The 72089-nt window shown below is 44.7% G+C and overlaps 2 protein-coding genes across 3 annotated transcripts; both read right to left on the bottom strand.

Moving 5' to 3' along the window:
* Positions 1 to 11824: 11824 nt before the first annotated feature.
* On the bottom strand, positions 11825 to 34911 carry efnb2a (ephrin-B2a). The gene is made up of 5 exons (XM_010884360.4): positions 34049 to 34911; positions 24888 to 25171; positions 17858 to 17950; positions 17296 to 17406; positions 11825 to 15848 (listed from the first exon to the last, which is right to left on the bottom strand). The coding sequence occupies exons 1-5, from the start codon at positions 34159 to 34161 to the stop codon at positions 15433 to 15435; spliced, it is 1017 nt and encodes a 338-aa protein (XP_010882662.1). The 5' UTR covers positions 34162 to 34911; the 3' UTR covers positions 11825 to 15432.
* A 3611-nt stretch (positions 34912 to 38522) lies between these two features.
* On the bottom strand, positions 38523 to 49061 carry arglu1a (arginine and glutamate rich 1a). 2 transcript variants are annotated; one of them, XM_010884358.5, is made up of 4 exons: positions 48456 to 49061; positions 43003 to 43270; positions 40491 to 40574; positions 38523 to 40080 (listed from the first exon to the last, which is right to left on the bottom strand). In XM_010884358.5, exons 1-4 carry the CDS (start codon positions 48785 to 48787, stop codon positions 39916 to 39918), a joined length of 849 nt encoding a protein of 282 aa, XP_010882660.1. In that variant the 5' UTR covers positions 48788 to 49061; the 3' UTR covers positions 38523 to 39915. The 2 variants fall into 2 exon arrangements, with proteins under 2 accessions (XP_010882660.1, XP_010882661.1); XM_010884359.5 differs by having other exon boundaries at positions 39505 to 40080; positions 43003 to 43228; positions 48456 to 49052.
* Positions 49062 to 72089: the final 23028 nt, after the last annotated feature.

Consider the following 72089-nt stretch of genomic DNA (forward strand, 5'->3'; position numbering starts at 1 on the left):
CTGTGTTGGTATATAACGTGGTTTACTATTCTGTACATGGCTCTCTACTGTGTGTCGGGTGGGATTTAACCTGCGGTCTTGGAGGATAAATGTTATGTTCTTCATGCATTATGAATGCACATGAGATCTTCCATACAGCCCACTCCTTCAGCCTGGACCTGTCGCATCCTCTCTGTCGACTCCTCCATCTACATCCTACCTGCCTGCCCCCCACTCCTCCATCTACTTCCTACCTTCCCGCACCACTCCTCCATCTACTTCCTACCTTCCCGCTCCACTCCTCCATCTACTTCCTGCCTTCCCGCCCCACTCCTCCTTCTACTTCCTGCCTTCCCGCCCCACTCTTCCATCTACTTCCTGCCTTCCCGCCCCACTCCTCCATCTACATCCTACCTGCCTGCCCCCCACTCCTCCATCTACTTCCTACCTTCCCGCACCACTCCTCCATCTACTTCCTACCTTCCCGCTCCACTCCTCCATCTACTTCCTACCTTCCCGCTCCACTCCTCCATCTACTTCCTGCCTTCCCGCCCCACTCCTCCTTCTACTTCCTGCCTTCCCGCCCCACTCTTCCATCTACTTCCTGCCTTCCCGCCCCACTCCTCCATCTAGTTCCTACCTTCCCGCTCCACACCTCCATCTACTTCCTGCCTTCCCGCCCCACTCCTCCATCTACTTCCTGCCTTCCCGCCCCACTCCTCCATCTACTTCCTGCCTTCCCGCCCCACTCCTCCATCAACTTCCTGCCTTCCCGCCCCACTCCTCCATCTACTTCCTACCTTCCCGCTCCACTCCTCCATCTACTTCCTGCCTTCCCGCCCCACTCCTCCATCTACTTCCTGCCTTCCCGCCCCACTCCTCCATCTACTTCCTGCCTTCCCACCCCACTCCTCCATCTACTTCCTGCCTTCCCGCCCCACTCCTCCATCTACTTCCTGCCTTCCCGCCCTACTCCTCCATCTACTTCCTGCCTTCCCGCCCTTCTTCTCCATCTCCATCCTACCTTCTTGCCCCACTCCTCCATCCACGTCATAACTGCCACAGACTTGCCTGGTTCATAAACACATGTTGTTTACCGTGAGCAGTATGTCAAATCCGAGAGCCTGCTGTCTAGACCACTTCCCTCCTCCTCCCGGCAAAAACAACCTCACCATTGATGGATCTAAGAGTCTGTCGGTGCTGACTAAGCTCTTGGTATCTGGTATGACAGCTCAGGCACATTCCAGACTCACATTTGCCACCTCCAGTCTGCTCATTAGAACGCTGTCCACTTTTGTCACCGGTGCCTCTTACAATTCTAATCACTGTGATCTTTACACTCAGGTAAACTGGCTCTCACTTTCCACACGATACTCACCCGGATTGGTAACAGCGTATTTACAAGTCCTTCCTATGCAAGTCCACACTTTACCTCAGCTCTCTCCTCAATGTCTGCCCGCCCAATAGAAATCTGCACTCTGGTCCCTTACAGTAAAGACTTCCTTTTGCCGTCATTCTTTTCAGATCTCTGCTGCCAAAGACTGGAACAAATTACTAAATACTCCCAAACTTAACACTTTAATCACTCCTTACTTCTTCAAAAACGAACTGTCGGAACTGCTACTGCGCCGTATTTATATCACACCATCTGTTGAAACACAATGCACTTTATCTATATTTTTGTATGACTTTAAATTGTGTTTCTTATTGCTATATTTTAATGATCCAATTCCAATACACATTGTGTTCTTGATTTTATTTACATTACCACTCAAAAGTTTTGGGTCACTTAAAAATGTCCTTGTGTTCAAAAGAAAAGCACATTTTCTGTCCATTAAAATAACATCAAATTGATCGGAAATACAGTGTAGGCATTGTTTATGTTGTTAATGACTATTGTAACTGGAATTAGCAGATTTTCAATGGAATATCTACATAGGTGTACAGATGCCCACTATCAGCAACCATCACTCCTGTGTTCAAAAGGCACCTTGGGTTTGCTAATCCGAGTTTATCATTTTAAAATGATAATTGATCACTAAATAAACCCTTTTGCGATTAAGTTAGCACCGCTGAAAACTGGTGTGCTGATTAAAGAAGCAATAAAACTGGCTGTCTATAGAGTTCAGTATCTTCAGCATCAGCATTAGTGGATTCAATTACAGGCTCAAAACGGCCAGAAACAATCAACATTCTTCTGAAACTCATCAGTCTATTCCTGTTCTGAAGGCTATTCCATGCAAGAAATTGTACAACGATGTGTAGTACTCCCTTGACAAAACAGCACAAACTGGCTATAATGATTACAGAAAGAGGAGTGGGTGGCCCTGGTGCACAACTGAGCAAGAGGACAAATACATTAGTGTCTAGTTTGAGAAACAGATGCCTCATGGGTCCTCAACAGGCAGCTTCATTAAATAGTACCCACAAAACATCTATCTCAACGTCAACAGTGAAGAGTCGACTCCGGGATGCTGGCCTTCAAGGCAGAGTTCTTCCTCAGTCCAGTGTCTGTGTTCTTTTGCCCATCTTAATATTTTCTTTTAATTGGCCAGTCTGAGATATGGCTTTTTCTTTGCAACAATGGGAAGAGCATCCAGGAGTCGCCTCTTCCCATTTCTGATCAAGTTGAAGTTATTTCAATGGACAAAAAAATTTCTTTTCTTTCCAAAAGAATGAATGTTTATGTATTCTCAGTTATAATGAACACTGAAGGTCCTGTGGTCAAACTTTTTTTTAAGCAGCATTGTATTCAGTTACCTTAGAATTCAACATATGTTGTATCTTCATCAATGTAGTGTAACAAGCCAGAAGTCCTTCTCAATGTGTTTGCTCCTGAATGTGAAGGAACGGAAGTCAATTTCTTCAATTGACCCCAAACTTTTGACTGGTGTATATGTAATTATGCGTTGTTTTGTGTTGAATTAAGTGTTGAATTGGTTTTCAGTTGGCTCACCTGGTTAATAAAGGTGAAATAAACCAATAAAAAAGAAAACACCATACCTTCCTGGTAAAAGGTTCTCCAACAGGAACAGCTAAAGATCTGCTCTCAGAAATAAGAATGGAATTCAATGTAAGGAACACATGAACAGGCTTGTTGATTTACAATCTGTCTGGAACTGCAAAATCTTTTATATTTTTTTTCCCCTCTGCTTACCCCCACCTGAGCTCATAACTCTTGAAGGAGCAAACATTTGTTTAACTCAAATGCCACAGGTTCTAGATGGCAGATGGATGTGATTTTTCTCCAAAACCTATTTTCCAAATCCATCTCTTTTAGTCTTTCTCTCACAAATACATAAACACACACAAACACAGTCACTCACATACAAAGCTCTCCCACAAGTGGTCACCTCCTCAATGACTTACATAACAGCTCCTCTCTGTTAGAGGAAGTGGTTACCTCCTCAATGACTCACATCACAGCTCATCTCTGTTAGAAGAAGTGGTCACCTCCTCAATGAATTACATCACAGCTCCTCTCTGTTAGAGGAAGTGGTCACCTCCTCCATGACTAACATTCATAGCTTCTCATGCATCTTCCCATCAGCCCCCTCTCCGTTTAGGGGGGTGGAGGGGAAGGCCCTTCACAATTAATTAAAAAAGACTACAGTCCTGGAGGATCTTGGGTAAAGGTGCCAAAGTGGGGTGTCCATTGTTTTGCCACCTGTTCACCCTTTCCATTGTCACAATACTCCAACCTGTCATTAAAGCTTACTCATCGCACCGGCAGAAGAGCTAATTCACCCATTTATATTTATATATGCAAAACCCCTTGCCTCCCATTAGAACAATGCAAATTAAATTGAATCACCTTGTTAATTTGTCGCTTTCTCCCAAACCCCCAAGACGGTTGTGGATTTCGAACTCGTCGATTTAGTCACGCACCACTGAGCGTTGGGAAATGACAGTAACACCTTGAGCTGATAACATTGATGAAAGAGGCCCTTGTCTTTACAGAGAGGAAGAGGCAAGAAATGTGATGGAGGATGTGTGTGTGTGTGTTTGTGTGTGTGTTCATGTATGTGTAAGCGTGTGCATAGGAATCTACTTGCCTGTCTATCCATTCCTTCCGGCCTACTGAAATTCCTTCTCCATGGTGACGCTGGATTTTCATTCCTCCAAGGTGATGCGCACAATGCAGACATGTTCTGATGGATTGGGCAAAGAGGTGGCCTACGTGACAATGTCATCGACTTCCATTAGACCTGTCAGGTCCGTTAGATATATCAGGTCCGTTAGATGTACCAGGTCCGTTAGATATGTCAGATCCGTTAGATATATCAGGTCCGTTAGATATATCAGGTCCGTTAGATATATCAGGTCCGTTAGATATGTCAGATCCGTTAGATAAATCAGGTCCGTTAGATATGACAGATCCGTTAGATATTTCAGGTCCGTTAGATATGACAGATCCATTAGATATATCAGGTCCGTTAGATATGTCAGATCCGTTCGATATGTCAGGTTGGTTAGATATGTCAGGTCCGTTAGATATGTCAGAGATATTCCACCCACCGATTCACTTGTTCTGCACAACACCCCTCATTTTCACACAAATGACTCCTAAAATGGTGGTTTCGGATTAAACGAATGTAGCAATTAATAGAGCCGGGGCTGGGGGGGCATCATTAAACGGGGGCGTGCTGGGCCCTAATGATGTCCAACTGACCTCAAAAGCAGACATGGGAAGTGTAATGATGAGATATCGCCATAGCAACGAGGTGAGTGACAGCCACACGCCCAGGTGCTGACAGCATGAGGTGACTGTGGGGCGGAGCCTGTGGATATCTGTTACAGGGTGGCAGACAGTTTGATTGATACCTGCCGTGCCCTATGAACTTTGTGGTCCGTTTGGGCCACCACAGATGGCGCTGACGGTGCTGACAGTCACCTAGAGCAGTGTTTCTCAAATGTCTCTCAGATGTCTCTCAAATGTTTCTCAAATGTCTCTCAAATGTCTCTCAAATGTCTCTCAAAAAGTGGGGTCTTCTTACGGTGGGGGTTGGGGGCGGGGAAAGATGTCTGACACTCATCAGTTCAAAACACAAGTTTTTTATATTATAAACTCTGATATTACCCTAAGACATTACATTGTTAAATAATGCAAAGAAAACAAATTCATATTCCTTTTTCAACAAAAAAATACTAATGTTTTAACTTAGGAAGAGTTCAGAAATCAATATTTGGTGGAATAACCCTGATTTGTTTATCACAGCTTCCATGTGTCTTGACATGCTCTCCACCAGTCTGTCACATTGCTGTTGGGTGATTTTATGCCACTCCTGGCACAAAAATGCAAGTAGTTCGGCTTTGTTTGATGGCTTGTGACCATCCATCTTCCTCTTGATCAAAGTCCAGAGGTTTTCTATGGGGTTCAGGTCTGGAGATTGGGCTGGCCATGACAGGGTCTTGATCTGGTCGTCCTCCATCCACACCTTAATTGACCTGGCTGTGTGGCAGGAGCATTGTCCTGCTGGAAAAAAATATTCTCAGAGGTTGGGAACAGTGTCAGAGCAGAAGGAAGCAGATGTTCTTCCAGGATAACCTTGTACTTGGCTTGATTCATGCGTCCTCCACAAAGACAAATCTGCCCGATTCTATCAGGGGTCATCGCCGATCATCACCAAATTTCAAAGTGGGTGCGAGACACTGTGGCTTGTAGGCCTCTCCAGGTCTCCTTCTAACCATTAGACGGCAGGTGTTGGGGCAGAGCTGAAAATGTGACTTGTCAGAGAAGATGACCTTACTCCATTCCTTTATGGTCCAATCTTTATAGTCTTTTGCAAACTTCAGCCTGGTTCTTCTTTGCTTCTCACTGATGGAGGGCTTTTTTCTAGCTTTGCTTCAGCCCTGCCCCTCTGCCAGTCTGAAGCTTTGTTGTCCCCAATGTCTGTTGCTTGACATTGACATTTTCAGGATGGAAAACTAACCTCACGAAAAGCTTTTCTTTTCAGCTCTTTTGTCAGCTCTTTTATTTTTTTAATTTTTTTTAAATTACATTTGAGGTACTACTTGAACAGTTTTTGCCAGCCAGCTGGTCCTATTGCAAGAGGATAGTGATGACCACAGCAGTGGTTTTTATACTTCTCCTCGTTAAATTAGATTTTGTTCAGGTAATCACCTAATCAGTACCTCAATAAGTAAAATGAGGTGTGCCTGTGTTGGAATTTAACAGACACTGGAATGGAATGGCTGCCATACATGTAGAGATGCTGATTTAAGAACAATTAGGAGTGGTCTAATACTTTTTTCCAGAGCTGTGTGTACATATACACATACACACATATATATATATGCAGTATGAAGCTAAAAAGGAATTTATTGGAGTATTACTTTTAACATGTAGCCTCGCTGGGGGAAAAAAATTATGAAATAAAAACCTGGTCACAAAAACAAATATTGTGGGTATCAGAATGAATTATTTGATTAAATATTTTAATTTTGTCTAATCTCAGTGGGCACACCTACATTACACAAAAACATCAAATCCTGGTCCAACTAATTTACAGATGTTCTCAAAAGTATTCACACTCCTAAGACGTTTCCACCTTGTATTAGGTCACAACATATATTGTAATATTAAATAATTTTATCATTCGCCACTGTTAAACATGATGTCAATGTGAAAAATAATTGCACGTGATTCAGGTCAGTTCAAGCACAAGTCCTGTGAATTTCCAATGAACTGTTCTGCACCGTAACGTTGTCCTCGCTCAGAGAAGTTGAGTGCTCAGTTTGCGGTTATCATAACAGCTAGATTTATCGACACAGGGAGACTTACAATGATTAAAGCCAACTTGTCACTAGGAGAAGGCTGAGGCGCTCGCTAATGGAAGCTACAGAGCTGACCGTACAATAGTTTATCATTAAGAAAGAGATTCAGACAATTACTGAGGTCTCTGGGCGATCCACGACATCTAAAGCTGCAAGACTAAAGACATACCAGCTGAGAGAGAGAAGTGCGACCAACCAAATGCAGTGATTCCAAATTACAGAAAAATCGAAATGCCATCGTTATAATTAATAATAATAATAATAAATTAATTATTGGGAAATCGGTCTGTGACCAGTTCCCAAGTAAATACATTGGTGCAATTCGGCGCTGTGCAGTCAATGACAGTGCTGCAATTGGCCTGGTCAACATAATGGAACAGCTACACGATCTCACACTCGATTCACACAAAACATACAGTACCAGTCATACGTTTGGAAACACTCAAACATTCACGTGAAATACTAAGTTTGGCCCTGATGTTGAACGATGAAAGGATAACGAAACGAGCAGGGGAGTGGGAAGGAGGATAGCGAGACATGGGAAAATTGCGAAAAATATTAATTTTGACCGTTCAGAAGTAAAAGCACCTCGCTCCAATTAGCACGCCATGAACACAACGAAGGATGGGACAGTTCTGCCCCACCACCAGGCCAACAGGTTGAGGGACAACTGCAACCATGCTCTGCTTGGAAGTGACGACGCAGGGTTGGTTTCTGGGCGAAGGTATCGGCTGCCGGGGAAAATCCTCAGCCTCACGACAAGGCAACAGGTCTCCACCACACAGGGCGTAGCGGAGATGTCCCTACCGTGAAAGGTGTGGGGCTGGAACACTGTTGGTGCAGTCTGCAGCTGACTTCGCCCCGGGGCTCACGCTAAACAAACTAGTTCTTCATAGTTGGATGACATGGGTACATTTCTTACAGATGAATCATTTTTTTTCACGACAAACACAACGTGTGTGTACAGGCAGGAGTATTGATAGAACAATTAGCCTAGTAGTTAAACCAAGTAGTAGTTTGATTAATGTACACACATTTGTATGTATTATGTATTTTATTTCATACCTGGAGGGGTCCTAATACTCTGAATCACTTTACTAAATGATCCATACTACGATAATTCTAAAACAATTACATTTGTTAGTTTAAAACCAATTGAATTCTAAGGATTAAAGGTTTACCGCAGAGCTTCTGTCTTACTCCATCCAATAGTTTTAACAGAAGAGCCAAAATGTTTCCCTGCTCTTTTGTTCATTCACTTCGTATGAATAATTAATTTGCTGTTAGTCACACTGGATAAGGTCTGCTAAATGACTAAGAAGTAAATTAAAAATTAGACGTTACCTGCAATTATTTTTTCGTTTTTTTTTTTTTTTACCAGTCCAACTTACTGTAGGTGTTACAAATTATCATACAAATTATTGATACTTCCAACATATGTCAGGTTTATTATCTGATACAGACCTAACCCGACAAGTACATTAACAAATTACAAAACAGCAACTCAGGGTCCTCATAAGAATCTACATAAGAATGTACATAATAATCCATATTAGAATCCTCTTAAGAATGTACATAAGAATCCTCATAAGAATCTACATAAGAATCTTCATAATAATCCTCATAAGAATGTACATAAGAATCCTCATAAGAATCTACATAAGAATCTTCATAATAATCCTCATAAGAATGTACATAAGAATCCTCATAAGAATCATCATAAGAATCCTAATTAGAATCCTCTTAAGAATCTACATAAGAATCCACATAAGAATCATAGAACAACTCGATAATTACTTTTAGCTTCATAAAGAATGTGGACGAAACAAATTTGACACTGTGCATATTTGATCTGGCTTCTAATATACAGTAGGCCTTCACTACTACAGTGCTAAAAAAAAACGCTGTTGAAGTAAAGTTTGGTTTATTCCAAATCTTCCATTTTGAAAATCGATTGCAGAATGCATCTGAAAGCTGGCTGGCCCTCTTTTGAAATCTCATAGATCATCTGTAAAAGAGGTTTCCTGTCTCCGTGTGACTTAAGTGCTAAAAAAAAAGATGAAATTAATGAAATAAATTGGATTATTTGATGCCACATGTGAGAAGCAGTGTGTTTGTGTTCAGGTTTCAAATAATTCACGTGTGAACTCCTTATCAGTCATTGTTCTTGCAACCCATAGAACGTCTGTGGAAAACTCACAATTGCAGCCGCGTCGTTTGGATCCCAGCCCATGTGGAATATGCAAGCAGCCTGCCATCTCAACTCCTCTGTCAAAAATGTGCCTAATTTCAGGAAACCCTAAGTGAGGGTGAGGCTTATTACTGATCAATTTCATTTGTGCTGATTCAATACTTTCCTCCATCGCCCTAACATACACATGATGATTAAACGTGTGCACTTTAAACAGACATCGACAGACGAAATGATTGTGTCACACACAAAGAAAATTGAACTAATAGGCCAACAGAAAATGCATCATCTGCCAAGCAAAGTATTACCATTGCAGTGAGGAGCGCTTCAATTTCAACTGGGTTTTGAAACAATGGGCCCAATCAGTCTGCCGTGAAAAGAAAAACATAGTCAATAGAGCAGGCTAGTAAATCATTCGTTTTGGAGTTATGTTGAGGCCAAAAAATAACCAATAAAGCATTTACTGATCCTGCAATACATTCTGTTCCATTAGTAATATTCCTTGTGGTCTTCTTCATGAGTCTCTTAATAGGAAAGTCATTGAGATTATGTACTCAGTTTGAGTAATGCAAAAATGACATTACTGAAATGACAATACTGAAATGACACCAAACCTCAGTGACCTAACATTTATGCTTTGACTTGACCTATCCCTAAGTCCAAGTTTCTAAACCTAAGAGTAATCCAATTCCAACACTATGTCCCATTGGTAAGTTTTACCATAAACCTAACCTCTGAGCTGGAAATCTACATTTCCCCTAGTGGGCACCTGACAAGAAAACGTGAGGATATTTTTTTTCTGGCTTTACTATCTTTATGGGGACTTAGCCTACAGATGACACAGACCGAGACCCAGATTCAATGTATTTCCTGGGACGTACGGATTCCTTCCTCTGGTTAAAAATGTTAGCGCATTCTCTATGTCTCGTTGTCCCTTGACAACCCACTGTGGTCCCAGCTTAAAAACAAACTAGAAACTGTGAAATCAAAAACATAAGAAAAATCTAAGATCACACAGTGCCGAGATGATGATGACAAAAGACCACCATTGTGAGGGGGGGGCGATTTGGCATAGAAATTATATTTTTATTTTATTGTTACATTTAGTGTGGTTTTGTAGGAGGCTTGTTGAAATGAAGTGATTTTTAATTTCTATCTTTGACCCAATAAACATTCATATTCACACAAACTGAAGCCCAAGGATATTTGAATTATATAATTCCAGGCTGGGAGCAAAAACAGGAGGGAAACTATAACTTTAGTGTGACATATTGCACAACATATACCAGTAACCCTGACCTTGAATGACCTTGAATGGTGGCTGATTCGTTGTTGTTTTGACCCGGACACAGGAATTTATTTGCTGTAGCCATGATGATAGAATATTTAGCTGTATGTCACTACTGCATTTAGCACAAAGCACAGTAATTTATAAACCATCTGATGTACCAGCTATCTGATGTACCAGTCCTCTGATGTACCAGTCCTCTGATGAACCAGTCCTCTGATGTACCAGCTTTCTGCAGTGCAAGAGACGATAGATAGGTAGACAGACACAAACCTGTTTAGCAGGTCTGATTTTCTGTAATTTGCATGACAGGTGATATTTATCTGGAAAAAATTAAGAGACCACTGCACCTTTTTCTTTCCAAAAAAGTTGAAAAGGAAACTTTTGAGCGAGGAACAGAAACATTCAATTTGCTGTGGTCTCTGTTCCTCACTCAAAAAAAAGGTGCTTAATTTTTTCCAGAGCTCTATATAAATTATTTTCAAAATGTATCAAGGGACCATATTAATAGTAAAAAGCTGGCGCTAAACCGATGGCCAATGGAATAGCCCCGTCCTACACTAGACCAATGGAATAGCCCCGTCCTACACTAGACCAATGGAATAGCCCCGTCCTACACTAGACCAATGGAATAGCCCTGTCCTACATTACATCAGTGTGATCTTCAGATCAGTGAGAACAGCAACAGGCCGAGTGTACGACAGAGTCAGAGCACTGTGCCTAGCCTGATGTAAAAGACTCCAGGCACTGCCGAGCCGGACAGATATTCTCTAGCGCCTGTGTTGCGACTTGGCCAAGGATGGACACCGGCCGCTTCGCTTCGGCTTGCCCTCATCTGTTAAGCCGCCAGGCTGGTTCCATGGAGCCACTTCCACCCCCAACCCCTCCCGCTAAGATCCAAGAGGCCCCCTCAATCACAGCCTTTCCATGACATCATCACTCCTGGCCAGGGCACAATAGACCACCCTGTACAAAGAGCTGAGCGGAGGACCGCACCTCTACAGCTGCATGGCTCCTGTACACAGGAAAACCACTGCTGCACTCTATATGCTAATACTGGAACTCTATACGCTGAAACATACTCAGGCCATGAAAATAAACGCACAGACGCACACATGCAATGAGGCAGTACAGACACACACACACAGACACACGTTTGTTTTTCTTTCCATGTGGTGACCTGAGACAGAGAAATGTGTTTTTGTTCCCTATCCCCCAGTCTTAAACCTAACACTCACCCTAAACTTAGCTTCAATAACCTAATCGTTATGCCGAAACCTAACTTAGCCGTAATGCTCAAACCTTACCCTAAACCGCCCCTGTGCCGGAAATCACATTTTTCCTAGTGGGGACCTTTCAAAAAAAGCTTGGGGGGACCGATTCATCTGCTTTTACTAGCTTTCTGGGGACTTTTGTACAAACAGACCTGGGTCAAACACACAACAGAGAAACCCATGGGCTTACACCATGTTTCTAGGATTTTAGACTAGACTGGACATCTTAAATTAGCACGAACAGAGTGTGAAGCCCAGTAGCAGAGACCTGCAGCTAATTCAAACAGGCTCAAAACAACACAGGCAGACCACATGTCCATAGGAAAAACATTTTATTGAAAAACATTTTCAGTTTGTAACAGACTGGTGGAATGTGTGTCATTTTTCCTCACTTTCATTTCTTTTGTTTTTGAATGTTTAACCATTTCAACGGCCTGGCCATCTCAAACTGCAAGGGGAGGGTCCACAGATACAGTCACCTGAAAACCAGACAGGACTAACGAAACCAGGGCAGGTAGACAAACGAACAACACAATCATAATACTGTGTTAATTACAAACTGGACAAATCAACAAAAAACAAAAAAAAAAAAAATGGAAGAAAAAAAACTAAATCAATAAATATTTATGGTACACACTTATGGCACAAATATGCAGCAGTTGGTTTGGCAACTTAATCTTTCAATTTTTTTAAACCAGATTTCCATGGAAACAGTGCAAAAGGGGGGGGAGTGGGAGGACACGGGCTTTCCAACGAGCGCTAGCTAAAATACATAGCAAAAAATTCAAATTTTTATACAAAACATCTTACTTTAAGAGTTTATAAAAAATGTTTTATTGGGATCTTGTCATTATTTACACAAGCTATTTACCAAAAAAAGTAGTATGCTCTGTTTTACTGACAGGTAATCCGCTTTTTATGTATTTTTTTTCCCATTTACTTTCCTAAAAAGGTGAATAAGGCTATCGTAACAACCCAGGATCCATAAACAATACAAACATTCATGTATTTACAGTTTCTTACCTACAGAACGGTGCAAAATTACTGAGTCAGGTGACCAAGGGCTGACCATTACGAGCAAGGCATTTTACAGTAGCCTGAAGTACTTGTCATAGCCAGATTTCCAACATTCTCTCAACATTGCTCCAACTTTTTATGCAAAAAACTAAGAGAATATCCAACCTAGCAATGTGAGGAGAGTGTCAGAAATGTTAGCTAGGAGAAGGACATCAGATTAAAAGAAACTAACAAGATTGTCATATTCTGCCGCAGTCAGACAGCAACTAAACAGCAATTTGTTTGTGATTCCTAGTGTGTGTTTTTTTAGCTTTTTCTTCAGAAACTGTCCAGGTTCATTTCATTTTGAAAATGTGTATTTTTTCACAGTTTACCTTGGAACTACAGCACACAGTCAACAAATCACTGGAAAAAAAATTATTTAAAACAATACTACAAATAAAATAAACTAAAAGCAGGCCCGCGTGACGCACTTTTGCTTGTTTTGTTTTTGTCTTATTTGTTGTTACATCTCTCAGTGGTTTAAGAACACTTTCCATAGGTGTAGATTTTTCTCAATTCTTAAAAAAATAAATAAAAATTGCATATTTGCAGATTTTGTAGCCTCTTAGAGGCACAAACCTCAGATCATAAAAGGCTTGGCTTTTAAGTGAAATTTGATGTTCTTAATGAACTGATGGGAGAATGTAGGTGATGAGCAGATACATGTCGTCTGGTCATGGTGTAATCTAGTACTGATTTTCTTTAGTCATTGTTTTTTTTAAATGTGTGTGAATAAACAGACAGATAAATGTCTCACTGGAGTTACTGAAGAGGAGGTACAAACAAACACACACACACACAGCACCACATGGTAGCAGGGAGGGAGGAAGAATGAACAGAATTATCGTGGGAAATTTCCCATGGTCCTTTGGGAGATGCTACAGTGAGGGAGTGTGGGATACACTGCTGGTCTGTCTCGTGCACCCGGTTAGGCTATTTTAGGTCCAACAAACATATCTGCCCTTCTGGCCTGCGCTGGGCTGCCATTCCCTCCCAAGGCCCTAGACCAGCTTCTCTGGACAAGGCAGCCGTTCGGATGGGTGGTCACTAAAAGGCGGGACATTATGGGTGAAGTAGTAATGAAGTAATCAAAACTCTACCTTGCATAATGTGCACTTCAATACCATCATATATTAATGTTAACCTCTAAATAGTGCCTTTCTGACAACGCGTGTGCTCTATGTGGCTATCATAAATAAATTCCGTTTTTTTTTGTCTTCCTTTATTGTGGTTTTGAAATGTCCTCCTTTAAATGTTCATCTATTTTGTTACACAACAAAAAAATAAGAGTAAAAATGAAGAAAATAATTATAATCACAATATGAAAATTATAAATTTAGAACCAGTGAAAATGCGCTTCGAGGTCCCTGTGCTTTTACATTTGAGCAGGAGAGCACTAGTCCACCTGGGGGAGAAGACAATACAGTACCGAGAGCTGTTTCAGCCTGGGCCAAAGTCAACCCGACCCGGTCCTTCGTATCTTTCGCCTGTCGCTGAAACTGCAGCAGTAAGGCTGGTTGGAACGTCTCACAGACAGTACTCAAGGCCCACTAACTCTCCCTCCACTAGCACCCTGTGTTCTGTTCTTATGGACTGCCCGGGTGGAGGAACCTGAGGGATACAAAGTGCTGCTTTCGGGTTGCTGTAGGTCCTCCACCCTCCCCAGAACCCGACTGGCTAGCCCAGACCCCGCGGAGGAGGTAGTAGAAGCACCCGATCCCCTGATGGGATGGAGCCCAAATAAAGAAAAAAAAAAAACTCAACTTCAGTCACATCACCTTCTCGTTCTTTCACGTCCAGCTCTTTGCTCTCGTAAATCTGGGCTGCAGTGTGTGTTTCTGCGTTAGTGTGTGTGTGCGCGTAAAAAAAATAAAAAAAAAATAAAATGAAAATGCTTAACAATACCAGGATTGGAAACCAGGAAACTAAATAAAACAACAACAATATGACACTACAAAAAGAATCATGTTTTTTTTGTTCCAAACAATTTTTTTCAAGTAACAACTCTAATGAATCACGATGCTAGAAAATAAAAAGTCGGACAATGGGGAAAAGGGTGTCTTGTAACTATTAAGAGGACCTGAACAGTTGACCAGGACTGAGTGGGTGTCTGGGTGGTTCGGTGATGGGGTGATGTCCGCGTGTCAGTCAGTGTAGTCCCAGAGTGGATGTTTCCAGATCCCTCATGTGTTTTCCGCTCCCATCATTTCAACCACGGAGTGTCTCTGGCTGGTAAGCCGAGGGACTGCCCGCCATCACTGACATGGGTTCATGGTCGGCCCCTTCCTTCCTTCCATTTCCTCTTCTCCTCTCTCGTTCTCCCTCCTGTCTTTTTTCCTCACTTTCCCAGCTTTAGTCTCTCTCTCCCTCTCAGGGACAAGTCCTTAGCCCACTCCTGTTACCTTTCCAACAATCCATCATATCCCAAAACTAAGGAGCGTCCATTCGTCTGTCTCTGTCACTCCATCCGTTGTCCATGTCTAAACGCAAAAAAAAAACGCCTACGCCAAAACGCGTACGCCCGTGGCCTCCAGAGGCAGTCGCAGTGAGAAACCAGGAGCTGGGGTGCAGGAGCTGGGGTGCAGGAGCAGACGTCTCCCGACGCTCCCCAGGGAGTGGCAGCAGCATCACTCTAAATCCTCCTGCGACGTACGACAATAACCACAACAGTGACGTGTCCGTGAGAGAAAACAAAAACAAATCTCAGACAACGGGAGGGCCAAGGGGAGGAGAGCCAGGGGAGGAGAGCCAGGGGAGGAGAGAGAGCGTTCTGGGGCAGGGTTGGGGGTGGGGGGGCGTTCACAGAGGAGCGGTGCCTGACCAATCCAAAGCTGCCCTGCCGGGCGGGGAGGCGGGACCGCGGCTCAGACCTTGTAGTAGATGTTGGCCGGACTCTGGGGGGGCATCTCCTGGACGATGTAGACCGGGTGGCCGTAGTCCCCGCTCACCTTCTCGTAGTGCGGGCAGAAGACGCTGTCCGCAGTCCTGAGCGGGATGATGATGTCACTGGGCTCCGAGCCGTTATTGTTGCCGCCGCCGCCGCCGCCGCCGCCTCGTTTGGGCGTGGCCAGCGTGCTGAGGGACAGCGCGGCGGCGTGCTGCGGGGAGTGCTTGCGGTGCCGCCGCCGGTACTTGAGCAGCAGGAGCACCAGCATGATGATGATGATGATGAAGATGACGCTGCCCGAGGCGATGCCGGCGAACAGGGCCACCTCGGTGCCGATCACGCTGGACGACTTCCCGCCTGTCCCCTGGTCGCTGCCATCGTTGAGCGACGTGCCTGGGGGGGGGGGGGGAGAAGGAGGAGGAGAGTGAGGTCAGAGGTAAAGGGCGCGGTCATACGGTGTCAGGGGACGGAGAGAAGACGGGGGGAGGTCAGAGGATTAGGGGTGTCCCATTCAGAAAAAAAATAAAAATCTCCCTCTCTCTCTCTCTCTCACTCCCTCTCTCTCTCTCTCACTCCCTCTCTCTCTCTCTCACTCCCTCTCTCTCACTCCCTCTCTCTCACTCCCTCTCTCTCACTCCCTCTCTCTCACTCCCTCTCTCTCACTCACTCGCACTGAAACGTCTTTTCATGGTGACAGAAGGTGGAAGGCAGAAGGGTACAATGCCCTGAGAGTGAGAGCTGCTTTCACACAGCTAATTCCTGAAGGTCAAATTCCATCTCTGCTCTATAGAAAGACTGCTATGGCCTTAGAGCCTAAGCTTGGTAATACAGCACAAAATGGCCGAAGTGAAACACAGTTGTCAGAAAAGCCCACTAGGAAAACTATAGTATAATCAGATGAGAACCCCGAGCTGAGTCATCTCTATTAATAACAGCAGCTCTGGTATGCATCCAGGACTCAAGGGCAGGTCTGTCCCTTTTCCCCCAGGATAGGGGCTTCCTCCCTGGTCTGCTGGATTACCGTGTCTCCCTGTCTGGCTCCCCTGAGGGCCTAGTTCTGGAGCTTGGTATGGGAACGGGGATGGCAGTGGGCCCAATCCAGGGACCCTTCCGTTGTTCAACAAAAGGATTACGCTGCCTCTGACACTCTGCTCACAGGGCTTTGACGCCCATATGCTTCTTCTCCGAGCTGGGGGGTGGGTTGAGGTGTGAAAGGAGGGGGGCGGCGAGGAGGCTGAGGTCTGCAGAGCAGGGTGCCAGGCCAGATTAAGTGGCGCGCTGGCAGATCCATGCGTCGTTGTCAGACGGATTTCGGTGTGAAAACAGAAATGTGAGGCAAGAGGAGTCTCGCCCCCTCGTTAATGGGCCAGGGAGGGACTCTCTGCTCCTTTTATATATCTCAGTCGGTTTTCACTACTCAACAGAATTTTTCAACCCTTCTAAACAGAGTGAATTTGCGGGAAATTGTGGGTCTGGTTTTAACTGCAAATGCATTGGAAAGATAAGAGTGGTTTGGCGTGCGTGTGTGTGTGTGTGTGTGTGAGGTGAACAAGTATATGTCTATGCTCCAGGAAGCTAGTGAAGATGTTGGATGGCGATTGGATCATTTTCCTGAAAATGTCACTTTGGCAGTCAGGGACGGGGGGGATGAGGTTGGGGCACAGGGTGCTTTGAGAGCCCAGCAGAGATGCCTATCAGCTTTATGGGCAACTTCCAACTACCCAGAGGAAGAATTGCTGACCTTTACTTGTTACGCTTAAGCCCTCACACACACACACACACACAGGTTTCACCAGACCATCTTAGAAAGGCGGACCTGGTGTTTTTCCTCTACACATACCTGGCGTCTTCAGCACCTCGTTTGGTTTGTGGGACTCCTTTCCTCCGACGTCGGGGTGTTTGGGTGGATATCTGGTGGGGTTGTCTTTGGGCGGGGCGGGGTCGGATGGACCTGGAACCCAGAGACACAATGTCACACTCTACTCATATGTGTTTGTGTGTACGCGCGCATGTGTGCGTGTGTGCGCGTCCCCCCCCCCGCGCCACTCCTTAATTAATTCTCTGACCTTCAGCGGTTCTTAGTGAGCTGCCGTGCCTGTTGTAGGGGGCGACCTCTGGAAATTACCCTGTTGGGTGGCGAAGCGGCTGATTTATGAATGATCACGGTCATTAATTACCGGCAGGGGCCAGGCAATGGGCAGCGCCACAGAGGACAGATGTGCTGTGTGTGTGTGTGTGTGTCTGTGTGAGCGTGGGTGGATTTGTCTCTTGATATGTCAGCTCTGTTACATCCCTCTCTCTCTCTCACTCTGCCCTGCACAGAGCAGGACCTCACGGTGCTTTGGGTAACATCTCAGTCTGTACACGCATAAGCGGGTTGTTTTGGTGGAGTCAATACTCACTTTGTCCCACTTTCATGATTATCTTCATGGACTTCATCTTGCACACACCTCCTTCTTGGTTCTCCAGGCCCTCCATGGTGCCATTAGACGTTGCTGAATAAGAGATTAAGAGAGACAGAGCGAGACACAAGGTTAGAATTAGCCGCTGTGCTAACACATTAACACAAACATCGAAATAACAGTTACTAGTGCCATATGTACATAAACCCTGCCTTGGGCTAGCCGGACACTTTTTAAAGACCTCAGGGAAATGCTGAAAGCCCCTAACAAGTAAGTGATTTCCTCTTAATAAAATGTCCCAATCCACCGCCATACCATCAGTGGTTTCGTTCCACACTGCTGCCAGAATGTTCCACGTAGCCTATGCCTCAAAGTCAATTAGCTTGAGTAACTGTGTCTGTAATATCTGTAACTCTGCTGACGGGCCCAGTGGAACCCGCAGTTACGGAGACAGAGAGATGGAGACAATGGACACGAAACAACAATAGGCAGCCATTTTGGAATTTTGGCTAAGCCACAGGAAAATCTGCGGTGGCTTATCGGACATTAGCACAGGACACTCCGGAGAGTGCTAGTGTAGTACTGAAACAACCGGCTACTGGACATAAAACTCTCAAACAATTCCCCCCGAACCCTAACCTGCTGCAGGGGAAAGAAACACAAAAAGGTACAGAGGAAATGAATGACGAATAAAACGAAAGAGGAGGGCAAATGAACAATCGCAGGAAAGCAAAATGGGCTTGAGTTTTTGTTTTCCATTGAGGGCATGATGTGAAAACAACGACGACAACTGAGGGACTGGCAGAATGGATGGAGGTGATAAATATTTCAATAACCCTTAAAAATAAAAGAGCTTATTAAATAAAAGAGAAACCGTTTAAACAGTGGCAAGATGCGAGAGCAGCAGTGGCGTTACAGCGGAGCTGCCGGGAGCAGATGTGGGACACGAGGTGGGGGGGGGGGGTTGGGGCAAAACGTCCCACATGTGATAGAAGAACAAAATGGGCTCCTAAACAGCTGCCGGGAGGCCTTTTATCAAAGAAGTTCAAGCAGATTAGAGAAAAACATTAAATGCTGTACACAGACGTGGCCCAGACGGCACGCTCAGGAAGAAGCGTGAGAATCGGGGGTTCAAGGGGACGCTCCGTGGACGGAGCCGCCACCGCGCGGACCTCCGTCCTCCACTGGATCTCCGTGACCAGGCCCATTCTCACTCCCAGGCTCTGCGTTGCCCCTAGAGGAGGCAGGCAGAACTGCGCGTGGCACTGGGGATTGGGGGAGAGGGGGCTTGTGGTCTATCAGGTCAGTAACATCGAGGCTAACGAGCTGCCAGGGCTTAGCGGGTTGGCCGGCCGCCAGTGTGCAGTGGCCCGCATTCACACCACCCCCCCCCAAACTCCCTTGCTCAGTCTAATACACACCCCCCCCCCCCCCCCCACCACCACCACCCCCCCCCTCCGCAACAAGACAGGCGCCTCACAGATTTTAGCTTCCCTCCTTCCCTGCCCCTCTACCTCACTGACTTCCCCATCTAGCCCCCTGCCCGGTACCCCACCTCCCTAAACCCCCCCCCCCACCTCAGGCCAAAGCCTTTTCATCAACCAGTGGGGAACTAAGAAGCAGGTGATTCTATGCGATTCCTGCAGTATCGGTTTGAAACAATGAACCTCTCGGCTGCCTGATTTGTCCCCTCGCTCTCTTCTACATTTTGCCCTCAACTGCGTTCACCTGTCACCTGAGCCTGTCCGCTAGGTAGGACTGGGAGGAACTGGGGGTGTCAACTAAACCCCGCCCACACTGTCCCTCACTCATTCTCTTGCTCCATTTCCACAGGGACAGTGTCACAGCGTTGTTAAATGCATTGCACAGCTCTACTTGTCACTGACTATGCATGTGTTTTTGTCTGTGTCAGTGCGTGTGCTTCACAAAGATCCGGTGCGTTCTGTCTCTCTCCTCTGGCCTTAGCCAGTCCTGGAAAGGCATTTAGCACTAGACCCCAAAACACACAACCAAACAAGCACAGGCGTAGCTGTGGAATCATATGATCCTTTCCAAAACCTAACTGACCAACTGCTAAAATGACCTAACCAGTCAACCTCTGACATTTCCCAACTCCTTATAGCTACAGGCACTTTGACTTTTTAACATGATTTTTTATTGTAATAAATTGAAATTATTATTATTAACCATAGCAGTAATCCTGGGTACAGGTTTGTACAGGGTTAAAACAGAAATGTTTCAGAGGGTGATGTCAGAGTTGCTTAAGCCTCTCAGAGGATCACAGGTTTCAGTACCAGTGCTAGGCAACCGGTATTATTTATTTTTATTCATGACACAAGTGGCTGTTTTTTAAAGGCGCATAACATAACGTGGCTGGGACCCGGACAAATGTTTCATTTGGAGGTCCATCTGCGGCATTGCCTCCGGGAGGCTGGCAGGCCCGGCCTGGTTAGGAAGCCTGCCTGTCAGTGCCGCACTGGGCTGTTTGGCAGAAGGAGCTAGCAGCTAGCTGTAATCCCTGTGTAAAAGGAACGTCAGGGAGGATAGACTTCACTCATACATGTCCCTCACAAATGGATTTACTTCCACCACCAGCGCCTTACAGAGCACAGATAAGACTTAGCAAGGCGGAGAGGAGAGAGAGGGAGGGAGAGAGGGAGGAGAGAGAGAGAGAGAGAGAGAGAGAGAGAGGGAGGATAAAAGAAAGAGATAGATTATTCCATCATGGCCAAAGATGAGATTGCTGCTCCACCTAGCCCAGAGTAATAAAAAAAAAGTATGAGACGGAGAGCGAAAGAGAGACAGAGAATATTCTGTGGAACTTGTCGCTTTTCGTTCAGGCCACATTCACTCAAATGTCCTTGCGGATTTAGGAGCCCATTTTGTCACGCTAACTCTTTTAACTGTCACTTAGGGTGTGCGATGGCTGTGGCTAGTTCCAATCACAGCATTCTGTGTTAAAGCATGAAGTCACCTCACACACGCACACCATAGAGGGGGACTAATCATTCAGAATCACACACTGAAAATTATACGTCTCCTCCATGGATAGTAATGACATCTCTCACACACCACTACCAAATAGAATTAAGCGTGGCCAAACATTTTCTGCTTTTTGAAAGCTTTTCTGATTTGGGACAGTAACCAACAGAAGTAGCACTACTATATACATCAAAAATGTATTTCGCGCTCACACGACAAACACTTCCTTTGTCTCAAAAGCACTGAGTCCAGAATACTTTAAATGGCATCGCTAATCATTCAGCCTCTTAACTCCATTTGCTTGTGATTATTGAATCAGGAGACTGAATGAAGAATCAGCCACTTTACTGAGCTCCATTCAATTGTGTGTTTCAATCAAGATGGAGGAATACAGACTTTCAGCACTTAACTCAATACCCCCCCCCCCCCCAGATAAAAAGGGCCCCTATTAACAAACAACCTTGTGTGTGTGTGTGTGTGTGTGTGTGTATGAGTTTGAGATGTGTGTCAGAGTAATTAACGCACCACTCTGAGCCAATCAGAATACAGAAACAGCGCAAGATAGTCATGAGCGAGGGACAGGGAGAGGCAGAGTGGCAAAGGGAGGAAGACTGAAAGAATGAACAATTGCAGGAGAGAGGCAGAGGACCGGTTGTTGAGGCAGAGGACCGGTTGTTGAGGCAGAGAACCGGTTGTTGAGGCAGAGGACCATGCAGCTATGATCTAAATGCCGTGGTAATTGCGCTCTCCAGTTGCGGTGAAGCGTGACGCCCTGACCGCGGTGCCGGGGTCGTGGGCTGGTTACAGCTTGTCGTCGTTGTGCACCATAATCTCCTGTGACAGAGGGGGCGCCCACTCATTCAGGCTCACCATGACCCCAGAAAAGACCAGAGCAACACGGGTTCACCCCAAATGCATACCCACCAGTCCCCCCCCCCCAGTGCCTGTGATTACTATCTCTGTTATGTTCCCATAACTCTACAGACACTGGTCAGACACTCGTCCAGGGAGACGTCAGTAATAATACATTGTGTTCAGTACGTGTGACGCGTACGGAAAACTCTCCGAGGTGTTCGCTCGTTCAGCTCTTGTCCAGATGAGACGTTGGTCTGCCCAACACACAGTCCTCTGCTTCTGAGGCCGAAGGCGCTGTGACAGCCGAGACTCTGAGAGATCGGTTTTGGGGTATTTCTCTCCCTCTCTCTTCTATTTTGAACGAAGAATAGGTGATTAAAATCTTAATGGAATTTCCCCATGCAGCCACAACGTCGTTCGCTCCATAAATTCACTCTAATTTTATGCCCCTATCTCTCTCCCTGTCTCTCTCTCTCTCTCTCTCCCTGTCTCTCTCTCTCTCCCTGTCTCTCTGTCTCTCTCTCTCTCCCTGTCTCTCTCTCTCTCTCTCTCTCTCTCTCCCCCCCTCTCCCCCGTCCTCTCCCCGCCCCTCCCCTCCCTCCCTCTTTAGCTCATGTAATCATCTCGCTCACTAAGTTCCCGGCTGCGGGCCATGCTGCCTACAACAATCACATCAAACTCATCGGCCTCCAACCGGAGCAACATTGTGGCCCGTCTCTTTGAAAGTCTGCTGCCCTAAAAGGCACTCACACACAACAGTACACACACACACACACACACACACACACAGACAACACACACACAACAGTACACACACACACACACACACAGAGACAACACACACACACACACACAACAGTACACACACACACACAACAGTACACACACACACACACACACACACACAGACAACACACACACAACAGTGCACACACACACACACAACAGTACACACACACACACACACATACATACAACAGTACACACACACACACAACAGTACACACACACACACACAACAGTACACACACACACACAGAGACAACATCCACACACAGAGACAACACACAATCACACACACACGCAGAGACAACACACACAGAGACAACACACAATCACACACACACAAACAGACAACACACACGCAGAGACAACATACACCCAGACAACACACAGAGACAACACACAGAGACAACACACAGAGACAACACACAGAGACAACACACAGAGCCGTTGCAAATAAATGAACACTACCCATCAGTGAGAGTTGATGCTGAAAGCAATATCCATCAGAGGGGCTGTGTAGCATGTAGTTCATAAGAGGTGGTTGACATGTGTTGAAATCCAACACATTGTTTGAGAGCGAAATCAATGAGCTAATGTCACAGTTGTTTGAACGGTGCCTCCGCGGCCGTGTGGCTATGGTCTATGGGCAGGCTAAACAGTTCTAGGCAGAGCTAATCCATTTGGTTGATTCGGAGATTCCATTGATGTGGGCCAGACTGATTAATTAAAAGAAGAATTCAGGATTAAACACTCTTTAATTAATTACTTATCGAATACCGCTCAGCTCAACAAAAAAAAACTGTGAAAATCCCCAATGAACTTTACCGAGGCAGAATCGGTCCGAGTTTCATGTTTTTACTGTGAACTTGTGACGCGCGCACACAAACTAACACGTCGTAATCATCCCCAAAAAAATCCCACACTCAGATTTCACAAAGCGCATACATTCACAGAAACCTACTCTCTTTCCTCCCACCTACAAACACCTTTCTGTCTCTGTTCTCCGAGTCGCGGTTATAGCCCATACGAAGCTGGGGGGGGTTGACTGGGGCTCTCCACCTATGTCCTCTGTGTGAAGCGAGGGGGGGGGGCTCTCTACCTATGTGCTCCGTGCTGCAGTGAATCTCTGCAGTGTCACAGCTGCAGCCTCCATCTAGCTGCCGCGCTACTGACAGCCAGGCAGTTACCGGGTGGGCGAACCACTTCCCTGGCGCACGACTAGGGACCCCTCCGTCTCTGCCTCTCGCGGCTACGTGTTAGCATTTGGGATCTGCAAGCTCTTAAAATCAAGTTGGAATGGAACTTTTGTCTCTCTTCCTCTCTGCCTTTCACCCAGACTCTGTCTCTCTCTTTCACACACACTCCCACACACACACATTCACACACACACACACACACACACACACACACTCACACACTCACACACTCACACACTCACACACTCACACACTCACACACTCACACACTCACACACACTCACACACTCACCCACACACACTCTACTTTCTGTGTCTGTCTTCTAATCAGCTTGCAGGCCTGATGGAGTGTGCCAGTAATTGAGGGGAGAAAGGATGTGTGTCAATTTGAACTGTGAATGGACAGAATGTGTGTGAGAGGTATAGACAGACAAATAAATAGAGAGAGAAAGAGGACTGTTGACTGATAGTGTGTGTGTGTGCGCGTGTGTTACACTGCCCAACATAACCTAACCTACATGACCCCCAAATGCCATATTGATCTCTCCGTCTGTCTAACACTCTTGCCTGTATTGGGTTAGGGTTAACTTTATGTGTCAGAATGGTAGTATTTATTTTCTAGCCTCCTGAAAGCTATGGGTATGGCTGGCTTGCATTAAAGCATATGTGGTTTGCAAAGTCAATGAGTTGAGCTCACAGCTTTAGTGATCTGACAGAGATAGAGATAACAACATAATAAGATAAATGAATAAATGCTAACTCTCCTTTCTTTTTATCATATCCTCCTCTCCTCCTCTTCTATCTTCTCCCCTCCTCTCCACTCAGTCAGAAACAAGGCCCTTCACTAGTTTGACAGATCCCAGATGGCAGTGGAAGTGCTTCCCAGATGGTGCTGTCCTCACCTCCCCCTGTCAGCACCCACAGATGGTTCAGTCCAAACCCCCCCCCCCTGAGCACCACGCAGATGGTTCAGTCCAACACCCTTATTTTAAAACAGGGAGTCTTCAAAGCATCTCATCAACTACTAGGAAAACCTAATAACAAAAAGCCCTAGAGTCGTGTTTACACAAACAAAAAATGTGTCATCTTTGCCTAATGGTGACAGCTATACCCCACTGATATTGGCTACCTGACAGCAGGAAGTGCGCCTGACTGGGCAACGCGATGAAGACAGAAAGGCAAACGTGCTCTCGTGGCAGCGAGGTACTCACAGATGATGTAGTAGTCCTTTCCCCTGAAAAACTCCAGGCCCCACAGGTTGGGGCTGAACTCCTGGAACTTGAGGGTGAACTTGACGTCCTGGTCCGGCTTGACGCAGTTGAGCAGCGGCGTGTCGGCCTTGGTGATGGTGCAACTCTCCAGCTGTTCCTTGGGGACCATGTGGATCTTGTAGTACTCCACGCCGTCCCCCACTCCTCCGTCCACACGCGGGCACACTATGTCCATCTTGTCCCCGATCTGGGGGTACAACACCAGGCCTTGCCCCGGTACGAATCTGCAGAGAAAGGACAGGGGGGGAGGACGGGTGAGAACGACAGCCTGTAAGACGTGGTCAACAGCTGACGTCTTGAATTCATTGGGTATTCACTATTCATCCACGTCAAAATGTACATTTCATTAGTGATGGCTTGTTGCAAATTATCTTCATCAATCCGGCCGATGGCGGAGGATAACGGCGACGTGCCGCGACGGTTGTTTCGGCATAAGTGACCCTGGTATTTCAGGACAAAGTCAAAAAACTGCTTAACGCCAATGTAATTGAGGGAATGAGGACCTAATTACACAGATCATGGAAGACAGGATAGCACAGATAAAGCGTATATGAACTGTCAGAAAGGGGAAAGAAAAGACAAAAAAAATATTTTTAAAAAAATTAATAAATGAAAAAGTCATATAGTAAGGAGAAAGAATACTGTTGAACGCAGTCGAAGTAAATAACATCCAGTTGAATGTGAATAAGGCTAAGGACTGGTCCACAACTGGTTTTAATGAAGAGGAAGGCCTGGTTTTGTTTTCGTATCAGAGTGATACTGTTGGTTACTGTTAGTGTAATCCCATCCCCTGGCAAAGGTAGGGGGAGTCATGACCCTTTGACCCCTTAGTTGGGTCTTTCACGTGGTCTGTATGGGCAGCTAGAGAGAAAAACACACATGCAAACACAAACACACACACCCACCCACCCACACACACACACACACACACACACACAAACAATGTGTCCTCGGGGGTCTCTCTTGCTTTCATCTTTATTCTTCCCTCCCCCACCTCTCCCTCCTCCGTCTCCCTCCCTTGTCCCTCCCTGCTCAGGTCTTTGGGTTGTGTGTTGGAGTGAGCTGGCTGAGGGCCCAGTCTCGTCAGTCACCTTTGACCCCTCAGAGTGGAGGAGCTGATTAGAAAACCAATGAGACACATACAGCCCTTTTATCCTCAGGGAGTGTAACAGACAAACACACACAGACACACACATTTTCCCCGACTACAAATTGTGAGTGAAATTGAGGAACTGGAGCATGCGGGTGGAAGCCATTACACTGGTACTGTTTAACACTGGTACTGTATTTCACTGGTACCGTATTGTATTATACTGGTACTGTAATTCACTGGTGCTGTATTTCTATACAACAGAGCACCAAGAGGGTGAAACACACACTTCCATCTCTGAAACATACCCACACTTGATATCTATCTTTCCTTATTTATGTCCCCAACACACACACACACACACACACACACACACGGCCAGTGTGTTGGTCTGGGGCATGTTGTGTGTCTACCCGAGGTGTCCTTCAGCAGGGCACCCTGGTGCGAGCAGACAGTGAGGTGAGTAGATGGAGAGACCTGGCGTGGATGGAGCTAGTCTACCATCTGTGGAGAGAGGCGAAGGCGGGCTTCAAAGCCGACCAATGGAAACTGGAGTACCAAGGAATCCAATCACACTGCGTTTGGCGTGGGGTTCATTAAGAGCTGTAGAATATCAGTGAATCGTTTACTGAGAACCTTTCACACACATGCAGAAATAAAATATGTGATGGGCAATGGTAACCATGTGTGTGTGTGTGTGTGTGTGAGTGATTACTTTTTGTTTGTCGCTTCCTAAAGGAGACGTGTGTGTTAGGGTCTTCATCTTCATAACTGGTCCTAGAGAAAACACTACTGAACAAACAGATGGACACCAGATCCTCAGCTCTCCTTGCCTCTCTTTCCCGTCCTCTCTCCTTGCCTCTCTCCTTGCCTCTCTCCTTGCCTCTCTCCTTGCCTCTCCGTCTCTCACTGTCCACCTCTCTTCTATCTCGTAGCTCAGTCCTTCCGCTCAGTGTTTGGATAGTCAGGATCTGGCAAACAGTCCCTGCTCACCGCCGCTTTGGAGTAGTGTGTGTGTGTGTGTGTGTGTGTGTGTGTGTGTGTGTGTGTGTGTGTGTGTGTGTGTGTGTGACTGTGGCTGTGTGGGTGTGTGGCTGTGTGTCTGTGTACAAGGCGCTCAAGAAAAGATTTCTCCTCCCAAGAAAACTTCTCCTCCCTCCTACTCTCTTTCCACTCCCTTCACAAACACCCCCACAACACACACACACACACACACACACACACAAGGAAATGTGCTGGCTTGAACACACAATCACACACAAAACACACACAAGGAAATATGCATGCCGACTGACAAACACACAGCCTCAGTCATTTTTTTTTTATAGATTATCAGTGGCCCTACCTGACAGAATTACTGAACTTGCCTTGATCACTACTGGTTTGACTGCATGAATGCTGTATGACCTTGTTGAACCTGACTTCTGTGAGTTGCTGTGGGTGATAGTCTATGTGTAACTAACACTCACACAAATGTCTTCTTTCAACCTGATCATGTAAGACTCAATGTAACACCCAACCTTAACATAAATAACTTTTACGCCTGAACATAACCAAACCCTAAGTCCTAAAACAAACCCCTATTAACAGCAAACAGTTTATTTAACCCTAATTCAAATTCTACGCCTAAACTTGTTATTAAACCTAACATTTGGTATCTAAGTGGGGACCATTTGGGTGGTCCCCACTTAGATATTTGATTAAACACACAGCAGGCTGAACGAGGGGGAGGGGTTAGTGTTTGTTTTATAACTGAATATGCAAAGATCAGGTGTCATAATGACATCTTCCTGTTCTTTCTGTGGCTATTGTTTCAAAATGGAGATCTGCCTTCGCCTGGGGCAGAAAGAAACATACACACTGAGAGAGAAAGAATGTAAAAGTGTAAAAGTACGCTACAAAACTCTGTCCCACAGTGCATAATGTTGTGTAACCAAAGCAGTGGTCAGCCATAGCAATGATGATAACAATAATAATAATAATAAAAACTGGTTACGCTTGCCTTTAAAAGTTGACAAAGCACAAGCTTGTGCTGTATCACTATGGATATAACAGAAAAGGGAGAGAGTTTGTTTGTATCCCCTCGCCTGCCCCCATTCGCTTCGGAGCCATTACGACACCAGAAAGACGAGGAACCCTGGACAGGTGATGAGACAGCAACAGACAATGCGGCTCGCCAACACACATGTACAACAACACGACTAGTCCACATCTATCAACGCCTGAATACAGACCAACGAGAGAGCGGGGGGCGGGGGTGGGGGGGAGACAGACCATGACGGAGGCCATAGGAAAAAGAGAAGAGGGAAGGAGCAAATAAAAAGCAGGCTCTATAGTGCCTCGTGTTTGGAAAGTGCTTTTTCTTTAAGGCCCACTTGCCCCCCCCCCCCTCATCCACCGCTCCCTCCCCAGTTTGCCTCCCACCTTTTGTCCGGGTGAGTGAGGGTGCCTGGTAGGTCCTGACTATTCCCAGGGCAGCGTGTCATACCCCCCCAGGGCCCCAGTGTGTTCTTCGTCACTGGGCTCCACCGGCCCGCCACGGGCCTCCTCGCACAGCCGCCACGACCGAGCTGAACCACAGATTCCTACACAGCTTAAACATGCCAACAGGTTGGCCAACAGTGTGTGTGTGTGTGTGTGTGTGTACATAATGAGCGACCTTAAGTCCACACCTGTGCACACGCATACATTATCAGAGCTAATATGTGTAGCCCGCGTGAGCTAGCCCAAACGGGGGCGCCTGCCTCCGGGACGCGGAGTGAGCGTGATCCCCGGCCCCTCCTGAACCTCCGTCACCTCCTGTTCAAACGACACAACCCAGTGCGAGGCAACGGGAGCAGGTCGCACTCCTCCTAGCCCGTGGAAATGTCACAGGGGGGGTAGAGGCAAAGGTCTCAGCATGCCTTCAGTCGCACAGGTGTTTCTACAGGCCAAGTGTCTGTGCATTTGGTGGCCTGGTGACAACAGCCACAGGTGCCGGTTCTAAATACGCTCTCTCTCTCTCAATAACCCCCGTGCTCTCTTTCAATCCCTCCATGTCCCTCTCCTCCCCTAATTTCCTCCCTCCTCTCTCTCCACCATGTCGCTTGCTTTACCCACTCCACGGTTTGACGAGCCCCCTGATCGAGAGCCCGGGTGGTTGAGATGTGAAGGAGCCTTGAGAGTGAATCAAACACGTTGACATCTGTTCTCCTCATTTAACTTCTCCCTTCTTTCTCTCACGTTAACTCTGGTATCTTTTTTTTTGAGGGGGGGTGGGGGGGTGCATTAGTGGTGGTGGTAGAGGGGAGAAGCTTTGGCACAAGTGGTGGGGGGGTTCTGCTTCCTGGGGTTATGACCATCCCATCTGTTGACAGTAAAAAAAAAAAAAAAACTCTAAGATCTCTCTCTTTTTCTGTCTTTCTCACCCTCACCCTCACCCCCCACCCCTCCCCTCTCTCTCTCCCTCCCTGACACTGGATCCCCCCACCCCTCCCTGTGCATGTCTGCACGTCCCACGTTCCTTCTATCTGTGTGTCGTTCTCAAACCCTGGCCGTTTGTGTGGCCCGCCACGACGACAGGCCGGACGTAATCCTGCCCCTCCGCCGCGCCACGCCTAAGAAAACCCTGAATAGAGGGAGGACGACGAGGAAGGGGTAACACACGGAGTGAGGGAGGTGCGCGGAGCTGTTTGGCTTTCAGTCATGGTCGGGATATGGAGATTCAGTGGACTGGGAGACAACGGCACGGGAGACGCAGGATGGAAGGAGCCGATACTCCCATCATACCCCGCTGTGACCCCCTTCGCCCTCCGTCGGCCGATGGGACAGGGGTCTTTATCCCTCCTCCGTCCACTGTCATCCCTTCCACTCATCCTTCAACTGTACCTTTCATCCTTTAATCCAGGCCTGCCGGGCCCTCCTCGGAAGCGACCATAATTACCCCCACGGCCCCTAGGGGGCCCACACTTTCGGCTCCCTCACTGTCTCCCTGTACCTCTCTCCCTATCGCTGTGCCTTTCTCGCCCCCTTCTCCATGCCTCCCCTCCCTGTGGACCTTCGTCAACACAACCTTAATCATCAGTGTTTCTTCTGGGCGTTGTCATGGGATCCCTGTCTTTCAGTAAGCGGTGTTAACATGGGAGGCTTCTTTCCTTCCCTCTCTGTCTCTACCTCCCTTTTCTCTGTGGGAAAGACGGGGAGGATTGGGCGTTGAAATAGCAGTGTGCCGGGCATGAACCCATGCCTCCCAACTGTATGGACCATTTGTGAGGTACCAGGATTGTATCTTGACACTACCATGTTTGTTTTGAAAGAGAGAGTGAAAGAGAGAGAGAGAGAGAGCGCGAGAGAGAGAGGCAATCCTCTGGGTGGATAGGTGACGGAGGAAAGATGGATGGATGGATGGATGGATGGGGGGGTTGAGGAAGGAGGAGGACAGAGTTACAACATTCAGGCTGCCCTCGTCACTCATTCACGATAGATCTACATCTCTATGCCCTCCTCCCCCTTCCCCCCCATTCACACAAGGAGGCACGGATAACCCCCCCACACACCCCCACCCCCAGAGCCTGCCTGCCACAAAGGCCCTGGGTTCTCCGTAATCTCTTAATGAACTGCACTGGAGGAGAGGCAACGTTCCCCTCACATAAACCGTGTAAGCAGGCCTCTCTTTTGTTTCTGGCGACCAACTACAAAACGGATTACCAGAAGACGAAGGTTGGGGGGGGGTCACGGCATGGCTGAACAGAGAAGGCGGCGGTGGTCTATCTGGGGAGGCTCATACAACGGCAGTAAAGTTGTAAAGTGTAAACAACAATGAGGTTTAAAACGACACACTGAGGGACATATGGTGTGAGTTTTCTCCTCTGCGTGTGCAGAACACACACACACACACACCCTAACACAGTCACACTCAGCTCACAGAGAAGAGAGAGAGCACAGCTCCGGCCTTCTCTGCTCCCTCAGCCTACACACAAAGCCCCTGGACTGGCTCAAAGCATTCACATTCTAACATCCATCCACCCTGAATGCTAAAGACAAAAGCTGGTCAAAAGACTGAGGAGAGAGGCTCTGCTCAACATATTGCCAAACTTCATAAGCGAAGACATTATGTTTATGTTTCACACTGCAGTGAAAAAGTATAGGCCTTGCCTTTAATAAAAGTGTAAATATTTGAAAGTTAAAATAACCAATTAAAATGCCACCAAAATATATGGGACCTTAATCTCTGATCACATTTATAGACTTAATAGAGAGGAAATTAGATCAGACAAAATACATTGAGGCTGTAACCTATTTCAAGGCCCACTGGACAGTGTTATTCCGAATGATTAGGTCTGCCTATGACGACGAGTAGAGCATATTCAACTTCATGATTATGCCCATAAAATAGAAAATATACATTTCCAAAAGTTTTTCTACAAAAGTATCTATATGAGACCAGGCAATTCCCTGGCCATTAACGTTGAACTCGTCACCCAGACAGAACGCAGAGAATGTGCACAACAAGCTAATTCCGAGGAATGTCCGCTGTCTTTGTAGGCCTAGAAAAGGCCTATACTTGCTACGAGGGTGGACACTTCTTGGGCTATTTTCAAAAGGGAGAGTGACATGCCACGTTAAATTATACATCTATTTGAAAGGCATGCATTTTCTTGTAAAAGACTGATCCATTTTCAGTAAAGGAAAGGGCAGTCTTGAAATATATGTTTTGTCTACATATGCATTAGGCCGTTTTTTTATTTTACTTTTTTGAAGACCAATTGAGCCTCGGGTCGCGTTCTGGAAGTAGTATCCGTATCCAGGCGGATGTGTTTTTAATTAATGAATATTGTGTCACACAATTCATATTTATTTTGTTAATATTTTAATGTTTATTTAGCCTGTATACTAGTGTTCCCTAACGAGCCTAAAAAGTTGGCCTAAATAAACCCACAAGGCACGTCAAATGCTGTGTGAACAAATGCTTTTAGGCTACTACTGCAAAGCAGGCGTCTGCGACTTGTTGTATTTGCATCAATCGTCTCGCATCCGTGCCACAGACCCATTGAATCTCTCGCCTCCCCCACCTCGCTCAGCCAAACGGTGAGATAATAGCCTAACCACCGCAAACGCGTCTCATAGCTCTGACGAACCGTTTATCTCAATAGCCTATCTAATTCTCACACACTCGAGACTGAAGTAATGATTTCAAATGTTTTACATTAATTTTGTCTATAAAATCAGAGCAACCGAAGTAGGCGCTATATGAGCAATCTAAATGCCTTTTACCAACACCGACGTTTCCCCGATGTTGGCAAATCATCGATTATATTCAAGCTGAGTACAAACGGTTGTTGCTGCCAGCATTCCACGGCCGGAAAGGACTTTAAAGGCCAAAGCCAGTCATCTCGACGTGTATGTATGTATGTATGTATGTATGTATGTATGTATGTATGTATGTATGTATATAGGCCTATATATAGCCTCTGTGTGTGTGTGTGTGTGTGTTATATGGCTATGTCGCGTAGCAGAAACTGTTAAATAGGACTCAAGCTCAGAAACTGAAATAATGTCATGAATTCGGACGATAAATGGCACCGGTGTTACAACACACCGCTAGAACGCAAATAGGTTAATGTCTTAAATTTATTAAAATTTTATTAAAATAACATTGAAAAGATATTATCCATAAGCACACAATCTCGACCATCAAGGATCAATTATGGACACCTGTTAGTCCATTTGTACTAACGTTTTCGATATCCTACCAAAGGTCTCATTGTTTTATTATTTTGTATTTACCTATGCATGTTTAGGAGAGGTTATTGGGGGAATATACAAGCTCCTTGTGGAATGGAAGCCAGAAGAGTTCGCGTTTCGTTGTGACGAAATAACCACAAAAGGCCAGCTCTCCCATCGGGTCTGAAATTCCTAGTCTGAGGTTGCGGTGTTTAGTGCATAATTCAACTCTGGGGCTATTTTCTGTGTGGTTGCATTCAATTTCCAAGGGGCTGACTTGAGTTAGTAATGGTTGCAAATGAGAACATAAGTTAAAAGGGAGGTATGGGCTAGTGACCTGATAAACGTTTTCAGTTCAATAGGCCCAGTGACATACAGAAAATGTAATGCTTCTCATATTTGACAATTGTGACTGCAATTTAATGCAAAAACCCTTTGCTAAACTGGACTAGCGCATTATAAAGTTAGATTGCTCTCAGTGTGGATGGAACAAGTAAATCGAATAGGCCCACAGCGCCCTAAAGCTATAGTCAACAAAGATGGCCTAACTATTTGTGTATAGTTTGCAAATATGTATGTGCCTTTTTTCATACAGCCTAGGATACCATTCGAATACAATTTATGGATTTGATAAGATTCCAACAAAGTTCCAATGTCATTTAATGAAAATATGTACGATTTAAGTGAAAAATTAGTCGACCCAGGATTCATCGGAATAGGCCAGTTTTATTTTTTTCTAATGACTGTTTAAGAATATTTTTGAATATTAAGATGTTTCATAATTTGGTACATATTTGACTGTTGCGTGTCGACCAAAGAATTCGAGGATAGTCTAATCATTTCAAAAGTCAGTTCGGCTAAACATGCTATAATCTAACCGCATCTTGTGATCAACCTGCCGTTATCCCTGGTGATGCAAAATTGACCGCTTTATGCGATCCACTGTAGTACCGAAACACGTAAGAAACTACAAAATACCTGTCTGGCATTTATAATTTTGCTATGAACCGAGGTTTTATATCGCCTACGTATACATGACCACCATAAACCCGTGTGCGGCCGTCTGCGCAAACCGGACTCCCGACGCAAAATCGCCCCATAAAATGTATGTCAACTAGCTATAATAGCCGTGAACACGTTAGGAGTATTACGTATACCATTTAAGGAATTTCTATAGACACATCCCTAATGAAATGCCGTGTTAAGCTTAACAAAAGCTATCCACAGCGCTAAATCACGTATTTTTGAAAAGGCTCCATAAGCTATTTGGCGGTGTTGAATGAGCGCAGGCGACGCGTGCTTCACTTACTTGGTATTTGTTGTGTTCCAATATATGGACTCCAGAATCATCGCCCTGGACAAGATCACCTTGCATGCAATAAACACAATTCCAAAATAGTATCTCCACATCGAGTCCCCCATTTTTGCTGTCTTCCGGGAGGGTCACAATTCACAATCCCTTACGAAAAGATAAGTCCAAAAAAAGATGTGAAACGCCCAAGAGAATGACTGAGGCAATTAAACTCTTTCCCGATCCAACGAGGAAAAGGGGACGAAGTAGCAAATGTGCAAACCGATCAAATCAAATGCAGAGCATCTCCAAAAAAGTACCTGGTGCCTACAGTCCCTTTTATACGCACTCCTCTCGAATACAAAACCAGAGGCGCACGGCAGTCTTTCATACAGAGAGAGCGCGTCGATATTCTCCCTCAGCGAGCCAACCTGAGCACCGGGTACATTCCTCACAACAGAAGGGCGACCAGTGTCGCCGCGGATGTCCACTTCCACCAGCGCCGACGCGAATAAATAAATCCCCGGTTTGTCCGATTCTCGGTATGCCTGCCAAGGTATGAATCCGACGTCCGCTAGGTCCTCTCAAATAGCAATAGACTGGGAGAGAACCGTACAGTATTCCCTTTTGAGCTGGTGGGGAGAAAACTGGCTGCAAATGAATAGTGGATGGGAGTGTAGAAAAAATAACAAAAAAACAATGATATCAGGTGAAGAAAAACAAAGGACAAATATGAGAAATGAAAGAAACGAAGTAAACTCAAATAAAAGTTATCATACTAATGGTCCCCTTCGTTTTCAAAATAACTGCTGTGGTTTGAATCCTGCAGATCCCAATGAAATGCTTGGCGAAAACATAGGGATGCTTGAATGCTGCGCCGAGCCTGGATTGCAAGTAACTGCAAGTGACCGCGACTCGGAATATTTGGCAAAGCTTGTTTTACAGTGGCTCCGCCCACCTCGTTTCTTATTGGGCACGTCTCGGAGAGTCAATAGAAATACTCCTGTCAGTCAAACGAAGCAGCTCGACAACTGGCTCAACTGCAAAACAGCAGTATTAGGAAATGGAAAAGAATTGGAGAAAGCAGTCGAATCAAGCCGTAGGCTCTAATATTGTATCAGTAAAGCATTAACCAAGATAGTGACTGTGTTTAAAGAACGGTGTTTAATATACATTGCAATGGCCTGAGCCTGACACTTTGGCCTTTACTGTTAAGACGTAACATTAATCATAGTTAGCCTAATAAAAGGGAATAGTATAGTGAATATTAGGGTGGAGATGAAATATCGGAATCATGAGCCTAGCTGAAGGCCACCTCACAGATTAGAAAAGTGGAACACTTGCATTACTGCTTGCTTGTAGCTAGGTTAGGCTATATTTATTTTTAAAAAGTACCCAAAGAAAGATCCACATAAAATGCACGTCTATTTTATACACGTGGTTTTGTTCGATTATTATTGTTAAAATCAGAATTTGAGTATGTATCAGGTTGTTGCCTACCTTTGTATATTTAATGTCCCATATTGGGATCCAAAGTTACCGGCTCAAACGACAAGAGATGTTTTTCCAAAAGGCAACAGCGCGCACTAGCGGATGCGCGTTTGGAAATGGGTGAGTGGAAGTTTTTTAAGCAATCAAATATTTCTAATAAAACTGCTTTTATGCAATTGTTGACAAATTAATATAATTCGAAAATAATGGTTCGACATTTTAATATTACATAACCTATATTAATGTGCAAAGCATGGCTACGATAAATCACAAATATGTTATTCATTTTTGTAGACTTCGTTTTTATTAAAACACATTTGGATTATAAAATAATAATAATAATAATAATAATAATAATAATAGTAATAATAATAATATACGATTATAATCATCGGGCTTCTACGAGGATTCATAAAGGTTTATAGTCTTTAATGACTTTCCTGTAATGTAGCCTATACATTTACTTGTGTAGACTAATTTACTAAATTCAGACAGCTCTAGATAACCAGTAATTAGTTTAATGAACTATGATGAGCGATTGTAACTCAAACACCTTTCCAAACTAAATTACATGTGTCAGTCCTATGTGTGAAGTTTTCACACTTTTGAACGTCTTAATTTAATCAGTAGTGTATTTAAGGGTACAATTGCTTATTGCATTGTTTGCTTAGCTGATAGTGTAAAGGGCGAAATCGCAAGAGATTGATAATTACGGGTCAGGGAGGAATGCGGCGGCCGGGACGGATCCTCTTTACTTGAATAGACACACGAGTGTGACTGTGGCAACTTCACTCAAACCGCGGCACGGACCGACTCTCCGCAAACGGGCGGATGTTTATTGGCCTTCTAGACAAAATTAACAATAAGACTAATGAACGGCCAATAGCCTATTTTAAGGAATAACACAGTTAAAAATATCATGGCTAACTGGGAGAAACGAATAAATTTGCTTACAAACCAATAAGTAAGAACAAAATAAGTTAATATATCCTAGTGTAATTGTAAAGTGAACAAATAGAAAATGTATCCAAGAGACGCTACGTTTTTACCTTCCCCGAATAGACAAAAGAGTTCCATAAATGTAGATAATATCCTGCTCTCGGGAAAAGAGAGGAAGCAGTAAGTTCCTCATTCTTAAAAATACCCCCTTACCTTGCTAAAAAAAGCCGTAAACGATCGGTAATGACTGTTCTGCGCTTTTCCTGCCTGCCAAAATTTAGCAAAGCATCGGGAAGCACATCCCAACTGTCTTTAACAACATTCTGATATCCCAACATTAAAAAAATCACTGAGCTCTGGTAATTAATGTGTAATTTACCTTAAGAGTTACAACAATGGCCTAATAGTAATAATAACAGCAACTGTTTGTTGTTTCCTTGCAATGTAATTTTGTAAAGAGACCCTAAATGGCCTAAAACATTATTTAATGAGTTTAATAAAAATAATATAAAATAAATTATAATAACAGCAATATTTTCAATAAAGGTTAGCAGTTTATATAGTTTAGCTTGAAATAAATCTGCCTTAATAAATAATGTGTTTAGGCCATTACAAACTCAACTTTCCATCTGCATTAAGCCTGGAATTGAACTATAAACTAATTATTAAAAAAATATAGGTCTAAAATGTGCTGGGGAAAAAAAAGTAAAATAGTAGGCCCATTTTTTGCCCAAATCAAACCATAACAAAGGCATGTGTGATTAGTTGGGGGTAGGCTGAACTTATTCCGTCTGCAGCTGAATATACACCGGTATCTTATTAAACAAACCTCTTGGACTCATCTTCGCATAGGCTATTGTACTGTAACGTTATTAAACAAACAATTACAGAACTGACCTGATGTGACCATAGGGTTTCCATCTTTTCTCACTTGAAAGGCCCTGTGATCAGCGGGACGGGGTTCTCATGATGGGTCGTACCTTTGTTTATTCAGTTGGTCTTGCGGCTTTCAACGAAGAACATATCAGGTCCATTGGTGTCCTGTAGGATCAAACGACCCCCCTGTTGCTCTCTATGCACCCTGTCGTTGAAAGGACGTTGACATGAAAAAGAGGCCTATACCAAGTTTTCCCGGACCCAACGCTTCGCTTCAGCGCTGATGGGCACTTTCAGATGTGTGACAACCGTGCTACGTTTGTCTTGGCAGGCACTACGATTGTTAGCGCACTCGAGTGAGAAAACATCACTGTCACCTATTACCTCGGTTGGCTATGGACTTCCAGATTTCAGCGAGGGTATGGCAATGGTTACTAACTCACGGACGGTTGCTCTCACAGCGATGTCAAAAGCATGTCACATCGTGTCAAACATTCCGATTGAACTTTGTACCTGCGAATGCACCTGGAAATTTCGTGACTCCGGAGACGGTCGTCAGCTCCTGTCTTCCAAAGTCACCGAGTAGGCTAATTACAAGCACATTGTTGACTTGACATTGATAAATAGGACCCACAGTTACTGACGGACATATAATGGATGTGCTACTATACTGTGTAAGAACGGGCAGACAAACTCAAGATGTTGCCAGCGCTTCCATTAGTTCATGCATTTTTACCTGATATCCTTGCCAGAAAATGGACTGGATCTAATTATCCAATCCACGCGCAAATTGCATGCATTCCCAAAGGTGTGAGAAACAATAGCCTACTTACCAAGAGCCTAGAGAGTTGAGACGTCGCCGATACACAATTAAATTAGCCGATCATTACCCTCAATATACATTACTGCTAAGACAAACCTATTGTCCGAACTAATCCATTTCAAATATAGCAGAGCAAATTAAAATATGCCCAAATACCTATAAAGTTGTTTTAACAAAACAGCTTTTTATTTTATTATGAATAACAAAACCGTATTATTATTTTTTTTAAACTGAATGATAAAAATATCCCATGAAATGTGACCCAGACTGGAGAAAAAGCATGGAAGACAAACGTCAATCCATGAACAGAACGAATATACGACATACACACTGTCTAAAACCCACAAATCAGAGACCGTTGGATACGCATTCAAGGGATTTATTGGTGAATTGTTCAGTCCCCATTAACAAGTCGGGGAAATTACCACAAGACAAGTTTCACTTTATCAAGAAGCCCCTCAGGCCTACCAGAGGTCGGCCAGACTTAACCATCACTCGCACATCCAGCCACGCGCACACGCGCGCACACACACACACACACACACACACGCGCACACTCCTGGCCAGACCTCAACATGTAGCTAGCTAGTCAATCTTACCTGGACTTGGATATCCTTTTTACGAACCAATAGTCATTTGAAGGGGGACCCTTTTAGGGCGAGGTTAAATATACTACACCAAAACTAAAGGTACAGAGAGGCTCATTGCTGGGACAGGATGTCAGAGCACATTTCACTTGCAGACTTGCACCTGGAGTTCAGTGAAATGATGCCACATTACACATCCATGGGACTTAGTCTTTCTGTAGTTGTCGTCGTGTGGACTCAATTCATACATTAACTCACAGCAGTGTGACATCACAGCGATTCTAACATTACATCATACAGGAAATGTCCCCACCCCCCCCCCCCACCCTCCTGACCACAACGAGACTCCCTTATCCTGTGCCCGACCCTGCAGCGTGCCCGAAGTAGCTGGGGGGGGGGGGGGGGGTTTGGGGTTGTTGGCCTGGGTTCAACTGCACAACGGTGTCTCTCCGTTCGCTCAGCACTTCCAAGCCGACGCTGAACTACAGAACTGGCTGTTGTTGGAACGCGAGGACGGCTCGGGGGCAGTCATGAGGCGTAAGACACAAACCTTTGAGCTACGCCGCCACAATGACAGTCCACGCCACCGTGCCAGGAGGTCAGCGTCCTACACTGATCACACCCGGTGCAGGACACCGCAGGCCAACCCCCCCCAAACCACTCCATTCTCACAAACATCAACGGGACACACTTTCATCCATCCATATTATGAGTTGTTTTTCTCTCTCTCTCTCTAAATCCTAGCGTCTTACTGTATATAAAAAAAAAAGAAGAGGGCATTCAACCGCTTGTTGACCGAAGACCTAAGTAAGAGCAGGATCAAGTAGTGACAGCTTTCTACACAACAGTTCAAATCCTTAATAAAAATAAAACCAAAAAGCACTAACAATAGTCATTTGAGGGGCGGTGAGTGGGTTTCGGAGGCGACGGGTGGCGGGGGTGATTCCATTTGGCTAGACAGTCAGGTGTTTAACGGGGGGTGGGTCTCGCCTTCCTCAGCAGGGGAAGGCCTGAAGAGCAGGACGTTGCGCGGCACGAGAGGAGCAGTGCCTCTCCCAGCGCCGTGGTCTGTGCTCCCTTCGGCCTTCCACACGCAGCCAGCGTTCCAGAGCAGAGGAGGCGGAGGGGAGTGCTGGATGATGAGGGCAGGAGGAGGAGGAGGAGGAGGCTCATTCGGTGGCCTTGAGGGAGAAGGACAGCTTGGGTCTGGACTTCCCTTTGCCCAGGATCATTTTCTGTTCCTCCTTCTGCTGTCGCTGGCGGTCCTGCTCCAGTTTCATCCGCTCCTCATGAATCTTTCTCTGCTCCTCTACGATACGCAACTGCTCCTCGGCCTGGCGGAATGACACACAAAGGTCGATTCAGGAGAGCGGCTCATGTTTTCTAAAATGCCTCAGACAGGACAGTGAGTTTTCCCTTTGTTGACATTACTGGCTTGTCCAACATTGTAAATGAGTGGCAGTCAGAACACAAAGAGGACAAGGAGGAAAATACTTTTGGTGAAGGGCTACTGATAAGATCTAAACAAAGCATGTTCCAGCTTGCATTTGGCCAACTATGTAATGACCGAGTTATAAGAAATCTACATCAATACCCTCAATGTCTGAAATAAAGCTACCCCCATTACGCGAAAGACTCAACAACTGGGGAACCTGGAATGGCCCCGTTCGCATTTTGGGGTTTGGGAAGTGGCCGTACGCATTCTTTCTTTCTGAAAAGAACCAGAACAGAGAAGGAAACGTACCAGCTTGGCCTGAGCGTCGGCGATCTTGCGGTTATTCTCCTCAAGAATTTTCTCCAGCTCCTCCCGTTTGGATTTTTCTTCCTCCTACAGGGGTGACACGGTGCCATGTAAGCGCATGGACAGGCTATGGTTGCACATCATCCCTGTCCAAACACACACACACACACACACACACACACACACACACACCATCCTACCACAAGAGTCAGCTCAGACTTCGCTCACATCATAACCACTCTCCCATACATTCTCTGGCAGTCAACCGGAGTGCTTTTATAACACAGGAGCACAAAATATATCAAAAGGGAAAAATAACCCCCTTACCCCTGGCTTTTACCCACTATGTGTGACAATACCCTCCCCTTATAGGAATCATTCAATCACACCTTAAGACTTGTCTGGATCAGCGAAATACATTACAATAGAGAATATAAGGGGAAACCCACTCGTCACACTCAGAATAAGATAAAAAAAAAAAACAGATATAAAAAGTAACATTCTAAAAAAAAAAAAAAAAGTTTAAAAATTATCAATTTGCCTCTCATCATCATCAATAAGCAAGAGAAAAAGGATATATAAGAGGAGTGAATAGGTTTGGCTCACCAATGCACGAATACCTACGCATTTCCTTGCCTGTGTACCTACACAACTGGTGAAAGCATTCGGCATTAAACGGTTGAATATTTACTGTCTCGTCCAGGCTGTTTCCCTGTAGAGAGACAGAAGCGCTCCTGGGGGGGGGGGGGGCTGCCGTACACCAAACATGCCCAGCCCGACCACGGCCTTCCGCTTTAAAAACTGATTTCTGTACTGCTAGCCTGCTGCCTGCAGCCCAGCTCGCCCTTTAAAGCAGCGCTCTCTCTCTCTCTCTCTCACTCGCTCTCTTTCTCTCAGCTTGGTTCACATCATGACAACAACATTGCAGAGGTACAGTGCGGCGGCACACAGAGTGAGAGCCGGGTGGGACAGGGCAGGAGCGAGCTGGGAGTTGTCTGCAGGTCAGGTCAAACGGTGTTAAAGAAGGTGGTGGTGTTAACACAGGTCGTGTCCAAAATCAAAGGAAAACAATAAACACCCCTAAGGAGAAGCAAGTCATGAGGACGTCACAGAGTACATTCAATTGTTTGGTTTTTTTCCTCTTTTTTTTTATTTTTCCAAAAGTGTTAGTTTCAACACAAAAAAGGTGAATAACAAATTAAAAGAAATTAACAGTTAACAGAGGCTTGGACCAGAGATTGTTGACCTTGAAAACGGGAAACAGGAAGTGGAGGTCCGTCATTGTTATGTATTCCAGAGCAGAGACCTTCTAATGGGAGCTTTTCAAAACAAGGATTATTAGGAGGGGGGGCATGACCATATCAACGTTACTGGACACACTAAACTAAATGATGTATGTAATCATAGTCTACTGAAACAAAACACATTAAAACAAAGCGGCCCCACGTTTACTTCAGTAATTTTACAGGGGCAGGGACATACCTCCCCTATCGGCTTAGGAAGGTGGGCTTTTATTTGGGGGGGGGGGGGGGCTCTGAATGGGAGTGATGGGGGAGGGAGAGGAGGAGCTGAGTGAGGCACTTCTCACCCGATTAATAGCAAGCCACTGACCGGGGGCTGGGCCGTGGCAGCCCCGCTCATTCAATGAACATCATAACTACACTGTAGACAAACCAAGGCTCTTATTAATGAAGCCTGGAATAGAAGAGTGTGTGTGTGTGTGTGGGGGGGGGGGGGCTATAACAGAAGGGTTGGGGGGGGGGGGGGGCTATCTGCCCAGCCAGTCACCTAGGCAACTCCTCCAAATCTAGTCTGCTCAGCAAATTGAATTGCCTTAAAGGGGGAATGGAAGCCCTAAGTTGAACACTGCCAGCTCACTGCAACTGTAAATCATGTTGCCCCTCTAGACTGTAGATCACTAGCCGCTACGACTGAGAGAAAGAGAACATAAAAGTTAGGCTGACAGGGGAACTGGTCTACATCCTCTGGGCTGTAGAGAGGCTACACTGGGTTCAGAGCCCATCTGGGGTGACAGGAAACTGGCACTGAATGTCGGACACTAAGACAGTGGACTAATAATGTAACGTCAATTTAAAAAAGGGCGCTTATTATAGATAAAAAAGGCAAAAATTACAATAATAAAAGTTAGAAATAATTCTGAATAGAATGGTATGCATGGGGAAGGACAGGGGAATAAGGATGAGCGAATGAGAAGCTGAAAGTCACTAATATGGTAACTCGGCCATGGAAAAAGTCTCACCGAGAGAAACTCAGGTTTCAGTACTCAATCACCACCTGTTCAAAACGCACAACCCATTGTCCCGGCCCCGCCCACCCAATCTACCCCCGCCACCCAGCCCCCCCTAGCCCTGCCCACCCCTGTAGTAGCAGTGACACTTGTGCCATGGTCTAGTCAGGAGAGGGGCATCCCCACGCGCCACCGGAAGGTGGCGGCAGAGGGGAGGGGCAGAGAAAGAGGGGAGGGGTGCCTGCGTTCCCAACGACCGAGCGTTACCTCTCTGGCCCTCTGGGCCTGCAGCTCGGCGTGCCTCTGCCTCTCCAGCTCCTCCAGCAGCTGGCGCTCCATGATGCGCTTGGCCTCCTCCACCCTCCGCAGGACCTCCCGCTCGATCTCGTCCTTGCGCTTCTCCAGCTCCTCCTCCACCCGTTTGGCCACCAGCTCCTCAACGCGGCGCGCCGTCTCCTCCTCGATCAGCTTCTCCTCGATCTCCACCTGGCGGCTGCACGGCGGGGGTGCGCAGACAAAGAGGGGTGGGGGGTTGCTGAGACGGTAGCAAACGCGACATTACGTGATCAGTGGCGATTCGGCAAACCGTCCATTCAATGTCTTCTACAACACAGTGGCTGGGCTTTCACGCTCACAATGCTGCATCACACTTGAAAACACACATTCAATCATTACCTCGTGTTTTAGAGACTAAAGTGCAGTAGGTGCCACTCTTAAAGAATGCAACATGTGTGTGGGTGCGCGTGTGTGTGTGTGTGTGTGTGTGTGTGTGTGTGTGTGTGGGGGGGGCACGACAAGATTAGATGGGGCAACGAGGTGACACGACACAACCCCCGCTTTTAAAAATATGGGGTGAGGTATGCCGGCCTGAAGGCGAAAGCAAGGGGGGGGGGGTGCAACAAGGCAGGCGTCCTGTTTACCGTTCGAACCCTTTCAACTGACTGCCAACAGGACGTCGTTGTCGCACGGCTTCAGGTACGACAGAAAACACCACACCGCCCGCTCTCGGAGTTCAGCGGGCCCACGCATTCTCACGACCGACACACCTACGAGCAGGAAGCTTCCTTATCTGGCGTTTCTGACATGGCTCGGCGGGCTAAGTGGCCCTGTGGCTAGGGAGTTAAAGACAACAGACCCGGTGGAGTCCGGAGAGTGATAGGTGTCAGGTGACAAATCGGCTTCTGGCCAAACGGTGGCCTGGATCGGATCACGTCTGTCCCTTCCGTATGCAGAGCAACATCACCAGCGCATCAGCAAAAGAAAATCAGCACCGGGGACAATCGCGCTGAAGCGTAAAATGTGCAGAAGACACCAAACAACCTTGGTTTCCTCTTGGATTGACCATGACGTGTGTTATGCACAACAGGCACGGGCAGTGCAGACAGACAAGGGAAGGCGTTCCGTTATGAAGCACAAGATGAAAAGGCATCGACCGTGTCCACATGTTTATTCTTCCATTGCCTTGCTGAAGACTGTGTCATGCCAGTCACCAGGTAGATTCCCCTTGGACCAGATTTATTTGACCAAACCAATGTTTCTGTCAGGTAAACCTGGTCCAAAACTTACAACAACAACAAAAAATTGCTATGTGGAAAAAGCAGATCTAGGAAAGGTTTTAATAAAATTAAATTGAATAAAATGACATGCACATATTTTTTACTATCACAAGCAAATTTCCAATACTGAGTGAAACACCTGTTTACAGTGAACACATTTAAAGTTAGCACAGTTTAATATAATTCAGGGCAATACCCTTTGAAGAAAATCCAGTTTTTGCTAATATTTCAAAATGTATATCATATAGCTTAGAGCAGCCGATATGGTATTCAATGAAGATTGTTTAGTGGTCTGCACGCCACCCATGGTCCATTTCCATATTAACGCCGGCAGAAAAACCTCAACACCGCCCCTTTAATCATGACTAGGATTCATACCCGGCCTACTTTGAAGAGACAGCTTTGAATGGTGTGACCCTGGCCTATAACTGTGCTGAGGATGCACTATTCACCATAGAATATGAACAAACATGCTGCGAACACAGCTCTGACATAAGGAATGAACAGTGCATCCACTGGTAGACAGGAAAGGCTGTGCACAGTTTAAGAGTCCACACTGGATATAGTCAGGTCCAACCGAAGACTTGGAGCTTCTGCACACTTTCCAGAGCATAAACCAGAATGCAAAGGAAAGCAGTTACCACAACCTGCTCCAACATCAGTTCAACGAGGATATACCTCCAACTGAACACAATTGGTTAACATGCTGAATTATCCTGTATCTATGTGAAAGAAGCAGTCCATATTTGTTTTATTTCAGTACATAGCCAAATAAAAATTCCAGTAAGAAGGAGAAGATTGTGTAAGGTATCATTGTACCTAAATCACAAGATACTGTGATATCTAGTGGACAAAGGAGAAAGCAAATAGCTTGAGCGAGAGTAGGAAGCTTAGGGAGAGGAGCTGTATTGAATGTGATCTGAACTTGCCACAATTTACAAAACATTTAGACGAACTGCTCCTGGGAAGAAGAAAAATGACGAGGTTGAGGTGTTGTCTCACAGCAATGCTATCCCAGCACATTTGTGGCCCGTTTCGCAAACACAGTTTAAGCCTGGTCTAGGACGAAACAAAACAAGCTCAACTGAGTTTTTTTAACCAAAAAAAAAAAACAGTTTAACTGTTACAAGAGTAACCTACTGTATACTAAAAGGACTCAGATTAAGTGTTGCTAAACGCGCAGAAGCTTCGGGGAACCAAGCACCCAACCAACCCAACCCGACTACAGATAATGAAAGACTGACATGCAGCCTACTTTTTAATGGCAACATTAACTCAAAGAACACGTAACAAAGTCAGGTAATTTGGACATACTCTTAAACATGTTTAAAATCATGCAAAGAACCTATAATAAGAACAGGGATCATTTTTAAATCGGTCAGTTACAGTAGTTAAGGCTTAGTTCATTTTGATAATCAATTACTGAGGACTTGATGGGTATCGTTGTTCAGCTGTGCCTTTTCAGTGCTTAGAACTAGGATTATTAATACAGACACAGTAGCCACGTTACATAGGTAATCCTATACAGTGAGGGGAAAAAATATTTGATCCCCTGCCGATTTAGTACGTTTGCCCACTGAAAAATAAATGATCAATCTATAGTTTTAATGGTAGGTTTATTTAAACAGTGAAAAAACAACAAAGAAATCCAGAAAAACAAATTTTAATTGAGTGAAATAAGTATTCCACCCCTCTGCAAAACATGACTTAGTACTTGGTGGCAATCACAGGTCAAACGTTTCTTCTAGTTGGCCACCAGGTTTGCACACATCTCAGGAGGGATTTTGTCCCACTCCTCTTTGCAGATCTTCTCCAAGTCATTAAGGTTTTCGAGGCTGACGTTTGGCAACTCAAACCTTTTCTATAGGATTAAGGTCTGGAGACTGGCTAGGCCATTCCAGGACCTTAATGTGCTTCTTCTTGAGCCACTCCTTTGTTGCCTTAGCCATGTGTTTTGGTTCATTGTCATGCTGGAATACCCATCCACGACCCATTTTCAATGCCCTGGCTGAAGGAAGGAGGTTCTCACCCAAGACGGTACATGGCCCCAACCATCGTCGCTTTGATGCAGTGATGTTGTCCTGTCCCCTTAGCAGAAAAACACCCACAAAGCATAATGTTTCCACCTCCACGTTTGACGGTGGGGATGGTGTTCTTGGGGTCATAGGCAGCATTCCTCCTCCTCCAAACACGGCAAGTTGAGTTGATGCCAAAGAGCTCGATTTTGGTCTCATCTGACCACAACACTTTCACCCAGTTCTCCTCTGAATCATTCAGATGTTCATTGGCAAACTTCAGACGGGCCTGTACATGTGCTTTCTTGAGCAGGGGGACCTTGCGGGCGCTGCAGGATTTCAGTCCTTCACAGCGTAGTGTGTTGCCAATTGTTTTCTTGGTGACTATGGTCCCAGCTGCCTTGAGATCATTCACAAGATCCTATGTTATTCCAGCAGGATAATGTCACAAGGCACCAATTTCAGGCTAGTTCCACAAACGTGACACTGACGGCACAGCCCCCACATCACAATCCAATAGAGCATGTTCGGGATGAGGAGGAACAGGTGGTTTGCTGCATGAGCATGTGGCTAAAGATCTGCAGGGACTGAGCGATGCTATCAAGTCAGCATAAGTTCAGCAGCCCTAATGATTGTTTGTCATACCTTGTTGAATACATGCCGCAACAAATTCAGTCTGTTTTGGGGGACGGGGGAGATCCTACCTGATACCAGATCGGTGTACCTAATCAACAGTCTCCTCAGTGTATATTTAACTGACCCAATTGGCAATAATGTTAAATGCATGTCAACCACTTGAACACTGTTGAGATATCTGAAAAGTGCAGCAGTTGAAATTGAGAAACAGATCATAAAACTATCCTGAAAACAATTTTCTATTGTCTTAGCAATGATTTTGCTTCATCTAACTCTATACACATGTTCCACTAAAACAGTTGAAAATGAAAATAACTTTAGATAAACTAAACAAGCTAGTCTACTACCACTATTTCGCGGAGCAAAAGCTAACAGCAAAATATCCTATACTAGTCTGTTACTAACATGGATCGTGTCCAATATTAACCAATAACAAAAATGGTCTAATAAATTAAGCATGTTTTGGTATGTTTTTGTTAGAGAGAGCATTGCATCCATTAGTAAGCTATTAATTTAAGGTCAGCTGCCCCCAGCTAAACAGATGTCATAGAGGCTGTTTGAAGGGGGAAATTTTACATTTGCAGTAATATTGTAACATATGTAATATGTATAAAAAATAAAAAAGTTATGCATCAAATTACCAATGTTCGTATTCAAGTGCATTTTGGTCAATAACCTTATTTGACATGAGTCTTGTTAAAAGATTATAAACTTACATTTTGATATGTAAAGATCCAAATGGTGTTCCAAAGACTACAATTTCCTCTAGACCCAATAGGCTACTTTCAAAGTAAGGAAACATCCAACATCAGTTTTAGCAAAAGATTTCCATTAACATCCGGGAGCGAATCTTAGTTACCTGTAATTCAGACACAGAAGACCAGACGTTTTGGGGGGATATTTTGAGTCAGTTACTTTAGTTTTAATGCTTTCCTCTATTCTTAAATACGGTTTCTTTTTACCAAAGAACGGGATTATATTATTACAATGGAATTGTATTCGAATAACTTTATTTGGCTATAACGTTAAGCAAAGGGAAAACCTGAGTGGCAAACTAGCTAGGTTGCTCATGATCACTTTGACGACACAAATCGTTAAGTTACAGTAAGTACAGTAGCTAGGATCACTAGGATGTTGAATTATGGTGCATGACAACCAGAGGAACAACCTGATTACGCAGACATATGTAAAGTACTGTACTGTACATGCATTACATTAGAAAACGTGCATACACAACGGGTACGTTATTAATCCATGCCATTACATGACAAGTGACATAAGAGACCTCGCAATCAAGGTGATTTGCAAATTGTGCTGTTAATGGTGTTGCAGGCTCGCAAAGCTGACTTGGGCCTTCTCAAGACACGTAGTTAGCTAGCCGGCTAAGTAGCTAGCTAGCTAGCTAGCTGACGCCTTGGCCTGTACGTATGAGGTATGGACGGGCCTGTTAGCATTTTAGCAATGTAATGTAGTAGTATCTTGTATATTGTGCAAATATTTAGCGATGACTCACATCTTTCTCTGTCTTTCCATCTCTGCCTTCTTCTCCTCCTCCTCCTTTCTCTGTTTTTCGTCCAGGGCGCTTCTCTTGCTGAGCGTCCTACCGAATATGTCGATTCTCTCCGGCGGTGTTACTGCTCTCTCCCTTTCCCTGCGGGTCGAGGCTGTGGCGGACCGGGAACGAGAACGCGACTCTCTGCGCCGGTTTCTTTTCGCTTCGCGGGACTTGGATCGCTTCTTGGACCTCTCCTTGTCCCTTGAACGCGACCGGCTCCGTTTTTTACTATGCTTGCTGCTTTTGGAATGTTTGGAACGCGACGAACTGCGACTCCTCGAGCGACCCATGTCTACCTTCTTAAGTCGAACGTTGCTAGCTAGTTCTACCGTTAGAAATAGCCCAATAAATAGAACGATGTTCCACCTACACACTTACACCTAACTACATACAATATCAGATCAATATGTACTGCTAAAAGACTCATATGTCCCAAAAATATTCATTCGAACGTGGTTATTATTTCTGTCCTGAAAACTTGCAGCGCTAAAGCAAGATGGCGACTAGCTCCTTTTTCCCACAATGCAAAGCACTCGGTCTTTCCCGACTACCTTCGGATTGCTGTAGAAACGACGCTGAGCTCAGGCTGCCTCTGCTGTACAGGCAGCAATTCTGTAGCATGAAAATGGGCAAACATGCTTAATCTATAAAAAATACTTAATCGCGTTTATATGTCGTGGCAACGTTAGTTTGTTAAGCCCACGCGCAACAGACGTTGAATGAGTCTACGTTCGTGTCTTGCCGAGCTGTGCGTCTTAATCATAGACTGTATAAATAAGGTCTTAATGCTATCAAATCAAATGCATCCTTATACATAACGTTGTTTAGATTTTTTTTTTGTAAAGGTTATTGTAATTACATTAAAGTCCGTTTCAGATATGCAATACATTAAGTCACGTTTAGATTTGAAGACATCAACAAAAAGCAGGATTTTTTATTTTATTTAGCCATTTACTTGTTAAACCAGTCTGGTTGTCTGTGAGTCAGCCGACTTAATAAGCTTTCCCGGAAGTCTCGCGATGTTGCACCTCTAGTTTAAAAATCAGTGATGCTATGTTGCAGAAGGCCCTTGTCAGCAAAAATATATTGGAAAAAGGGATCTTAAATAATCAACAAATAAATCAAGTCTCGTTTTATAACAAGTATGAATTATTAATATAATGCTGTAACTTAACCAGACCAATGGGTGTTCCCCTGACGACACACATTTACAATACCCTGGCTGCTCTGACTGCCTTTAGGGATTTCTTTGGTATGTCAAAAGACTACAAAAGCCCCAAGGCTGTTGAAAACCAAAGCAACCATTGCTTCAGTGTTAATGTAATAACATTACACTTTCCAATTATTCCTACTTCAAATTTGGCTTTAACTTTGTTAATAACTATTAAATCAAGTACTGTTGTGTGACTTCAGACTGAGTGATCTACAAATCACCTGTCATCATAAATTAGATTATTATAATCTCTAGATCAGTCGGTCATTTACAATTTTCCCATGATTCATTGTTGTTTTGATCATCTCTAACAAGTCAAGAAACAAACTTTGAGACCCTAATTGCCACACATTCAAACAGAATGGGCAGATTTTTGCTTGAGTATGTGCTCTCACTTTGCATGTTTCACCCTCAGGCACACAGTACCACTTCCCAGTTTTCTACTTTGGAGGAGCATGTGAAGTCATGTGACCCACTTGTACCTGACCCACACGTTTCCTTAAATTAACACAACAACCGTGAAGTTCAGATGTAATCCATACTCCCATTTTCTTTAGACGGATTAAACCTCATTAACAATAAAACATTTCATTCGGGAGGTATTTTGTTTTGTTGAGTTGCTTGGGTTAAGCCACGAAATCAGATGTAAACAAATGCACATGTGAAATAATTAGACATGCCCATCCATTATTTTGTCTGAAATGGAGCAAGCTCAACAATAATTCAGTGCCTTATGGGATTCCACTTTGCTTGTGGAGGCAGCATTGTTGTCCACTCACTTGAAGGAGCCCTGGGAGTGTCTAATTAGCCCCTACACTTTTGACAATGTTCACACCCATAGCTTTGGGATACCAGTGCAAATAGTTAGAATAGTGCATGAGCATGGAAATGGAGGGCTGAGTGTGGAGTGGAGGAAGAAGGGGTTCCTCTTGGATTTACCTGTACTTAATGGATAGTGGCGATGCTGACATTGCGATAATCCATTCCATAACACAATCCATGTATGGTGTATAATGTAGAAACATTACGAATCAACATTTGCAGCAGGTCAAAGGCAGTTTTCCTTGGTCAGTAACCAGTAATGTAGTTATTACTTCTTATTGCCTAATAGGCCCAACAATGTTGGCATTTTCTTTTCTTTTTCCTTGCTTTCTAATCTACACCCACTCCCTTCTCATTTAATCTGGAGGTCAAAGCTAGCTCCTCTGCTGATTTAAAAAGCTTGGTCCCCTGCAAATGTAAAAAAGCTAGTTTTTCTGCTGATTTAAAAAGTTAACTTCTATGCTGATTTAAAAAGCCAGTTATTTTTCAGATTTAAAAAGCTAGCTCCTACGCTAATGTGAAAAGTTAGCTCCTCTACCGATTAAAAAATCTAGCTCCTCTACCGATTAAAAAATGTGATCCACTTTGTCTGCAGATATATATTGTTTGTTATTGTGCTGATTTAAAAAGTTAGCTCCTCTGCAAATGTAAAATACTAGCTCTTCTGCTGATTTCAAAAGCGAACTCCTCTGTTCATTTAAAAAGCTAGCTCTTCTGCTAATTTAAAAAGCGAAGTTCTCCACTAATTTAAAAGCTAGCTCCACTGCTGATTTTCATGAATCCCTTCCAATCAAAGACTGATGTAAACCTACACTAGCCTGCCTTTCCTCACCAACTTCCTCTGGGCATCAGATGGGCACAATCAGTTGTAGAAAAAGCCAGCAGTGACCAGACCTCCAGTCTTAATTTTGAATACCCATTTACTGCTATGGACAATATGTAAATAAAATTTTGTGAGTGGCTACACATAACTTAGATTTACAAACACATTTTGGGTCTGAATTATTAAAAATAACTGAAAGATCTAAATTGACCGATCACAGTTTATCTTTTCAAAACCCTTTTAGACCATTCAGTGTCTATATCTGAATGTTATTTCCAGATACGTTATCACCAGGTGGAGTTTTATCTGAGGTCATTCTAGAGGCACAGCCTGAGGCAGATGGGTACACAAGCCGCTGCATTGCAGAATGAATGGGGTAAAATTACTTGACAATGACACAATCATGCAAACTGTGAGATTACCGTCGTACTCTTGCAAAATGAGGCCATTGTGATAACTCAGTGCTGCACTAAAAATACTCTGCCATTGCTATATTTAACACTCATTGCTCAGTGGTCCACTGAGTCAATGGTAAGGTCAGTGCCTGTAGAATGAGACCTAACTGTCAGTTTGCCTGCTATTTTGAAACAAAACATAGACGTTATTCAACAATCAAAAAAACGCCATATCTTTCTAAGCACACTTGTCATGACGGCATCTATAATTCAGCTTTGCTGAATGCCCTGATGTACTTTTCCCACTGTGTCTACCATCCTGAGTCACATTTGTAATTCCCATACCACATATGTGTTTTTGACAGTTTTGTTGTTGTGCTACATATTATTTAATACTTTACTTTCTTCTCAGATGTGCTCTTCAGGTGAGCTCCAACAACCCAGAAATACATATAATTTGAGCACTGGCAAGGGCAAGAGCAAATATTCACTCTCTCTTTCTCTGTCTCTCACATTCTCTCTCTCTCTCTCTCTCTCTTTCTCTCTAAGTCTCTCCTTCTCTCCATGACGTTCTCATGACTCTCAACTCTCTCGCTAACTCTGTCTCTTTCTGACGCTCCCTCTCTTTCGTACGCACATGTACACGAATCCCCCCTGCTGTCTCCATGGCCAGCTAATATATTTCCTTGGACTTACATATTTTTTTTTTTATGACTCATGGACAAATCTCCCGGAGATGAGCTGAATTGGCGTTAGAGAGCCAGGACGTCTTATTTTCTTTTGTCCCAGTCTGACAGCAAAGAAAGATCCTTAAAACCCTTTTGATGAGTAATAGGAAGTCTTACATAAAGGACCAAAGAAACATTGTCCGAATGCTCTCGTGCATAAAGTGTCTCTCAAATGTGGTTTGTTTACCAAAGGTTGTATGGGTTGTGGTGGATAAAGAGGGGTGGCCAGTAACCTGAGAAGGAATTATTTTTTCTTTTTGTGTCTCAGCAAATGTAACAACCGTTCAACTGTCTGATTACCTCATACCAATGATAAATGTACCCTTCCATAATATATCAGAGAGAGAGAGAGAGAGAGAGAGAGGGAGGGATAGAAGCACTTAAGTTAATCAAAAGTCTATATCTCTTTCACACGTATGATCAAAGTTGGCCAGTCTCTTCTCATTGTCACTTTTCTACTCCCCATCCAATGCCCTGGGTGCTCTTCAGGGGGAAAAACGCTTAACAAACACAGGATGTCTTTTAAAAGGGCCTGCGCATTGTCACATTGTCATGTTGATCTCTTAAGGCTCCCAACATAAAGACCCATTCAGAATGGAGGGACCTGGGGAAAAAAAGCACGGTTTCCCTCCGTAAGTTGGGGGGGTTTCTTTCCCTCTGCGCTTAGTGTGTGCAGGGGGAGATGGAGAGGGACAGGCTCGGTTGGGGTTGAGGGGTGAGGCACTGGTGTACAGGCTCAGTGAAGCGGTCGGCCCCAGTCAATGTGTCCCTGAGGTGGCCCTGGGGCGGAGCGCTGTGAAGGGGCCATTTTCTAATTGGCCCCATTTTCTGAGGGCTACACACCAACGACCAGGATGAAATAGTGAAGGCACACACAGAAACCCCCCCCCCGAACTTTCAGGTAATGCTGAGCAGTTGGGGCCGAAAGAAACGTGATCTGTCCACCCAGCGCTTTGTCTTATATCCTCTATATTCAACCATTCAAAATCCATGACCTTCCAGAGAATGTCCATTAACCGCGGACTCCATATGGCTTAGGTTTACCTCAGCACTCTGTTTATGCACTAAATGGTTTGCCTGCTCCCCCTGTCATATGACCACTGGATGTTCTCTGCCTAACGGAGACCTGCTTCTGAGTCTCATAATGAGGTTCAGAGCAAAACCGAGGCTAAGGATTATGGGAAGTCACACATATACATACTATATATGTGACACACGGTGGTCACCTCAGTAAGAGGATCAGCTTTCCCAGGGTTGGCTGGACTGACAAAGAGAGAGAGAGAGAGACAGGTGAGTCTTATAGACTGGCTGAGGGTATGGGTGGAAGACTAGGAGTCAGAGGCCAGGGGTCATGTTTGAAGTAGTGGATGTGAAAGCTGATCTGGATAAGCTCTTGTTTCCATCTTTATTGGAGAGTTGGACTGTTCCTTACCTAGGAACAGTCCAACCTGGGAGTCCAAATGGAAAGCAAAACATGAATTATCAGTTGAAATGTAAATGTATTGTCCAGTGTCAGTGTGCTGCACGGAATCTAGTTGCCTTTTATTTCTAGACCAGGGAAAAAGGAATTCATATCCTGACTTAAAAACCTCTCCTATCTCCTCTGTGAGTCTTTGGGAGATCTTTTGGTTCAAGGGGAATGAGAGTCACCCCTTTCCTGTCTGCTCTACTCCCTCACACCCTCCTCTCTCCCAAAGTGTGCCTACAGAAAGCGTGGTGGTTGATGGCATGTGTACACTGTGTGTGTGTGTGTGTGTGTGTGTGTGTGTCACTACTGCATGGGAAAAAGAACACTCCTGAGAAACAACTAACAGGAAGAAAGACATCTATCATGAGTGTAATTCTCCTAATTTTGCCGGCAGACAGACACACACACACACACACACACCCTTTCTTTTAGTACCTGCCAGTGTTCTCCAGTGTAACAATGGACATTTCCTGAAGGCTTGGGTCACCGTGACGGAGTGGTGTGAGAACTCCAGAAATGGCCAAAGGAAGGAGGCCAAGGACTTACTCAAGACTCATCGTCTCTGCAACAGCTTCCACTGCGGCAAAAGGAAGGTTCACTGACCATTACAGTCACACCGAATCCTGCCGCTCAACACTTACCATCATGGCACTACGCATACATTTCTAACAGACCAACTACTCTGCTTAAACACAAAAGCATGTTGGGAGTTTAGTGGTGCAGAAGCCGAAACATTGCTGGTTCATGTATGGACTTGGCTGATGGCTGTGGAGAAGACTGGGATAAATGGCGTGTTTTCACCACCTGCAATCCACACCCCATACATAACATACAGTGTTGCTTGACAGCATGTGAAGCCCTTGAACAGGTATAGATGTTCACTATGACATCTTCATTTAGCCAGAACCAGTCTTTGTTTAAATGACAATACAGGTTTTGTTACAAATTCCATATGTTGCTTTGGATGAAATCATACGCATAGTAGACAACAAAATACAAAGGATTTAAAGTGAAAAACAAATGCTGTGATTAAATCATTGGTTAAAAGTGAGTAAAAAGCCCCCCCCCCCCAGGCTATTGAAGATCTTTACTCCAAGTTATCACTACTTTTATCAAACAAACAATGAAAAAACGTCTTGTTTTTGTCCTTGTCCTTTATTGAAATGTTTTTATTACTAATTAAGGTAAGGCCTTTATGAGTTATCTTTTATATTCAATGCAAAATGATCATCCCTGTAGGATCCATAAACTTTCAAGCAGGACTGTATATGAATATTTTCCAGGGAAGAATCAAAAAGGTGTCCTGAGTTGTCACGTATTTGGAGGATGGGGTTAGCGTAATGGGAGTTATCCCTGTCCCCATCTGCCTGCGGCTGTGCGTCTTCCTGGGTGATATTATGGTGAGACAGCAGGGAGCTGGACATGGTCACAGCCGTGACAGGGAGCCTCCGTCTGCTTGAGGAGCTGATCGTGTTAGCTTTCATTAAAGCTCGACCAGTGGGCTCATTTCGCAGTGTGTTTGTCAGGGTTGTGGTGCCAGTAGGACATAGATGAAGGGGTCTGGCTACGACACCTGCCAGGAGGGTAGGACTCCAAACATGGCCCTACCAGAATTCAACCCCTACCCAGGCCCTCCCGCATCTTCATATCTCCCAAACTCCACTTCTTTTCAAAGTATCAATTTATTCAAGACGCTTTGGAATGCGTGATGATACGCATCCCAACGTTGTGTGTTATCAGTCATGTATAAAATGTATGTGATATGTTGTTTGTGGGACATTTAACCCATTGAGTACACTTGTCTGAAAAATATCTCTTCAGTGTCTTATCAGTGTCATGTCCAAGAGAGGGCCATCCACATCAGTGAGCTCTAGTGGTACTCAGTGAGCTCTAGTTGGTTCTCAGCGAGCTTAAGTTGGTTCTCAGTGAGCTCTAGTGGTTCTCAGTGAGCTCTTGTTGGTTCCCAGTGAGCTCTAGTGGTTCTCAGTGAGCTCTAGTTGGTTCTCAGTGAGCTCTAGTTGGTTCTCAGTGAGCTCTAGTTGGTTCTCAGCGACCTTTAGTTGGTCCTCAGTGAGCTCTAGTGCTTCTCAGTGAGCTCTTGTTGGTTCTCAGTGAGCTCTAGTGGTTCTCAGTGAGCTCTAGTTGGTTCTCAGTGAGCTCTAGTTGGTTCTCAGTGAGCTCTAGTGGTTTTTTAGCCTGCATGGATACTCCCTGTGAAGTTGCTTGTTAGGGCTGAGGAGGTCTGAGGGCCAGTCTGTTGATTGCTCGCAGTATACAGAGAGTGTACTGAGACTAGTTTGTAACCATGTGCTTACATGGAAGTGAAGAGAGAACAGAGCTTGTGGGTCCCAACACCCCCATTACCACTGCCCGTCCAGGGGTTAAATGTGGTCACAAAGAGTTCTTACACACACACACATACACCCCTCGTCTTTTGCTTTGACTGATGTCCTGATTAAACTGAAGTGTGTGATTGATATCTCATATCCATCACCAATCTGTCTGGGGCACAGTATGATGTCACCCCCCTGCTCTCTTTGTGCAGAATACCACTCTTTGTGAGTGTGTGTGTGTGACAAATCTAATTTGACTCTGAAGAGGCACGAGCGATCCAAGCTCAATTTTCGTTTGACTCGGCGACGTTTCCCAGGTTCGTGTGCATGCACGACGGGCGAAGACAGGAGAGGTGGTTGCGCACGGCCCATGGGGTGGGGGGTGCGCGTGTCAAACGCGATCCGGACGTCACGTGCCTCAGACGAGGCCCTCTCTCTCTACATTGCCCTCCTCATCCATCTCCCTGACATGGGCTGAAACAGTAGCCTCGGCCCTAGAGCAAGGCAGAGCTGAAGGGGACGCCGCTAACAGTAGGTGGGCTCGGCAGCTATGTATGGACGCCTTGTCCCGGTCTGAAGCCCGGTTGTCCTGTTTCTTGGGACACGTCACAGTTGCTGGTCCTGACCCCTGAACGCACCGCCAGGGTCCAAACCCGTTTGTCTTCTGCAGATTGAACAGGGGTCATGTGAGGAGCAGAAGGTGGGGGGGGGGGGCGGGGGGGGGGTAGAAACCCCATCTGGTGATAACTAGGAACAGAGATGAGGGGGAACAGAGAAAGGACAGAGAGTTTATTGCCGGACATTTTTTGGTAGATGCCTTTCTTCCCCCGTCCTCAGAAGAGGCCCCTGAGAGGAACTGATATGCCCGTTAGGACTGACCGCTGACACTCGTGTAGCTGAGGGTAAACTCAGACTCCAGCCACCCACGTCTTGGACTCCTCTCTTTACTATGGCATGGCAGGGCCTTGAGTCTGCAGCCGACAAACTCAGCAAACACACGCCAACCGCTGTTTCTAAGAGGCCCATTGACACAGACTTGACAAAAGAGCAATTTGATTGATTTGATTCGATCGTCGGCTGTGTTAAAAATCATTGAGTGCAAAAGGTGCGTTTACTTGCTCTTTACCACAGGTTGGGAGATGGCTAAGAGTGGAAGCATGTATAAAATGTGCATATAGCTGTAACTATATACTAGCTGTCCAAATCCAGCGAAGCTGACATGGGGGAAAGCGTGTCATCGATTTCCTCTAAGCCTGCCGCAGCCTCCTACGGCTCGTCCGATCAGCAAACTGCTGTTATGAGACCCAAAGGGCGGCTAAACACAAGACATGAAAGAGCACACATTCTTTTATTCAAACTATAGGTTTGTATGGGCCCCTAATCCCAGTTCAATATGGCTGCACTAGATGTGGGTCCTCTCCTCTCTAGTGGAACGGTGAACCAGTCAGGGCTGTCACTAAACTCAGCTGACCTCCAACCGGGGACTTAAACCCCCGAAAACCTTTCCTTATGAACTGCCAGCGCTGTGGGATTTGTAACCATTGTTAATTGGTAGCAGGGAAAGTGGCCTTGTATAAACCAAGTGGGCTCCCGGGCCAGAAAGGGTGATTTTCAAGGCCAAGCGGTTTTCTGTACGTCAATGTTGGAGATGATCATGCTTTGATAACCTGAAGAATAAACTTTGGCATGAGGTTTAATGAGTGAAGATTGCGATGAATGCTTGCGTGCACGCATGCGCCCCTGACACACAAAGTCTGACACGCAACCCGGTGCTGCCCTTTCAAGGCGTGTCTCGCTTGATTGACAGGCCCATTGATGATAGTGAGAGGCGTGACACAGTGTCTCTGAAACGAAGTGGACTTCATCTGGATACCCCTGACACCGTCCCTTTCTCTGACACCCTGAAGAATCTCTTACCGCACCGCCTGTGTGACACACAGCCCCCTTAGCTTTGTCACCCCTAACCCCCGACCTCTCACCTCACACTCTATGGTCAAGATTACCCAACCACCCAAAGGACACAAAAAGCTTTTTTTTGGGGGGGGGTGTCTCCTCGTTCCACTATAAAGGAAGAGGCGTAGATAAACCATCCATACGCGCGTGTTTGGTTCAGCATTGGCAGTGGTTTAACCCCTAGCCATTCAATTTATCTCTATTTATAGTGGCTGAGGGTTGTGAGTGTGTGTGTGTGTGTGTGTGTGTGTGTGTGTGTGTGTAGTTTAAATCAATCCAATTTCTCCTGTATTTAGTCTGTTTTAGGGCAGTGTGGCGTGTGTTTGCCTTTCAGTTATGTCTGTGTCATTAGACACCTCTCTGTAGCTGGAGGACACACGTGGAGCAGAAAGGAGAGACACTGTGTGTCCGTGAAACACAGACGCACACACTTTCACTTTCTCTTTGTCTTACAAACTTTCGTCGTCACATATTCTGCATAGTCTCAAACACAATCCTCCACCTCTGAACAACCCCTCCACGCACACAAACCGAGGCCACACCCCTGTCTTCTCAACACAGGAGTGATAATATGGCATAGAAGTAGACCTCTGACCTGTCTCTTCAGGGAACGTCCACCGTCTCACATTCCCACAACCTTTCCGTGATAAGAGCAGGCCTTACTGCCGTCCTGCAAACCCCATAGAGGGAGACACATTAATAGACAGCTAGCCCATTTCAGGAATTCCTTAAGAGAGAGAGTTGAGGGAGAGAGAATAAGAGAAACAACCTAGAAAGGAAGAACGAGATAGAGGTATTGAGATAGAGAATGGTGGTGTGTGTGAGAGAAAGTTATGAAAGAGAGTGGTCTGACAGAGAACGCAACCTGAGAGAGGTCTGAGAGACTCATACATAGTATACACTCACCTAAAGGATTATTAGGAACACCTGTTCAATTTCTCATTAATGCAATTATCTAATCAACCAATCACATGGCAGTTGCTTCAATGCATTTAGGGGTGTGGTCCTGGTCAAGACAATCTCCTGAACTCCAAACTGAATGTCAGAATGGGAAAGAAAGGTGATTTAAGCAATTTTGAGCGTGGCATGGTTGTTGGTGCCAGACGGGTATTTCACAATCTGCTCAGTTACTGGGATTTTCACGCACAACCATTTCTAGGGTTTACAAAGAATGGTGTGAAAAGGGAAAAACATCAAGTATGCGGCAGTCCTGTGGGCGAAAATGCCTTGTTGATGCTTGAGGTCAGAGGAGAATGGGCCAACTGATTCAAGCTGATAGAAGAGCAACTTTGACTGAAATAACCACTCGTTACAACCGAGGTATGCAGCAAAGCATTTGTGAAGCCACAACACGCACAACCTTGAGGCGGATGGGCTACAACATCCGCCTCAAAGGCGAATGGGGGTCAAACACAGTATTAGTATGGTGTTCCTTATAATCCTTTAGGTGAGTGTATATCCAAAGTATTTACAGTACATATCTTGATCCAGATTTGCAGCACATGGCAACAGAGAAAGAGACAATTTGTTTTTAGTTAGATATTTTATCAGGCATTTTAGACATCAGCAGTTGTTAAAAAAGTGTTTATACAGATGCCCAGCCTAAAACGGCTGAAGGGAACCATTAAGACAGGGGTATTTGAGGGGAACCATTAAGACAGGGGTATTTGAGGGGAACCATTAAGACAGTGATATTTGAGGAGAACCATTAAGACAGGGATATTTGAGGAGAACCATTAAGACAGGGGTATTTGATTCTGGGCCTTCAAGCCAGGTCCACTTCGTTTCTTCATTATAACCCACTAGTCAGGGACTTATTTAGACTTGGGACGCCAGGTTGGTACAGTTAAATTAATGATGAGGTAGAACAGAAAACCCGCATTGACTTGTTAAAGCACAGTGGCTAGGAATAATTCCCTGGAGAAACAGAAACCCAATAAGGATTTTTTTTTCTTTTTGCAGTGTAAAGAGATAAGGTGAAACAGTGGGGAAATATATATACAGTATATGGTCTTGGCCACCGTGCTGCAGCTCAATTTCAGGGTCTTAGCAATCTTGTTATAGCCTATGCCCTCTTTATGTAGAGCATCAATATATTTGTTGCTCTACATAAAGGGAGTGTGAGAGCAATAACACCACATTTAACACACCTGAGACCTTGTAACACTAACGAGTCACATGACACCAGGGAGGGGAAATGGCTAATTGGGCCCGCTTAGGGGTGTGCTCACTTTTGTGAGATATTGTATATAGGTAGATAGATAATTGAATAACTTTTGCTAATTAGCTAATAGCTATTTTCAAATCCATTGTAACTTATGGGCTGGTGTTGTTGCTGTAATGGTTATGGTTATGTCATGTCTGGGATCAACCTAATACAGTTCTTCAACTCCAATCCTGAAGGACCAAAATATTTCCTTTTTTTTTTCTACCTGAAAGTTAATTTCCCTCACGAGGTGTCCCAGGTCTTAGTCAGTCACTGATAACAGTCAGGATTGTAATAATATCCACAAGTGTAAGTTACCACATCTGTCATTTTAGTCTTGTCAGTATTTACCATGTCGTAAATTTTCCTTTTTGGGGTTGAAAAGTTCCTCTCATTAATCTATCTTGGTCGAATCAATATGCTTCTGTTTTGAGAGAACGTTAATAGTTTGACAGGTACTACACACAGTTTGAGCAAGAAAACTATAACACATTAGAAAATGATTGGGTTTTGTGCAATTAATCATCTGAAAAATGCATTAATAATAAAATATTGCACCCAGTGAACCCCTCGCTTTGACTTTTATTTCAGTTTCTTAATGAGCTGAAGTTTACTTTCTCTGATACTTTCTCTTCCTTATCAGAAAAGTAATCTACATTTTTTTAATTCCATTTTGCAATTTAAGGGTACTCAGGAGCAATGGAGAATGAAGTGTGAAACTTCGATGAGTTGTTTTTAATGGTTCTGTTCAACAAAAAGCTAAAATGTTGCTCCAAAAAGGCTTTCTGTTCAAATAGCTTAAAAATGTATCTGGACCCATGAAATAAAATGAATATCTTAAATATAAAGAAACAATAAAAAATTTATTTTAGATTGGGTAATGCAAATTCCAATACTATACTTTACCTAGCCTAATTATTAAGGTTGATTGAGATACCAGAGCAATGACATTTACATTTACATACTGTTAGAGGTAGTGGTTGGTGTCAGGCAAGTTCCTCTACCCCTGGACATTGAGAGCTCAGCTGGTATTTTGGCAAAATCACTTAAATTCCAAGCGTCCTTCATTTGTTAGTAGAGCTGGTGGTTGTCTTCAGGAAAGGCCCCCCAGCCCTTTAGATTGATGGCTCCGCTGTCCGTTTGGGGAAAAAAAACATTCAACTTTCAAGGGACCACCAAATCCCATAAGCTCAGGTAGGAGGACCAAATCACTCGAATCACAGAGAAGGCACGCCAGTTTTACAAATGCTGACAAAAATCCTATCCTGACCCTGGTCTAGACATCAATTGCAGAGTCCATCAGCTTTTGATTTGTGTCTGCCCAGTTCAGAGGTAAACTGCAACACGTACAGTGGGGAGAACAAGTATTTGATACACTGCCGATTTTGCAGGTTTTCCCCCTTACAAAGCATGTAGAAGTCTATAATTTTTATCATAGGTACTCTTCAACTGTGAGGGACGGAATCTAAAACAAAAATCCAGATAATCCCATTGTATGATTTTTAAGTAATGAATTTGCATTTAATTGCATGACATAAGTATTTGATATATCAGAAAAGCAGAACTTAATATTTGGTGCAGAAACCTTTGTTTGCAATTACAGAGATCATACGTTTCCTGTAGTTCTTGACCAGGTTTGCACACAGTGCATACAGACCTTCTCCAGATCATTCAGTTTTCGGGGCTGTCACTGGGCAATACTTTCAGCTCCCTCCTAAGATTTTCTATTGGGTTCGGGTCTGGAGACTGGCTAGGCCACTCCAGGACCTTGAGATGCTTCTTACGGAGCCACTCCTTAGTTGCCCTTAGTTGCATCTTCAATGCTCTTACTGAGGGAAGGAGGTTGTTGGCCAAGATCTCACGATACATGGCCCCATCCATCCTCCCCTCAATACGATACAGTCGTCCTGTCCCCTTTGCAGAAAAGCATCCCCAAAGAATGATGTTTCCATCTCCATGCTTCACGGTTGGGGTTGTACTCATCCTTCTTCTTCCTCCAAACACGGCGAGTGGAGTTTAGACCAAAAAGCTCTATTTTTGTCTCATCAGACCACATGACCTTATCCCATTCCTCCTCTGGATCATCCAGATGGTCATTGGCAAACTTCAGATGGGCCTGGACATGCGCTGGCTTGAGCAGGGGGACCTTGCGTGCACTGCAGGATTTTAATCCATGACGGCGTAATGTGTTACTAATGGTTTTCTTTGAGACTGTGGTCCCTCTTTCTTCAGGTCATTGACCAGGTCCTGCCGTGTAGTTCTGGGCTGATCCCTCAACTTCCTCATGATCATTGATGCCCCACGAGGTGAGATCTTGCATGGAGCCGCAGACCGAGGGAGTTTGACCGTCATCTTGAACTTCTTCCATTTTCTAATAATTGCCTGGACCCCCAGAAAACATATATGCCTGGACCCCCAGAAAACATATATGCCTGGACCCCCAGAAAACATATATGCCTGGACCCCCTGAAAACATATATGCCTGAGCCCCCTGAAAACATATATGCCTGGACCCCCTGAAAACATATATGCCTGGACCCCCTGAAAACATATATGCCTGGACCCCCTGAAAACATATATGCCTGGACCCCCTGAAAACATATATGCCTGGGCCCCCTGAAAACATATATGCCTGGGCCCCCTGAAAACATATATGCCTGGGCCCCCTGAAAACATATATGCCTGGGCCCCCTGACTTATAGACAGCGTTGACATTATTATGATCCGTGTCCCCTGCCAGGCCTGTGAGTCATTTCCACCTTTCCCGGTGTTGGCTCCGGCTCTGCGTACGGTCTGTAGAAATGGCCATCACCTGCCACTTGCCCTAACGGTCCTCAAGCCCGTCCTCAGGTACTCGCAGACGTTTCACATTTTTGTGGTAACCCTGAAGTAGCTCACGTGCTTCGCCTAATGAAGGCAGTTCACAAATTCACTCAGGATGTGCTCGCTCCGGAAACATTCAGAAACATGTAATTGGCTCCCAGCCCTGTCCTTTGAGTTGGCTCAAAATAGCAGGCAGCTGAGATTATCATGGACCCCTCCCACCAAGGTATACCTCTGTTCCCAACATTCACTTCAGCAGACAGATCAGGACAAAAAAAAAAACTGCCATCTGAACAGTTTATTTTCCCCCATAAGCAACATAACCTGTCCTGACCGGACTACGCTAACAACCTGATTCTACAGCAACAGTCAAAGCTAGCATCAAATGGACGGTTATCTTCATGTCGTCTGTTGTTTGGAGCGTAGCTGTACAGGGGGTGGTGGGAGGTGTGATCATGAAGGATGGTGCCGGATGTTGGGGGTGTCGGTTTAGTCGGGGGGGGGGGGGGTGGTTGTGGTGGGGGCTATTGATTGGGGTGGGAGGGTCAACGACAATCAATCTCCTGTCTGGAAGACTGATTGGAAGACTGGGACTATCTATCATGTGACCTCTCTCACATACACGCGCACGCATACGCACACACACACCCACACACACACACACACAAAAAACACAGAAACATGCACAGTCAAACATACACAAAGAAGCAATTGTCCTTCTATCTTTTTGAGGACATGAGACTTAAATGTGCACCCTGACTCAGAAATATATGTATTCTATTCACTAGCCCCAAAGCTCACCATAGAAATATCCTCAATGAACTCACTTTTATGCCTAAACTTAACCGGTAATACTTACATTTAAAAGTAATCCTAATTTTAAGTCCATACTCAGTTTTGTAAGTTTTTCCCTAAACCTTATCCCCTAAGCCAAATCAAATTTTCCCTAGTGGGGACCGGCCAAAAAACCTAGTGGGAAAACACACACAGATGCTGACCCTATTTCTGTGATCAGGGCTGTACAGAGAGCGAGAGGTCAGTGTGTTAACCTATAGCACCAGTCAGACATCCACTACACTCTAGTTGACCCTGATCCTAACTCAGAAGCCCCGGTCAGAAATTCTGGTTAAGTCATGATGCAGATGAGTGGGAAAGAAGTCATGGAGAAAGACAGAAGAAGAGGAGAGGGACAGAAAGGCAGAAAGAGGAAGAGAGGATCATAGTGGGAGAGAGAGAGGTGATGACTGATGAGTTAATGAAGGACAGTAGATTAAAATAAGAATGGTTTATTAACGGAATGTTTCTGATTCCCATTTGTTGTTTGAATTGGACAACATTCATCAGTTCAGTTTTCCTAGTCAAATAGTTGTTTTCCTGACCGTTAAACGACCCCCCCCGCCCACACATACACACACACACATACAAACATACAAACACACACACACACACACACACACACAAACAGTCCTGAAGAAATTAAATAATTAGACCCAACAGTTACCTCCCTGACTGACCCATGCACCCTCGCTCCCCCCAGAGGGGTGGTGTCCAGTCCTCCTCACCCCCGCTCCGTGCAATGGTTCGGCCCATACCTGTGGAGCTGATGGAGCCGGCCGGCCCACTGCCACAACACAGGAGGGTCCGCAGGCAAAACAGGCCTGTGTTGGTTTAAAGCCCAGCGCGGTATGGGGTCTGCCAGGAGCACACACAGCTGTCCTTTACCCCCGGCTCGATGGGTGGCCGTGTTTCCACACTGCCACACCGCTTCTGTCCGCCAGGACCACTCGATACACCTGGGCCTAGCCAAACAAACAACGGCAGAACAGACTAGGCACACAAGGAGTGCTCACGTACACACACACACACACACGTGCACACCTGTGGAGTCCTGCAGGGTTCCCCACGGGACCCGAAGCGCTCGTGAGTGATTTAGAGGAGACGAGCTTGAATATGACATTGAGGATGTTCCCGTGGGTTGGAGGCCGGTGCTCAGTTCTGCCAACCCTCTGTCCAGCTAGCTGCTTGTCACTAGGTCAAACGGTCACAGCGTCTGAACTATGGTTTAACCCTGAGCATTTCTATCATGTATGTCCTTGAAATGATAAAACCTTCTTTCTAAAATGGTTTACCATGTGAATAACCCTAACAATAAAATGAGCAAAAGGCTCAAACTCAAATCTTAATTATTTGTACAATATTGGTTATTTTGTCTCTTGTCTCTATTATCTATTGGCAACCAAGCCAGCTAGCTCTCTCAGCCCAAAAAGCCCAAGTCTGTTAAACAATTCACACAAACCGAACTACGGCGAGTCACATTCAATTTTACATTGACATTTTGAGATGTTTTCAGAAAATGGAAAAGGACTCTAGCTTGGACGAAAAGTTGCTCCCAACATCGAGGTGCCAGGACAGGAAATAGCTTTGACAAGGTTGAGGCAGCCAAGAGACTCTAGCTGGCCGAACAAAGACCTAAATGGACTGTCAGATCTCAGTGTTAAATCTGTATCAATTCACAGTCACATCATATGTTTAAATGAAATATTGTACAAGTCAAATGTACTAGTTAATGTAACAGCTCAAAGTCCTAACATTACAGATGGGTGTTTATTTGCAAACCCAGTGCAAATTATCATTGTCCTTCATTTAAGTTGAAGGGAGTTGTAGGATGAGGAGTATATAAAATGGTCTTCCATTATTCTACATTAATGTGATGTGATATCTACAACGCATTTCTGGCATCCTGACAGTATAAAGGCTCTGGCCAACAATGTACGGTGAAACACGTGCAATTAGATTTTCTTTACAGTGTCATAATTAGCATATAAGCGCCCGCTATTTTTTTTCTACAAACACCAGAAATGTTTGCATCTTGTGTAGCAGCTCTGTTGCTCTGCCACAGCCACACAGTAGGAGGTGGGCCACGAGACATCTGGGAGGCTGAAGAGCAGCAGGTCAGACGAGGAAGACTTGGCAGGACAAGTGTAGACAGTTGAGTCAGAGGCGATCTGGTCTGCCGGGGATTGGATTATGTAACGGGGCTAACGCTTATGTTGATGATGATGACGATAAATGAGACCCGTGGCTGGGGGGGGTTTAGTGTCCTCCATCTCCCCATTTCACTTTCTCTCTGTCCCACTCTCGCGTGGTCTCTCCCTCTCTCACAATTCACCTCCTCATGTCCCATCTCGACCCCCCTGCTCCCCGCCCCACCAGAATCATTGAGGTGAAAGGTGAAAGGTCTTTCCTCCATCTCCCATTGTCCATCTGTTTATCTACCCCCCATCAGGCCACAAACTCTCTCTTTCACTCAGTCCCTCTCTTTCAATTTATATTTTCAATTATTTTACAGGACTTCATTGCCACTGGAAATGTGTTTAATTTGCCAAAGGAAGTGGAAAGCAAAAAAGCTATAATAAGTAACAAAATAAAATTAATGAATCTGAATCTCTAAGCAGAGCTTCTCTCCCTGTGGCCCTCTAATGTCCTTAATGAACAGTATACAATACACACCCTTTATTACACACCCTTTATTACACACCCTTTATTTCACACCCTTTATTTCACACCCTTTATTACACACCCTTTATTACACACCCTTTATTACACACCCTTTATTACACACCCTTTATTTCACACCCTTTATTTCACATCCTTTATTACACACTCTTTATTTCACACCCTTTATTACACACCCTTTATTTCACACCCTTTATTACACACCCTTTATTACACACCCTTTATTTCACATCCTTTATTACACACCCTTTATTTCACACCCTTTATTACACACCCTTTATTACACACCCTTTATTTCATACCCTTTATTACGCACCCTTTATTTCACACCCTTTATTACACACCCTTTATTACACACCCTTTATTACACACCCTTTAATCCATTCTCCTTGTTAGGATTCCATTATCTGTTTACTTACTTTAATCGCATTCCATCTCTCCCACCTTTTCTTTCTCTCCCTCCTCTCTCCCTTTTACCCCTCCTCTCTCCCTCCTCTCTCCCTCCTCTCTCCCTCCTCTCTCCCTCCTTTCTCCCTCCTCTCTCCCTCCTTTCTCCCTCCTCTCTCCCTCCTCTCTCCCCCTCTCTACCTCCTCTCTCCCTCCTCTCTCCCTCCGCTCTCCCTCCGCTCTCCCTCCTCTCTCCCCCTCTACCCACTCTGTTCCCTTAGTCACATTTGTTTCAATTTAAGGACTTCATTGGCATTGAAAACATTTGTTTATTTTCCAAAGTAAGTGGAAAATAAGCAAGATAAAAAATTAAAATCAAAAGTTGTGAACTCAAAAAACATGCAAGGTTTTCCAACAAAAAAAATACATTTCGAATGTTAGGAGATTATCCACAGCATGAGCAGGTCAAGTCAAAGGAAAACTAAAATATGAATATTGGTCCCTCCCCCCTTCCCTCTCCCTATATCTCTCCCCCTCTCCCTCTCTCTCACTCCCTATCCCCCTCATTTCCTCCCCCTTCCCTCGCTCTATATCTCTTACCCTCTTGCTCTCTCTCCCCCTCTCTTTCTTTGTCTCTCTCCCTCCGCATTCAGTCCCTCCCCCTCGTCCTGCATGTTTTACTCCCTCAATGTTTCTGTTATTTACTGAAGTCTGGTTAACCCAAAGTTCAAGGTCCAGATGGACTGGGAGTTTGAGGCTCTACCTTGTCCGATTTAAAGCTTGCTATTCATCCCCTTCGTCCTACAAGGCCTCACCCGGTGGGCTTCAGACAGAGTCAAAGAAGTAGAAAGAGAGAGAGAGAGAGGGAGTGAAGAAACTAAGTGAAAGTAGAGAGGCAGAGGGCCCCCAACTGTACAAATAGAGCCTCTAAACCAGTCTGTGCCATGCAGCCTGCTACAATAAACCGGAGAGCTGTGGATTAGAACTGAAGGCCCACAGTAAGGGTCTATCCTCACTCCAGACACGTATGCCCACAGGTGAAGCTTCAAATACTAATACATTTTATTTAAACTGTAATACAGTTTGTCCGTGGTGTGGTTTAAAACAACATTTCAATTACTTAAATTAAACAAACATTTCAAGATAGGTTTTTCAGATTTGATCTGTTGATTGTTGAAACATGTTTTGAAATGTGGTACACAGCTTGTATCTGAACTATCTGAAAATGTATTCTGATACAGAAATGAGATATTTAAAGAAATAAAAAGTAATTGTTCAACAGCACGCGCGTGTGTGTTCACTACAATGTTCTGATGCTACATCAAGACCGAAGATCACTGACACTGTGTATTTTCATGTGGTTAGATCACAGACACTGTGTATTTTCATGTGGTTAGATCACAGACACTGTGTATTTTCATGTGGTTAGATCACAGACACTGTGTATTTTCATGTGGTTAGATCACAGACACTGTGTATTTTCATGTGGTTAGATCACAGACACTGTCTGTACGACATCTGCATATTGCTGTAGATCGTCACTGGCTAAGATATATGTAGACAGACAGGGACCTGGAAACAAGGGCACACACGCGAGCATGCACACACACACAGACACTGGTATACTCATAGGCAGAAATGCAGACAGACACACACTTTCCAAGCCATTGTTTGGCCTTTCTCTTTATGTTTACGACAATATTCTGTGTGGGAATCTGACACACCAACAAAGAAAAAACTGAAAGAGAAGACGTTGTGGTCATCTCTGTGGTCATTCTCTGGTCAATACGTTATTTTCATTACTGGACAGGGTCCAGAAAGAGAATGGGGGGGGCAAACACAAATACACACTCATGGACACGCGCACACACACACACACACACACGCACACACACACTAGACAGTCAGGGGAGCTCCCAGCTCGAAACAATAGACACGAATTTAGAAACCTCTGGGAAAAATAATACAATTGCTACTGTCCATCTCTGAGCTGAGAGGTCACGCCTAGTTCTGTGTTTCCTGTGCGCCCCGCGAAGACAACAGCATTGTGGGAGGTTAAGCCCGTCCCTGAGAGGGAGGGGGGATGTGTCACGTCTTCACCTCTTACCAGAAGGATGTTGACATGACGTCTCTGGTGGAGCAAAAAGTGGAAGATTGTTGAACGTCAAAAACAACTGTAGACATCTACTTTTACAGGAGGAAATGCTGATCTAGTCTTGTTGTGTTGGTTTCTGTTTTCAAATGCTTTGATTCACATCTAGGTCTCCAGGTCTTGAGATCAAAGCAACCCCTCCTCTGGCTGGTGGCTGTGTGAGTTGGAGTGTGTGTGTTCGTGTATGTAGACGTTTGTGTAGTTTATATGTGTGTGTGTGTTTGTGGTCTTTTGTGTAGTTTGCATGTGTGTGTGTGTGTGTGTTTGTGTATGTGGACTTTTGTGTAGTTTGTGTGTGTCTGTGGATTTGGCTCCTGATATGCAGGGGTTTTGTTATGTGTGTTCCTTGTCTTGCATGGCCCAGGCTGTGCCACACACTGTGTTGGCCGTGGCAGGAAACCAGAGGAATGGGAACCAGGCCGTGATGGGAACCAGGCCGGGTTCCTGTCTCAATCAAAGGAGGAAGGCCAGAGGGAGTCAGGTCAGTCTGGGCGGATTTCAGGGGGTGGCAATAGGCCCTTTGGGGTCCAACCCCTGACATCAGGGGTCACTGGTTCAAAGCCCAGGTGGGGCAGACGCACTGCAGCCATGGCCCAAGGCACGTGTCAGTTGTAGTACACACACACACACATAGACAGACATACACACAGACAAACATATACAGACGTTCACACACACAAATAAAAACATTGCCTCATACCCACTTTCGCTCACTCTGCTCACTTTTTCAGAATCCAGACAACCTTGGAGCAGTTAGAGTTAACTTAAGTACAGCACACGGACTGAACAACAGACATTTTACCAACAGATGTCAAACCAGCAATTCTTCTACATATCAAACACATTTGCAGATAGATCCCTTAATGTCAACTACATTTTCAGTAGCTTTAAAGACTATAACTGAGACACAGAATCAGTCGAAGGTTTGGGTACACTTAAGCATTCACTTGGATGGTTCACTTGAATACCCTGGGCACTAAATTATTAAAATGCAATTGTAAACACAATTGCATTGCATTCTGGGTGTCATTAATCTAATGAGCTCTGGCCTTGAACTAGACCAGATTTCCAGATTTAAGTTAATGATACCAGCTCTCCGGTTCATCAATAGAATCGTTGTTGTCGTTAATGAAGTTGCCCTTCAAAACAATGTTTTAATCACTGTCCCCTGAACTTTTTGTAAAGTTGCTGAGTATGTATTCACAGAAGATCACTACTAAACATTGATTCTATAGGTGTTTTTGCTGTCTCTCTTTGAATGCACAAAACTGCACAGCATAGGGGACGGACTACAAAATACAAAGTTCCAAATATTTTTGCCACTGTTAGACAAAAAATAAATAACCAGGGGATAAAAACAAAATACTTCAGAAAGGGTTAAATGAAATCTATGAAAACAGAAGACTGACAAAATATAATACAGACTGCAGTGTAGTTATAACCTGTATGACTTCATGCAATTCCATGTCTTTGAAATTGTAATAATAATTTATTAATATTCAAATCAATGTCATAGTTATATAATTATTTTTGTAACATTGAAATGGAAAAAGACAACCTGAGAGTCAATTAACCCTGGTTACTACATTAGATGGGTAATGCATACAAGCAGTACACTCACTACTTTACATTGTAGCAAAGTGTCATTTCTTCAGTGTTGTCACATGAAAAGATGTACTCAAACATTTACAGAAATGTGAGGGGTGTGCTCACTTTTATGAGATACTGTATATAGGTATGACAAGAAGGCCTACATCTCGTGAACTTAGGTTATGGGTAGGTATGTATGTTTCTCGTGATCTTAAGTTACATGTCGGTATGTATGTTTCTTCGGTCCAAAAATTTCACTCAACAAAATGTATGGATTTCAGTAAAATGCAAAACAAAACACAACGTTTCTTCTCAAGGATCTTGTTTCAAAAACACATTTGACTGCATTTCAAGGTCCAAAAAAAACTATTTATTCTTTCTGACTACAGCCTTATCTGAGCAGCTACAGCTGATACCAAACAATACCTTTCAAAGCCACAGTTGAGTGTTGAGCTGCTGTTGAATTGACCCGGGGAAAAGTCTATTTTTGATGTTGTTTACAAGTGCGCATGGTATCGGTGCACGGTATGTTTTCGTGTGGGGACTGAAGCCTGCAACAGACAGTTATTGATGTCAAGGCACTGGAGCTTTCGCTGCTCGTCCTATCCAGACCAAGCCTCCGCGTCACTTTCTATCTCAGAGCAGGATCATTGTTGACAAAAATAGCCGGGGCCTTTGTTGCCAGGAGGGGAAGTGATATTGTAGGACGAGGGCTGAGAACACGGTGAAGTCATGAGGAGTGTTGACCTTGGAGACCGCCACTCACCGAGGTTCTCACTGTGTCCCAGACTGCAGGGCAACACTTGGGGCTTAGAACACACACACACACGCATAACATTTCAGTTGTTCCTGCACTCTCACACAAAAAGGCATGTTCACTTGCAGCTAAACTATTCAAACGCACGCACATGCCAATTTAACTGGTGAATATATGTACAGCTCCGGAAAAAGTTAAAAGACCACTGAACCTTTTTCTTTCCTTTCCAGAAAAGTTGAAAAGGAAACTTTTGAGTGAGGAACAGAAGCGTTCAATTTGCAGTGGTCTCTTAATTTTAATCCTTATGTTCCTCACTCAAAACCTTCTTTTTTGACTTTTTTGGAAAGGAAAGAAAAAGGTGCAGTGGTCTCTTAATTAGTTCCAGAGTTGTTTTTAAATATATATATATATATAGACGCAGTAACT

This window comes from Esox lucius, chromosome 20, assembly GCF_011004845.1.
Source record: "Esox lucius isolate fEsoLuc1 chromosome 20, fEsoLuc1.pri, whole genome shotgun sequence".
Classification (NCBI taxonomy): Eukaryota; Metazoa; Chordata; class Actinopteri; order Esociformes; family Esocidae; genus Esox; species Esox lucius.

Excerpts from the sequence above, each read along its gene's own strand:
- efnb2a (XM_010884360.4), bottom strand. The coding sequence starts at position 34,161 with ATGGGGGACTCGATGTGGAGATACTATTTTGGAATTGTGTTTATTGCA. Across the intron at positions 17,407-17,857 it reads AATCATGAAAGTGGGACAAA|GTCCATCCGACCCCGCCCCG; the intron begins GTGAGTATTGAC and ends TCTGGGTTCCAG. Across the intron at positions 15,849-17,295 it reads CGAGGTGCTGAAGACGCCAG|GCACGTCGCTCAACGATGGC; the intron begins GTATGTGTAGAG and ends CCCCCCCCCCAG.
- arglu1a (XM_010884358.5), bottom strand. The coding sequence starts at position 48,787 with ATGGGTCGCTCGAGGAGTCGCAGTTCGTCGCGTTCCAAACATTCCAAA. Across the intron at positions 43,271-48,455 it reads ATGGAAAGACAGAGAAAGAT|CAACCCCCCACCCCTCTTTG; the intron begins GTGAGTCATCGC and ends CTACCGTCTCAG. Across the intron at positions 40,575-43,002 it reads AGGCCCAGAGGGCCAGAGAG|GAGGAAGAAAAATCCAAACG; the intron begins GTAACGCTCGGT and ends TCACCCCTGTAG.